Source organism: Myotis myotis, unplaced genomic scaffold, assembly GCF_014108235.1.
Source record: "Myotis myotis isolate mMyoMyo1 unplaced genomic scaffold, mMyoMyo1.p scaffold_m19_p_14, whole genome shotgun sequence".
Lineage (NCBI taxonomy): Eukaryota > Metazoa > Chordata > Mammalia > Chiroptera > Vespertilionidae > Myotis > Myotis myotis.
The window spans coordinates 26908488-26980576 of record NW_023416318.1 but is presented as its reverse complement, the minus strand read 5'-3'; positions in this window follow the sequence as shown (position 1 = coordinate 26980576).

The following is a 72089-nucleotide window of genomic DNA, read 5'->3' as shown; positions in this document are numbered from 1 at the left end:
TTTTTTCTCATCTGGGTCATTCTGTGCAACTAAAATGGTCAATTACAAATAACCACTAAATATGACAAATTATATTTATCTAAGATCTTTACTTCAATGATGGTATTTACATCATCTCCTTAATTTCTTTACTTACTTGTAATAAGATAACTGTCATATGGTGTTAATCCTTTTGTAAGAGATTAATTGATTTATGTGTTCACTCAAAAAATATTTATTAAGACATTTCTTGTATGCCAGAAACTGTGGTATATGCTAGCTATAGAGAAATTAGCAAGATAATAAGTAGTAGGTAAAAAAGACAATGAAATAGGGAATGGGAAATAGAGTAATGTGGGTAAGGTTATTTCAGGGAAATCTTCTCTGAAGAAGTCACCTGAATATTATGATCTTTTGTAGGAAACATTCAAGGTAGAAGAAACAGTACATTTAAAGTACCAGGCCTGGTAACAAGCTCATATATTGGGGGCACTTAAGGGACAGAATGCCAAGGATAATAGTGAGGGAGAGTGTAGAAAGACAGAAGATTAGGTTTCCTTGAGCAAGATCTTATATAACGTCTTATACTTTGGAAGTAAGATTGTATCTTAAATGAAATGGAGAGGCACTTAGGAAAGTGGTATGATCTGACTTACATATTCAAAACATCATTCTGGTTGCTTTTTACAGAATACACTTTTGGGTGAGGGGCTGGCATGAATACAATAATACCACTTAGAAGGCAAATAAAGGATGGACTTTCTTCTCATTTCTATCTTTTCAATAAAGTTAAAGCAAAACTCGGGGTTACTCCTGGGTTGTTGGAAGTATAAGGAGAGAGGAAATGTATGAAGTAGTCATTTGGGAAATTGGGAGTGTGAACTGACCAAGGGATTGTAATAGATATATAATCATGCTGAAGGGATTTAAGAATAGAGGTTGTAAAAATAAAGTGATTTGATTCAGGTTATGGAACTCATTCAGTAGTGGCGAAAAACAACAGAAAATTGAGACTAAGTTGATAAGAGAGGACATCTATAAAACTTTCAACAATAAAGATAAATTAAAAAAATAAAATTTTGTTTCTTGAATGATTATGCCTTTTATATTTCCTCTCCTTTCCTCTCTTCCTCCACAAGGTGACATCACAGTGTAGGGCTAAGCCTTACCTGGCCATGCGGGGAAGGGAGAAGGTTGGATTGGTGGCCACTAAGGTGTACCTGTCTTTGTGAGTGCTTTGCTGATTTTTATATCTGAACAGTTCTGAGTACCTGATTAGAGGGCTCTGGAAAAATATCACTCACACTCAGCGGTCTATTTGCTATTTCTGGTCTATTTCAGCCAGACATCTACTAGTCTACTGTTCCTCTCAGCAACTCAACATTCTGTCACTGGGGTTCATGGGAACACATGACGAACCCGTTAGTCTCATGGTATAGTGCAGTGATGGCGAACCTTATGAACTTGGCGTGTCAGCATTTTGAAAAACCCTAACTTTGGTGCCATGTCACCTATACAATTTCTTTTATATTTGCAACCATAGTAAAACAAAGACTTATACTTTTTATATTTATTTTATATATTTAAATACCATTCAACAAAGAAAAATCAACCAAAAAAATGAGTTCGCGTGTCACCTCTGACCGCGTGTGTCATAGGTTCGCCATCACTGGTAGTGAGCCAGGTATCCTCCCTCAAGCCCCTTTATCAAGCTGACTTCCTCAAAAATGTCAACTCCATAGCTTCTGAGACACTTTTTGTCATGATCCATATCCAAAAGCTAGAAGTATCCAAGTACGTGCAAGTTCTCCATATTATGTCTGAAAAGCCAGCAACTATCTCCAATTAACTTTTGACTCACCCTTTTTCATGTAAATAATTCTAAGCACCCCTCTGCCAAAGTGCAGTATCAGTAAAGAGTGATGGTGGAAGGGGTTAGATCTGGTTTCAAGAACACTAGCATTTTATCTAACCTTCTTCATACTGACCTAATGTAAAAACAAAAACAAACAAACAAAAAAAAAACCAACCAAAAAACCAAAAACAAGCAAAAAGTGACTTTCAAAACACTTGTTAAATATATTTAGAGACTACTTTGAACTCTGAGCTGGACAGTCGCCTCTTTTTTTCCCATGGAACATAGGCTTAGAAAAGGAAATAGACAAGAAATCATGACTTTAGTAGAAAATTCAAATAAATTGATCCTTTTTTATCCACAGAATGCTATTTTTCTTGACTGGATATAAAATTTTAGATTGCCCCTCCCCCACATAAGTGGTACAATGAAAAGAACACAGAAAGAGCTTCTATTTATCTCACCAGATTTAATTTTTTGTCACTTGCTAGGCCAAAAAAGCTTATGTAATTATTGCTGATAAATACTTATTTTAAATTTATATACTTGTGTCCAAAATATAAATCGTAAAACTAAATATTTTATAAATGAGACACAGGGTTAAATATATGTATTTGTAAAAGGATAATTCATCTGAATGAGCCTATATTTCATATATCAGTCCTGTAGATTATTAGCACTTTAAATTTCAGCAATTTGATTGACAACAGTTTGGACATCTCTCAGAATGCATTCTGTGATTGCAAAAATTAAATGAGATAAATGGAATTTGCTGCTAGTGTTGCTGTTGTAGTCGTTATTATTATTAATTTATTATAATTTAAAAGAACTAATTTACTATCAAATACTTTGTAATTTAATAATATAAATAAGGCAAACATTTAGTCAACAGATTAGTTTTGAATAAAATATCCATTATCCTATCTAATAAAAGAGAAACATGGTAACTAGCATACGACCGCTACCCTTCCCATTGGCTAATCAGGGCGATATGCAAATTAACTGTCAGCCAAGATGGCGGCCGGCAGCCAGGCAGCTTAAACTGAACATGAGGCTTGCTTGCTTCAGTGACGGAGGACTCCAACGTTTCCCGCCTGCCTTGCTGGCCTCTGAGCTTGCAGTTTAAGAAACATTGTAACAAATATAGAAGCTAAACAAAACCCCAGAAACCTGCTTTCAGTGAGCCGGGATCTCAGAGCTGGAGTTGATACAGAGTTTCGATTATAGAACCTAAACAAACCAGATACCTTCTTTCAGCAGCTGAGGCCTCAGAGCTGGAGCCAAGCCTCAGAGCTAAAGCTGGCCCAGAATAAAAAAAGAGAAAAGAAAAAAGGAGCAGTTGGGAGCTTCAGTCCCAGCCTGAAAACAGCCCTCAGCCCCTCACCCAGACTGGCCAGGCACCCCAGTGGGGACCCCCACCCTGAAGGGTGTGTGACCAGCTGCAAACAGCCATCATCCCCTCATCCAGGATGGCCAGGCACCCCAGTGGGGACCCCCACCCTGATCCAGGACACCCTTCAGGGCAAACGAGTCAGCCCCCACCCATGCACCAGGCCTCTATTCGATATAGTAAAAGGGTAATATGCCTCCCAGCACTGGGATCAGGGGAGCTGCGAGACCTCCCCGCACCAGGATCAGCGTGACAAGGGTCAGCGCCCAAACCCCCTGATCAGCCCTGCAGCTCTGTATGTGACAGGGGGCAGGGCCACAACCTCCCTATCAGCCCTGCTCTGTTCGTGACAGGGGAAGGCGCCCCAACCCCCTGATCGGCTCTGCTCTGTGCCTGATACGGGGGAGCTCCCCAACTCCCTGATCACCCTGCGGCTCTGTGTGTGACAGGGTGCAGCGCTCCAACCCCCCCCACCCCATGGGCCCTACTCTGTGTGTGACGGGGTAGAGCCATAATCTCCCCATCGGCCCTGCCCTGAGTGTGACAGTGGCGGTGCCCCAACCCCCTGATCGGCCCTGCTCTGTGGGTGATAGAGGGTGGCGCCCCAACCGCCTGATCCGCCCTGCTCTGTGCGTGACAGGGGGCAGTGCCCCAACCCCCGGATTGGCCCTGCTCTGTGCATGACAGGGGTGGTGCCGCAACCTCCCCATCGACCCTGCCTTGAGTGTGACAGGGGGCGGTGCCCCAAACCCCCAATCAGCCCTACCCTGAGCGTGACTGAGGGTGGCATCGCAACCTCCCGATCCACCCTGCTCTGTGCATGACAGGGGGCGGCACCCTAACTCCCCAATCAGCCCTGCTCTGAGCCTGACCAGGGGCTGCACCTAGGGATTGGGCCTGCCCTCTGCCACCCGGGAGCAGGCCTAAGCCAGCAGGTTGTTATCTCCCGAGGGGTCCCAGACTGCGAGAGGGCACAGGCCGGACTGAGGGAACCCCCCCACCCCCCTCGAGTGCACAAATTTTTGTGCACCAGGCCTCTAGTCTATATATAAAAGGCTAAGTGACCAACTGTCCATCCATCCAACCTTCCAACTGACCGGCTGGTGCATATGACATGCATTGGCAATTTAAAAATAAACATTGACTCGTGCATGCACGATACATATAAAACTCTAGCTGGCGCCAATCGCATGTGTGTGTTTTGAATATATCTAAACATGCGGTTCTTTGTCGAAAAAATGAGCACGTTCATCAATTAAATGAAGAAATTTTGAATATACTCAATGGAGATTTTCACACCTATTTGAGTGATGATTCCATCAATTCAAGGGATGATGACGAAAGGAAAAATTTCCCATCAAATTTCCTAATAGTATTACTCCTTCAGGAATGCCATGTCATAAATTAAAATTGAAAGTAGGTGCAATCATCATGCTACTGAGAAATCTTTATAGTAAATGGGGTCTTTGTAATGGTACTAGATTCATTATCAAAAGATTGCAACGTAACATAATCAAAGCTGAAGTATTAACAGATCTGTGGAAGGAAAGGTTGTTCTGATTCCAAGAATAGATTTGTTCCTAACACTGGCCTCCCATTTAAATTAATTCGAGGACAGTTTTGCATGATGCCAGCATTTGTGATGACAATTAATGAATCACAAGGACAAACTCTAGACAGAGTAGGAATATTCCTACCTTGAACCGTTTTTGGACATGGTCAGTTATATGTTGCTTTCTCTAGAGTTCGGAAAGTGTGTGATGTTAAAGTTAAAGTTGTACATATTTCATAATAAGGGAAATTAGTCAAGCACTCTGGAAGTGTTTTTACTCTTAATGTGGCATAGCCGGAGATATCAGAATAAGTTTAACCAATTTATCAGTCATTGTTTTTATCAATGTTGTTTTAATACCTTTTTTTTATATATATCTTTGTTGTTGTTATATCATGTTGTTATTGTTTATTCATTAATCAATTTATATGTTATTTTCATATACATTTTACTAATTTTCTTTCATCTCTGACACTTCTATTATAGAAAAAGGACAAATAGCAATATTAAAATATTTCTTCTATTTAATTTCCTTTCAATGTGCCTGAATCTGTGCATCGGGCCTTTGGTATGAGATGTAAGAATTAAAGGGGGGAAAAGTTCAAGACTTTTTCATAGATATGTTAAAAATATAGTCTGATCAGAGACATAATCATAATAAACAATTTCAATGTGTTTACATAGAGCTAATAAAAGCATTTCAAGGAAGACTATATACTGATTTAAATTTGTAAGGTTGCTAGACATACGCATCCTCATGCAAAGAAGAATGTGAAAGACAAAACCGTCCCTCCCATAGCAACATCTGAACTCTGTGTATCCCTTGTAGCCCATTTGTTTCCTTAAATAGGAAATGAGGGAGCTTAGGCTTTCAGGTGAGTCCACCGTGGCTAGAAGTTTTACCATTTAATTATCATTATGTATGAGGACTGTCATTATGTGGCATACCATTAGTGACTCTCCTTCCTCATTATTATTGACCCCAATCCTCTCGGATTTGGACCTTTATAAATATATCCCACCAGCTCAAAAGTCTTTCTAACTAATACCCCCTTCCTGAATTCACCTAGCTTTCATTTTTGTATTCAGCTGTATACTGGAACACACTTATGTACCATGGGAATGTTTACTGTCATCCATTTGTTCCTCTTACATAGAATGTTATCTTTTAATGAGCTCTTGAGGCAGGGGGTCCCATGGGGGTGAGGCCGACGGAGTCCTAACGAAGCATGCCCCACTCCGGAGACTGGTTCAAGATGCAGATCTGACTTTATTGTTTAAGTGCAGTGACATATGTAACATTCCAGACCAATCAGAAGTTTACACCATCCTTAGGGCAACCAATGGTAGGAAAGATAGGGTACTATGTAGGGGCTCTAGGGGGTTTGCTCAGGCGGGCGCTGCCACTTCCCAGTGTGCCGAGGAAGCTTGTATAGGTGGAGTGCGCTCACGCCATTGCATCTGCCACTGCACTGAGATAAATCTCCTGAGCTCTTCCCACAAGCTCTGTTTTTCAAAGTATATGAATAAAAGTTGAATACCTAAACTGATGCAAATGTATTTTGTCCAATGGGTTTTATTGGAACATTATTACTTTCTTTATAATCTACATATGATCTAAACATCATCTGAATTCTCTGAATTAGTATTTTACCTATAAGTTTCATTTTTCTAAAAAACTAGTGGCCCGGTGCATGGATTCGTGCACATTGAAAGGAAATTAATTAGAATATTTTAATATCACTGCTTGCCTTTCCTCTATAATAGAAGTGTCAACCAAATTCACGATCAACAATGACAGATCGAAACATATGTGTGCTATTGGCACCAGCAAGAGCTTTATATGTATCATGCATGTGCGATTCAACTTAGTCTTTTATATATATACTAGAGGCCTGGTGCATGAAAATTCATGCACTGGAGGGGTTAGGGGTCCCTCAGCCTGGCCTGCCCCCTCTCACAGTCCGGGAGCCCTCAGGGGTGGGAGGCAACCCAGCTATCAGGGGAAGGCAACGCCCCATCACACCTCTGCTGCTGCCACTGCCAGTAGTGCAAGCCTCGGCTGACCCTGGTTACCTGAGCCTTAGGTGGCCCTGGGAGGCTGGGCAGCCACCATCCCAAGCTTACCTGTGCATTGGGCCAGCCCTGGGCGGCTGGCCAGCTGCCATCTGAGGCTTGCCTGCACCTTGGGCTGACCCTGGGCAGCTGGAGGGGGGGTGGCTGAGGGGACTGGGGGACTCTGGAGGCAGGCATGCGGCCTTGTCACACACCTGCCACCTCAGCAGGGCTGAGGGGACTGGGCGCTGCCACCCTGAGGGCAGGGCAGTCAATTAGCATGTTCCCTCCTTATTGGCTGTGGGCACCGCCCTCTTTGCCACAGCATGGGGGTCAATTAGCATATTCCCTCTTTATTAGATAGGATGCTAGAGGTCCAGTGCACGAAATTTGTGCATGGGTAGGGTCCCTAGGCCTGGCCGGCGATCAGGGCCGATTGGGGCCTTCTGGCTGCTGGCTGCTGACAGGTGCCTTCCTTCCCTGGCTGCCAGCTGCCAGCTGGGGCCTTCCTACATTCCACATCACCTCCTGGTAGGCAGTGCAAATCTTAGCGAATGATTGAACTCCCAGTTGAACTCCTGAGGGAACAATTTGCATATTAGATTTATATATATATATATATATATATATATATGGCTAGAATAAACTTGATTAATTAGACCTGCTTTCTGATTTAGCTAAACTTTTTCCTTTTTCCAGCCCATAAAGCACCCCAACTTCTCTTTCAGGTAACTGTCAGCAACATAGCAGTAAATATCAACACAAAGCAGATTATTATTGTAGATCATACAGGGAGAACAAAAGGGTAAAATATTTAACTGCAGCAGTGTCTGACTATATTCTGCACAGTGAGAAAATCTGAAGTCATTTTCTTTTTTTTCTTTTTTTCTTTAAACGGGTTTTATTTTTCATATAAAACAGGAAAATATCGAATGGGGAAAAGGTCCCACTCAATGGCAGTGGCAGTCACCCCAGCCACAGAAATGTTTTCCTCTGCAGCTCTCCCTCCAGGCTGTCTACGGATCCCCTGGGCCCCTGAGCTGGGACCCCCGAGGGGCAGAGGGCCGGCCCAGGAGTAAGGGTGTTTGCTGGGGAATGGCAGTTGCGCTGTGGGAGAAGCTGGTCCCCTGGACCCTGGCACCCAGAGTTGGCAATAGGGAGTCCAATTGGCTCTGGGTGGAGGCGCTGGGCGAGGATACAGGCGGAGCAAGAAGGGTGCAGGGCAGCTGACTGAGAGGCCCAGGCTGCGAGGCCAGCAGGGTGTCGAGAGCGCCCAGTGCAGGTTCACGCCCATGTGCGCCAGCTGCCAGCTGAGCCAGGCGCACTGCCATGCCTTGGGCTCCCGGACCTTGGGCTGGGGGCCACGGGAGGGCACGGGCAGGAAGGCGCCCCCTGGAGCCCGCAGCTCGTCCAGGGCCACCTGCAGCGCCCCCACTTGGTTGCAGAGTCTGGGCATCAGGACATCCAGAGGCACGCGGGCTTCTGCAGATGGGTGGTGGTGGTGGCGGCGTGCTTTGGGGAGGCGGGCCTGGCCCCTGGGTCTTCCTGGCAGCCTGCTTGACCAGTGGCCCTCGCTGGGCTTCGGGGCCGGGTCCTGCTGCCATTGAGTTTTGGAGGAGGGTGAGTCAAATCTCTCGTGTCCTGATGTCCTGCCCTGGAGGAGTCAGACCCGTCCTTTCTGCTCCCTGGGGTGGGGGATGGCCATCCCCTCACCTTATCTTCTGGGGGTCCATTTTCTTTGTGGCAACTGCTTAGGGGACCATCAGGACTTCCCCACCCATGAGGCCTAGAGCTCCTGGGCCCCCGGTTGGGCCTGGTGATGGCTCCTTTGCTCTAGGAGCCTTTTTCCATCCCTGTGACCTTCTGTGTCCCCTTCTCATATGGATGACAATTGTCTCCTTTTTCTCCACGGGACAGGTTTTTCTTGGAGGAAATGCTCTCATACTCTCCGGGGGGGGGGGGGGGGGGGGGGGACCAGCTGAGTGCTCCTGGCCAGGCCTCCTGCCATTTCCAACCCCTTCCATTTGGTCCAGGTTTCCCGTTTCAGCAAGGGGTCTGGACGCCTCAAGAGTTCACCAGGCAATCTGAAGTCATTTTCAAGGTCCACCATTTCTTACTTCTTTTCAGTTGGGTCAAGTTTCTGAACTTCAAAATCTCCGTTTTCTGGCTAATAAAAAGAAAATAGGATTCCACCGAGTCTCCTATCTACCTACTCCTGGACTTCTGTGAGGATCAAATGAGATGAGGCACAGGAAAACGCTTCACAGACATTTGGTTATAGTATAAAGTGTTTGCACCTGGCTCTAAAGCAAGTCATGTTCCTGGGCTGAAGAAACTGGAAGGAGGCTAATTGTTGTTAGGAAGGGGAAGCTGGGCGCTGCTACATGATGTCATTACCTAGCACCCATAACGACCGTTTCCAGGCTGGACTGCGCTGTAGGCTGTATTTTGCGCCATGGGGTCTTGGCAGTGTTGGCTGAAATTTGGTGGGCTGTTGCTCTGGGGTGGTGGCAGGGCCTGTGTCCCACTTGGCGGAAGCTGAGTGTTGCTTTGTGGGCACCAGGTCCGCCGTGCTGTTTCTCTGTAAATGGCCAGTGTGTGTCATGGCAGCTCCTGCGTTGAGCATCTGCCCCCTGGTGGTAGTGCATGACATACAGAGCGACTGGTTGGCTGGACACTTAGAATATTTTATATATATATATATATATATATATATATATATATATATATATATATATATATATATTGATTTCAGAGAGGAAAGGAGAGGGAGAGAGAGATAGAAACATTAGTGATGAGAGAGACTCATTGGTCAGCTGTCCCCGACTGGAGACTCAGCCTGCAACCTGGGGATGTGCCCTGATTTGGAATCCAACAGTGACATCCTGGTTCATAGGTCAATGCTCAACCACACTGGCTAGGCTTACCTATAATTTTCCAGTTAAGAGATCACCATATAAAACAACTCAGTTTTGGTTTGTTCCATCTTGATTTAAGGTCTTTCTTTGTTTCTATAAGAGTTGCAGACATAATTAATTTATGAGCACCAGGCTTGGGGCTTGATTATTTTAAAGCAGATCAGCAATATGTCTGTACTGAAACCACAGCTGCTGTAGTTATTATGCATTTGCATCTGGACACATTGTTTCACCCAAACTGAATTTGCTGCACCATCAGGCTCAATTGAAATCTCAGTTCTGTGGGTGTTGGCACTCAAATTTAAGTCACTTGAATAATCTAAACATAACTTTCAAAAAAAGAAAGAGAGGACAGAACTCGTTTACGTGTATTCGTGCAATTCACAAATAGGTAAATATATAATTTAAATATTATCCTATGACAAGTGTAAATGTTAATTTCTTTAAGTTAAACATGTAACCACAAAGGTTATTAATTCTCTTTTCCAGGCTAATTTTGCTATAATTATGTTTCAGAGAATTTCTGTCTTAAGTCAGTTTCTTTTTACACAGGCTACTCTTTTTATATTTACATTGTACATAGAGTTAAACATTAAAAAATTATATTTTCAAATTGTGAACATTCAATACACTAACAGATGTTCTTCAAATATATGGAGTAAAGAAATAAATGTTACAGAAAAGACACATATAAATACACACACAAACACACTACTCATATTCTCCTAGTATAATAGTGGATCAAATTAATAATTTTCTTTAAATATGCCAAGTCACCCCACTCTTTAACTTAACAGTATTCCCAATGTGTTAGGTCCACCAACGAGCAAATAAGACTATCCTTCATGTTCTTAACCAAAAATCAGTGATAATTATATATATATTTGTGCCAATAACATTTTAATAGAAGTATTGACACTTTAAAACATTATTGACACACTGGAGAACATCTGGAGGAGACCAGTCAGGGTAAAGAGCTAATGGAAAGAATAGAGACCTGAGTGTTGTTTTCCAGGAAAACAGAAGACTCACTAGGGGACTTGGTAGCTGTCTTAATATATTTGAAAGGTTGTTTTGTGCAAAAGTAATTTATCTGGTTTCATCTGACCTCTGAATGAAAATCTAGAACAAATTGGTAAGTGTTAAAATAAGGCAGCCTTGAGGTAAAAAGAATAAATGCCTTTGTAAGCAGGGAGAGCTGTCCAATAATGCAATGCACAAAGACACAGTGAGTTTCTCGTCACTGGTAACATTCAAATTTGGATTTTAAAAACTGTTATGGAGTATATACGCACATCTTAATGGAGAGCTGGCCAAGATGTTTCTTAATGTCACCTGTGAGCTTGAGATTTGCTTCTAAGAATGATGTATTTTATCCTGTTTGGTAACAGCCTAAAATATTGCAGCCATTTGGAATGGTCTTATTATTTTTACCCGAAGGTACTTAATGACCAATTATACCATTTGGTATGGAGTAGATCACGTATATAGGTATTCCTCCAGCAGAATTATTAATAGTGTCCATTTTCACTTTAAATATTGTCACAGTTTGAACATAAAAACCTCACATGTCAAAGTTTAAATAAAAAAAATACCCTAATTATATGGGCAATTCTTTCAAAGCCTTTAAAACAACAGCATTCAATATATATGGTGGAAACTTCTTTTATATCCCCTGATATCTACTTTGTTAATGAACAATGGATATACTTAGCATAATAATTTAAGCAATAGTCTCATTAATTTAAAAATAACATACCATATATTTCCATACTACTACTCAAGAGAGCAATAATACAGTTATTATTTTAAAATCTTATCATTTATATTCCTTAAAAATGTAACATATATATAAACTTCCCTAGGAAATGCTTAGGAAAAATAAAAACCAGGTAAAGTTTTATTTCTAAAATGAGAAAATTTGGAAAATATTTTAGAGAACTGCCCAGTGGAAGGAAAGCTCCAGGCCCAGATAAGCAACAAAATCAGCCCCGGCTGACCTCAGGACGAACTGCATTGCATGTGTTGACCCCCTGCCCTGGTGCTGGCCATGCAATCAGAGGGGACCTGGACCCCGAAAGGACCCACACGCAAAACTGCTGAATATTCTATTAAGATCTTCCCCTGGGACCTCCCAATCTTAAAGATATCTAACTTTAGTTTAAGGACAACTTGTTCGCCTATAAAGATGATTCCTTTTACCAATAAATTCCATGGGGACTGAGGCACTGAAAAATGGCGAGTTCTCCCGTAAGACATAAATTGGATGAGACAAAGGGGGCCCAGTCCTTTTTTCAAGAAAAACAGAAAATGAAAAACAAACAAAATTATCTGTTTGAAAGTATAAATGTGGAAAAGAAACGCATTACAGAGATGAAGAGAAATAAACATATAGAAGCAAATTTATGAAATTGGGGCGCACAAGAAGTCAAGGTACAAGATAATTTTCGAAGAGATAACAAAAGCCTTCAATTCTGGAATGAGCTAATCCATTTATTTCATTTTCTTTTATTTTGGTTTGACCAACCTATTTTTATTTTATTTCTTGTTGAATTTATTGGGGTGACACTGATTAATAAAATTATACAAGTTTCAGGTGTGCAATGCTATAATACATCATCTGCATATTGTATTGTGTGTTCACCACACGAAGTCATGTCTCCTTCCATCACCATTCTTTCAATAGAATTATTAACATTTTACTGTGTGCAAGGAATTTTGAAGTACTGGGGACTTAGTGTTAGGCTTGACCAATAGAAAGCCTGCTCTCTTGGAGATTTCATTTTAGCCGAGGCAGTAGGCATACAACTGATTTTACCATTTTACCTACAATAGTAACATATGATACAATGTAGAAATTGAAGTTGTTAGAAAATGAATGCAGCGTTATGAAAAAATGGAGGGCTATCTAATCCAATATGGTTTCTCACTTAAGATTTCTTTGATATGGAACAATTAAGCTAAGCTACGAGCCCTAGCCTGTTTTGCTCAGTGGATAGAGCATTGGCCTGTGGACCGAAGGGTTCCAGGTTCGATTCCGGTCAACGGCATGTATCTCGGTTGCAGGCTCCTTGTCAAAATACATTAAGGGGAGAGCTCATTAAAAGAACTAAAACTCGCCCATGTAAATAGAGTACAAAGAACAAGAGGAAGAGTAGCCTGAGATGATGTAGTAAGAGTTGGGATTTCAGCTTTACTATAATGAAAAGTCATGTTTAAAGGAATCGGTCTGAATTTATATCAGTCATCCTGGCGATAGTTTGTGGGATATGAGTGCAGGGAATAAGAAGGAGAAAAGGTGATTGCAGAAAGAGCAGCTAAAATAGAATTACAGTAATCCAGTCAAGGGAATGTGACAATTTGGCGGAAGACAGTAGCAGTAAAAATAAAGTAAATGTGCCACCTTTGAGAGAAAGAAAAGAGACAAGAAGAAATTACAGTTGCTGGAAAGAGCAGTGATCAGTCTGGAAATAAGATTTCTGGAGAGGCAGAAGGAGATAGTCTGCCAAGCTTTAAAATATAGAGGTAAGAAATATGGGTGGGTGATTAGGTGTTTTATATAAGAATTGCCCACTTTACAAAATGAATTACAATATATTTTTCTCTTCTGTAAACTGTTATTGTGCTCAAAAAAGGGCAGTATTTACAGACATTCCCATCAGGGCAAAGTGAGGCACACCAGTGTCTTATTCTCTGCTCCTGCACTTGCCAGGGGTTTGGAGGGTGGCGAACAACCTATTGAAACCCAAGAACCATTTCTTGCTCCACATGAATTATCACTATAGGGCTCCAACTCAAATGCTGACCTGAAATTGCTCTGCTTTTGAGTCCCCACTCGATTATATCTTTAAATGATATGGTTCTAGGGCCAGTGCTTAGAAAAGGAAATTGAACACATATTTGAAAAAGGCTGGTGCAGAGAGGAGAGCAGAGTCTGTTTGATGAGAGAAATATAAATAACAGTGATAATAACATATAAAGGCATCATCAGTTGTATAAACCACAATTTCAGGGGACTCTCAGTGACCAAATCAAACAGGAAAAATTTAAAGGGAAATATCAAAAACTTGGTTCATCTCTAGCAGTTGTGACTGACCGGGTATAGGAAATAAAATATATTAAGTCAAGAAAACAAAATATAAAGGAATTGAACATTTTTATATAGTATTTCCAATTACTTATTTAATTATATATGTTGAAAAAAAGGAGAATTTTCCCTGAAATTAAAGACAAAATCTTTATTTCACCATTGGGTTTGATAAAAAGACCACACCACATACATACATACACACAATGTTGTTTTTTTTGTTTGTTTGTTTTGTTTTTATTTTGTTTTACTCAGACTCTATAGAAACCAAATTCTCTGCTTCTAATTTTAAGCATATCATATCATGATTGGAAGATTTTTCTATTAACTAGCTTTAAAACAGGCAAGCTTGGAATGATCTCTTTGGCCTATGTAAGTGTGGAGGTGTGTACCGTAGGGCACATCTGTATCACAAAATAACCTATGACCTTACACCTTTTGTTCAAGATGTAGAAGAGGAGGCACAGGGAACATGAAGGAAGCTGAACCTACACCACATTCCCCAAAATGCCTTTAGCCACTTCAGTACTTCCAAAGGTAAAGGAAAATGTGAGTGGAAAGTCAACGTCAGAGTGGGAAGAGAAGAGGTCTTCCCTAATTACAGTGAAAATAGTTTACCACAATTAATTTTCAAAGGGAATGTGACCAAGTGGATACATTTCTGGGATTCTAAGGGCCCTCCTAGGGCCAATGAAGGAATCCATGCAGCAAGGGACCCTGAGGTTTAAGCTCCCTTATCTTTCTGGTGAATCCTCCTCATTTCTATGTGGATTTTCCTACAGATGTGCTATTAGCATTTTAGGCTGAGCAGTTCTTCCTTGTGTGAAATTGAGCGGTGCTTTTCTTCAGGGCTCTTATTATCCTTGACTCTTTTTGAAATGAAATACCAGAAGCACCCCTTCCGATCCTATCTCACCAGGAGATGCCCCCCTGCTTTTCCAAATGCAGGCTGGGGGAGGGGCAGTATCACCCCAGGATGATAAACATTTGTCTATCAGGAGATTGAGTAGTTTTCTTTCTGTGAAGAACTTCAGTGCATTATTAAGAAGCTGTAGTTTCAGTATTAAAAAGAAATATCCAAATATAGAAACCACAAAAATTAAATAAAATTTCTATAATGCTAAGTTATATATTAATAACTGTATCCCTGAAAAGGCCTAGATGTGACAACAATACAATAGCAATGGACCCATCTAGGTCACAAATGGTAGCCTTGAAAATCAGCGCTACTGGGAGGAATGGCAGACTTCTTGTTTAGCACCTTATGACTCCAGAAAGCAAGTGAGCTATGTGAGGCTAATGAGAGTCATGTCAAAGGAGAACAAGATACTTCCTATTCAAGGAGCTTCCTATTGGCCCAAAATGGGACAATCTGAATATCCAAAAAATCATTGAAATTAGAGAGCTAGAGTAGGAATACCTCAATTCTATATAATAGGGGGTCCCTTTAAAAATAATTATTGCTATTGATTAAAATATTCATTGGGCACTGTTGTATGTCAGGCCCTGCCCTAGGTACTGGTGATATAACAGAATAAAAGAGACACAGTGCCCCACCTATGAGACTTTAGTGGAGATGACATACTGCCTACCTAAAATCACATGTCCATAATGATACTAAAAAAAGGCAGGGGTTGAGGGATGGTGACAAAATACATAACCCAAATCTCTAATTTAAGCAAACAAATTTTAAAGGACGGTTTGTGATAACTGAGAAAAGTTGCATAAAGATTTGCCTATGTGGTCAAATGTGTATGTTGTGTTACCCACTTCTCTTAGGTCTCTCTTCTTTTTGCCACCTTGTTGTTAAGCCCTACCAGACAGGTCATCGTTCACCTTTCCAAACTTATCCTTTTTGTTCCTATGTTTAAGCCCCAGGGAGTTCTTCGAGTTTCTATGAATTGGTAAGGTCATTTTGCTTCACGATCTCCACAAATGCCATTCTCTCTTTTCTTTGCTAACGTCCATACATGACACTGAACTCAACGACAGTGTTGCAGCAAGGTCTTCCTGCTCATTTCCAAAAGTTACATGTTGTGAGCTACACTTTTTTTCTAGCATACTTTTGCTTCATAGAACTTATTCCGTGTTGCAGCTATATATATTTGTCTTGTGTTCATTCCTAAGAACTTGTCACCTCCACTAAAGTCTCATAGGTGGGTCACTGTCTCTTTTATTCTATTATATCACCAGTACATAGGACAGTGACTGACATATGACAGTGTCCAATAAATATTTCCAGAGTGAAGACACAAAATGCAATTTTAAATGAAAGAAGAAACTGTCATAAAACATACTCAAAAGTGATGTTCAATTAAAGACACATGATTTATACAAAAGCTTTTGGAAATGAATGGATTCACCTTTGTACTTCAATATATCCTAAATATTATATTATCATCACTACAAGAAGATCATGTCTGGTAGTATGTAGACATATTTTTCTAAATATTATTGTTAACTAAGCTTTAATATAAAGGCTTCAATAAAAATTAAAAAAAATACTTTAGAGATACAACATTTGATATTCAATTTTGAACCAGCATAAATTTCTTCCTTTCCCTGTTTCTTTACAGAATAAACACCAACATCAAATTATATGACAACATTTATTTCCAAACATACTTATCTAACTTGCCAGAAATTTAAGTAAATAGAAATGAAAGAGGCCTCTTAGCTCCATTAAAGGATGGATTGAAGACTTCTACAAACACTCTTTATTTTCCTTTCATTAAAGAGGATTTTATGAATGCAGCTTCAGTTGGGGCAAATAATCATTTGTTGTTTCACAAAACTGGGCCTGACTTGGCAGAGATTTTTGTTGTGGGGAGTGAGTAAATGCTAGTTTGTCTGTTTTTGAAAATTCTGATTTACAGTGTTTTTTCTAGGTTTCACCAGATGGGGTACTTACAGAAGGATTGCGGGGGAGGGACTATAGTCTACATGAATAACATATAGCAAAAGAATAATTAGGAGTCATGGAGAAGGGGACTGAATATCAGAGAGGAAACCCTATCCTATCAATAAATCTTCCTTTGCACTTTCAAAAGCTATTAGGCAAGTCCAAGATGGTGATTAAGAAGACTCTAAATTTGCCTCCTCCCATGGACATACCTAAAATATATAACCACATATAGAGGAATTTATATGTATATAAATATATAATAATTTGACTGCATATATAAATTCAATGAACATGAATAATTAGATATATAAATTATATATAAGTATGCATATAAGAAATATAGATATATGTAAGAACATATATATGTATTCATTCACCAGTTCATGGGTATGTTGTCTTTTTTTCAACATGGGATGATTATAAATAATGAATTCTTATTGTGAACATATATTTCCTTTTATTATTTTCTACGAGTGGAATACGTGGGACCTACTTTCAATGTATTTGACTTTAAAAATACATCCATACAATTATCCGAAATGACTGTATTTTAGATAAATGTAAGTATGAATGTAGTGCTGCATGTGCAAAGTGATATGAGCTTATTAAAATGAACTAGGAGGTATCCCTTTTCTTATTCACCATGAGAGATTTTGTAGCATTGGTATCATTTCTTCTTTACATGTTTGGTAGAGTTTGCTAGTGAAATAGTCTGAACTTAGAATTTTCTATATTGGTGGGGTTAACTACACATTCAATTACTTACATATCTTTATATGTGTATGTGAACATATGTTACATATAAATATACATATAATATATACTCTCTCTGAATAGCTGTGTGTTTTTGTGTATTCTCACAGGTTATATGATACGGTTTTCTCTCTCTCTCCCTCTTTTTCTTTCTCTCCTCTCTGTCTCTCCCTCTCTCCCTGTTTTTTATTATTCAGATATTCCAGTTCATCTTTAGTGAGCTTTTGATAATTCATGTCTTTTAAGAAATTAATTTCATTTAAAGTGTTTGAATTTATAGATGTTGGGTTTTTATAGTACTTTTATTATTCTTTTAATGTCTGCAACTTTAGTTTTTGGTGTCCCCTTCTGCTGTAGTCTTTATTATGTACTTCTTTCTACTTCTTTTAGTGTGGTTCCTTTTTTCATTCAGTTTTTAAAGTAAAAGTTTTCATTAGTGGCTTTATTTATTTATTTATTTATTTATTTAAATTTTATTGTTTAAGGTATTACAAATAGTAGTACATATGTCTCTTCCCCCCCCTCCCCCCCACTGACCTCATCCCCAGCATCCCCTACCCCCTGGCACTTGCCCTAGTCTCCTAGCCCCCAGTGTTTTGCATCTGTTGGTTGTGCTAATATGCGTGCATACACGTCCTTTGGTTGATCTCTTACCCCCCAACTCTCCCCTACCTTCCAGCTGTAGTGGCTTGAGATCTTTTTTGTTGTGCTAATAGAAGCCTTTAATGCTATAAATTTCACTGTAAGCATTACTTTAACATCATCCCATCAATTTGATATTTTATATTTTCCAGTTTTATTCTGTTCAAAATATTTTAAAATTTCCATTCAGACTTCTTCTTCCTCTTTGTTATTTAGAAATGCACTATTAAAATTCTAAGTACCTGGGGATTTCCAGATATCTTTCTTTTATGGATTTTTCAGTTATTTCCATTACAGTTTGAGAACACACTTTGATTTTGATTCTTATATCAATTTGTTAAGATTTGTTTTATCTCCTATAATGTGTACTTCAGAAAAATGTGCATTTTAGTTGATGACTAATATTCTATAATTATAAATTAGGTAAAGCTGATAGATTTTTTTTTCAGGTATATTCTATTTTTCTGCCTACTTGTTCTGTCAATTATTGATAGAGAGGTGGTGATTTCTACTAATATAATTATGGGTTTGTCTATTTTTCCTTTCATATCAATCAGTTTTTGTCATATGTAATTTTAAGCTCTTTTGTTAGGATTTTGCACATTTAGGATTTTTATATCTTCTTGGATAGTTGTCCTCTTTATCATTATGCAATATCCCTCTTTATCTCTGATAATCTTTCTTCTTCTGAAATCCACTTTGTCTGACATTGATATAGCTATTTAATTTTTTTTTATTAGTTACTACATGGCATATCTTTTCTCAGTCTTCTATTGTTTTTAAAACAAATATTTCTTTTGGAATGACTTGAGGTTTACATAAAGTTACAAAGGTATTATAAATAGTTCCCACATATCTCTCTTCCAGTTCCACTGATGCTAACACATTATATTACCACTAGAGGCCTGGTTCAGGAAACTCCTGCAGGGGAGCGGGGGGCGCGTTGTTTAGCTCAGCCTGTACCCTCTCACAATCTGGGACCCCTTAGGGGATGTCCGACTGCCAGTTTAGGCCCTATCCCACCCACTTGCCTGCCTGCCTGATCGCCTCTATCCCTTCTGCCTGTCTGCCTGATCATCCCTAACCGCCTCTGCCTTGGCCCCCACCATGGCAGCTTCATCCAGGACATCCAAAAGGTTGTTCGGCTGTCTGGTCTAATTAGCATATTTTACTTTTATTATTATAGATGGTTCACTTTTTAAAATGTAGACATCAACTTTCATTACTTTTTCAGTATTGTTATTTCTTTGGCCCAGGATTGAATCCAGAATACCACATTTATCTAGTCACCATGTCTCCTTGGTCTCTTGTGGTCCATAACAGTTTCTGAGTCTTTCTTCTTTCCCAGTCTTGATGAGTCCTGTGAATTTTTTGTAGAATTATTTGGGTTTGTCTGATGTTTTCCTTTTTATTAGATTGATATAATGGGTTTTAGGAAAGAAAACTTCAGAAATAAAGTATCCATCTCATTCCATTATAGTAGGGAATATGTGATGTAAACATGACATAACACTCATGGTGTTAACCTCTATCACTTGTTTAAAGTATTGTTTGATAGTTTTCTTGATTATAAAATTACTACTTTTTAATTTTCCATATGCTGTTCTTTGGAATGCTGGACATGCTGTATTGGGCCATAGATCATGAGGTCAATTACATCTATGCCTGCAGATGAACACACCTTTATTTGTGTAATGGTTTCAGTGTGGGAGGTTGTATTATTGCAGTCTGCAGTTAGACCTAATGATTATTGCTGTTATTCCCAATACATCACAGGCTTCAGATATCTCTAGTGATACCTTTTGTTTTTGATGAGGGTTGTGTTATAGTGTTATAGTTATTTTTACTAAGCATGTGCTTGCTTGAAGGTGGGGAACATAAGAGAGGGGACATTTTCTATTGATCCAGATTCAACCTTAGGGATACACTATAAGGTTAGGTATTGGGATAGTACTACTTTTTTTTAATCTTCACAAAACAACATGTCAATTTACTTAAATAATGGTAACATCTCAGCTAGAAAATGAATGGAGTAGGGAGGATTAGGGAAAAGATTAAATATAATTTATCTAAAACTACCTTGGTAAGATTAAAATATTAATCTCTGTATGATATTCTATAAACATAATGTATTGTTTTAGTATTGTCAGATTTATCATAAATTGGTTATAAGTACAGTAATTGAATAAAATCTTTCCCTCCTCTCTCTCTCTCTCTCTCTCTCTCTCTCTCTCTCTATATATATATATATATATATATATATATATATAAATTAACACAGTAGTTTATTTGTAGTTACCAGTTTCCATACCAAAAAAAGTAAAAGATTCTAACTCTGAATCCTTCTTTCCTCTCTACTATCTTCCAGTCAATGTTCCTGATAAATTTTGTTTAACCAACTCCAATGATCAATAGTCAATATTCATTTTTAATTGATCTATAAGCTGAGTTTGACATGATTGATTATTTGAGTGTTCTTCAAATACTTGTTTCACCATACTAGCCACATTTTACATTTCTCTTTGCTAGTTGTTTTTAATAATTCTCAAATTCTAGAAGTGCCCCTGAGTTCAATCTTCAACTATTCTATAAAACTGAGTCTCATAATATCTTCCAGTCTTTAACCATTAAACACCACCTATAATATATTTTCTAAATGCTGGTACTTCCCAAATTTACATCTGTAATCTGGAGCCCTCCCATGAATGTCATAATGCTGTATCTCCAATTGTCTACTCAACATCTTCATTTAAATGTCTAATAAACATCTCAAACTCAACATATCAGAAATGAACACCTGCTTTTCCTGTATAGCCTACTTCTCCTATTTTGTATCCCTGAAAATGGCAGCTCTAGTTTTCTACTTAAGTTGTTTAAAATCTATCATCGTTTAAAATCTATCGTCGTTTTTCTCCCCTCTTTCTTTCATACCTCATGTACGACCAACTTTAAATCTGTTAGCTTTATCTTCAACAGATATAAAAACAGCTAACATCATCTCTTGTATGAATTATTATAATTAGCCTCTTAAACACTTTATTTGTGTCCATTGTGTGCCCCTTACACAATTACTCTTGACAAAGCAACCATTTTCTTTTCTACTCCAGTCCAGTCATAGTGGCCTTGCTTCACTTCTCAAATAAGTCAAAATATGTCAAAACTGCAAATTCAGAGCCTCTGAATTTCATTTTGCTCCCAAATATCTGCATGGATTTTTCCATCCCTTATCAATTAAGTCTTTCTTAATGAATCTTATAAAATAGCAATACCTTTTTCCCCACAATACCTATGTTTTCCACTGTGGTTTTGGTTACCTACAGCTGCTTGGCATAGTATACATTTATTTGTTTGTCTATTTTCCCACTAGGATGTAAGCTCCTAGATGGCAAAGAAGTCTATACTATTTACTACGGTATTTCCCTTGCCTAGAAGTGTACGTGAAAATATTAGTCACTGAATTGATAGTATTTATGCTGAATGAATAAATAGATGAATAAATCCCAGCCATTGTATTGTCCCTATAATGTTTTGTCATGGACAGCTCTATATAATACAGTGGCTTTTTGACTGGAGGCTAGATCTATATTCTCCAGTTATTTATAAAGATTTTAACCATCTTTTTATACATTCCCCAAAGGTCATCTTCTGACAGCCCCTAAGTAATAAAAATATTAGAATATTGGTCTGCCAAAAACTTAACCCTCAACGGGCTGCGATCAACTAAATTTACACAGTATCTGATTATTATTATACATGGCTAGTGGCTAATGATTGCTTTATAAATGCAAATATTTGCACTAACGGAATTAGGCATTGGAAAAAATTTCTAGAGATTTAATCACATATTGCAGAAGGGGATGAGGTTTAAATTGTTTTAACTACCTCAGAATTATTTCTAAGATCATTGGCAATGTAGGTCACGACTAATAAAGCTAAAATATCTGGTAGGTTTGACATTTAAAAAAGGGTCTTGTAAATTTTGTGTTTATTTTGTTGTTATAAATGACATTTTACATTATTTGTAGCTCTATTCAAATAAGGAATGACATTTTTAAAAAATTTTGGTTTATAGCCAAAAGAGAAAGAAACCAGTTTTTAGCTGGCTTCTAAAGTTCAATGCCATGAATACATTCTTTAATTCAAATAAAAGAGTGCTTTTGTTAAACCTTGTGTTATATCCATATAGCATGAAACACAATGAAATTAAGTCAAATAAAACTTCCAATTAAATACACAGGTTAAATACATAGATCTAGAGCTTGAATTTAAAAACTAAAACTGCCTTAGAGCCACAAAGCATATAGAATTACAAATTTAAGGCAATCACATTTAAAATGTACAGTACATGCACACAGTTCTATCCAACAGCCACAGATGACTATGACCTTAATATACCACAAATGCACACGTCAAGGGAATATACCATAAACACCCAAGAGAAATCCACGCCAGATAATGCTGAAAGATGCATAATCCAACTGCATTTATCATTTAGATTACAACACAATAACTGTATCTCAATACTGAGACCTCCACGTTCTGTTTATGGTAATAGAGAGTATTTCTGTAGTTCATACTGCACTTGGAACCAGTTGCAAATATCCCCTCAGGCAATTCTGTATTACTGTCTAAATTATCAGCAATGAATTCAGTTCAAACCCACTCAAACACTGTGATTATCTACCATAAAGAACACCAAATTATTAAGTGCAAATACTATGATTTTTTTTTCAACTGTGGTTAGGTATGAATTAGGACTGTTCCCTGAAGAGCTACTGTTCAATTCTCTTTCCCAGACCCTAAGAACCAAAAATGAAAAATAAAAATAAAAAGTGTTTATAAAACTTTGGTTTATATCAATGCATAATTTCCCTTAACTTTTTCACAAATATTATAAAAAGATGAACCAATAATTTTATAGTTATACATAGAAACTAAAAACTTAGTAATATTGAAAACATCAGGTAGAGAATGATAGGGATAGAAATAATAAAAATATTGGAGTAGACAGGAGAGAATAGAAGGATCTGATTCACAAATGACTTTCTAGCTTAATCTCCTAGTGGGTTTAAAAAGCACAACTGACTTCATCACAGTAGAACTGTTATATACCATGATAATTTTTCTTTGATACATTATACAATTTGTCAAAATTTTTTTAAAAATTCAACTACAGCCAAAATGTCCTTTGATCGATGATTGGAGAAAGAAGGTGTGGTACATTCAGGGTGAGGCTAAAGTAGGTTCACAGTTACTCGTATGGAAAATAATACAATAATTAATAAATAATAATAGTAAAAGAATAAACTCTGTGCTTCCCATACCCACAAATGTAAACCTATTGTGCCTCATTCTGTATAAACAATGAAATACTACTCAACCATAACAAAAGCTAAAATACCGCCACTTGCAATAACATATATGAATCTTGAGAATCTTATGCTAAGCAAAATAAGTCAGACAGAAAAAAATCAAGAACTATATAGGTTCTGTCCCCTCAGATGAGGGCTATAAAACTGAAAGCAAAAAATAAACAAGTATGAAAAACACACTAAACTCATACACACAGACAACAACATAATGGTTACCAGAAGGAAGGGAAGTGGGAGGATAGCAAAGGGTAAAGGGGGTCAAATACGTGGTGAGAGGAGATGTGACTGGGTGCGCAGTCAATATACACATGATGCATCATGGAATTATACACTTGAAATCTCTATAATCTGATTAAGCAATATCCCCAAGAAATTCAATTAAAAAATAAAATGCAAAAAACATTCAAGCACATATACTAGCATATTTTTCATTTTCCAATAATTCCTTCTTATGCAGCATAAACTTTTTCCATCTTTGCTCAGAACTCCACAATCAACTTCCTCTCTATTGGATTATTTCTATGAATATTCAAAATAAAACCTTCCAAGATCCTTTATTTTATCCAGCAACCATCTAATCTCTCAGTTCTCTTGCAGTAAAACACCTCACAGTGTTTCCTGTACTCACTGCCACTATTTTCCCAATACCCAGTGATCCCCACAACCTACTCCTTACTACCACCTTCATGAAAGCATCCTTTTTAAAACCACCAGTGACAATGTAAGCTATTTTCAACTTCCACTTTTCCCAAAATACATACATTTGCATTATTTGAAAGTTCTTTGGACTCTAACTCCAGAACATTATCCAACTCCTTCAATCTTCTCCATGTATACCACAACCATCCTAGTCAAAGCAATCATCATATTTTGGGGGATATATATATATATATATATATATATATATATATATATATATATATATATTTCTATATTCCTATGACTGCACTATAGGTAACCTGGTATTCTAAAAACATACTTTTAGCCCTAACCGGTTTGGCTCAGTGGATAGAGAGTCAGCCTGCAGACTCTAAGGTCCCAGGTTCGATTCTGGTCAAGGGCATGTACCTTGGTTGCGGGCACATCCCCAGTAGGAGGTGTGCAGGAGGCAGCTGATCGATGTTTCTCTCTCATCGATGTTTCTAACTCTCTATCCCTCTCCCTTCCTCTCTGTAAAAAATCAATAAAATATATTTAAAAAAATACTTTTACCCAATGGATTATATATTGAATAGGAATTTAAAACAATGATAGTAAACTTAGAAGAAAAATTTTCACAAGGAGCTTTCTTCAGAATCCCTAAATCAAGATCAATATTGCCAGAGGATGAACAAATATCTTCCCTTACCTAAAACTAATGGAAGTGGATGACCAGGAAAATTGACCCTCCCCTTCCTGCTTTCTTTTCTTTTCTCCTTCCTTCTCATTTGGGACAGAAATCCAGTCTTCTCACTATCTGAGCTTTCCAATCTCCATCTCTCCATCATGCCAATATACCCTCTGGGAAGTCTGCGATGTAAAAATCTATATTTTGATTGAGACTCATTCACACAGGAATATTTCCCTCACCACATATTTATATTTTAAATATATTTGATATTTAATTTATATTTTAAGTATGTTTAATATTTCTATTTTAAATAAGTCTGATATCACAAATTTAACCACATAATTAAAGTTGTTTTATAAAATATGAAAAAAAAGGTGAAGGAATTGGGCCAGAGATGAGAGGAAAAGAAGAAAATGTTGAGAACACTATTTCATAAATCTGAAATCACCCTCTGACAAGCCTGGTCCTGTTTTTCTTTTTCCTATTGATTTTATGGTGAGATTCTGACTTTGAGTCTTTCCTCTTATTTTTCTTTCTCTATCTTTACATCTTTTCCTTTCTTGGTATTCCCCTTGTCAAGGTCTTATTTTAAACCTTAGTTAAGGCCCACTGAAGTACAGCAACAGCTCCAAATCTTGCCCTACTCTATCATTTACATTGTGAACAGGAAAATGGTTCAAAATATATATGGGCGGCACTTAGGAAATAAAGACTGTTCAAAAAGTCAGCTCACTAACTTTACTCCAACTCCTCCATTGCTTCTCCCATCCCCTTCAGATTAAAATGTACATGTTTTAGGGCCATGCCTGGGTCATTTGGCCCTGACTACCTCAGAAGTTTTTCTCCTGACACTCCCCAAGCACTTAAACCTCCAGAGTAAAATAAAATATTTTATTTCCCCAAAGGAATAAACTGTCCCATATGTCTATGTCAAATACATGAGTGAATAAATTCTTTATAAAAGGTCATTAGTTGGGAATAAGATCTGAAGGCAGTAGGAACACTTGAAGCAAGAGTCTGTTTCCTGTGCAAAGATGAATGAAAATGAAGATCCCAGAGAAGATGAAGCGCAATGAAGAAAATAAATCATCAGCTGGGACACATGCCTTCTAGTAATCATATTTACACGTGTCATGATATGAGAATGAGCTGATATATTTCTGTCCCAACAGAATGGCTTAACAAAGAAGTTTTAAATAATCTAGATGTACATGAATTATCCCGGATCTACAACATTGCAGTAACTCAGTTAGGGTATGACAAATCAAATCCCTTTAGAGCTAATGATAAATTTAGAGAAAACAGTGCTGACCTTTATAAATGCAAAATGTTGGAAAAAAAATATGCTATAGAACCACAACCCCTTTACCCAAATGATTTTATGTGACTTTGCTACTCCTCCTTTGACTAAGTAGCTCCTTTAATATAGCAAGCAGGTTAATACAACTAGTGCTCAAATTTGTATCACTGGTCCCAAGTATATAGATATATAAAAAATTACAGAAATATTTTCCCAATTAAAGTAGTAACCACACAGCTTAAGAGTAGAGATGATGATAAATGATTCATTAAATAACTAAATTTGTATTGTCTAAAATCATTGAGCACAAGGCAAGGGAATGCTTAATTAAGTGTCTATTGTATGTAAGTAATTTTAACTACTTTTATCATTTAATCTTGCCATTAAACCTGTATTAGAGGTACCATCACCACCATTTTACAGAGGAGGAAATTGAGACTAATGGAGTTTAAATATCTTTCCAAGGAAACATGGAAGGTGAGCAAGAGAACCTGGACTCAAGCCCAGAATTGCTATCCCTAGTTCCCAAATGCAGATAATAATATCTTACAGAGTATGTGTGGCTAATAAATGAGATAATATATTAAAACTGTCCATCATAAAGTTCATATTAATAGAAAGGATCCTTCTTGCCTAGTTACAAGGATGTTTTCTCAGGCCTAGCATTTCAACAGTTTTATAACAATAACCTTAGCAAATGTCATACATATTATCGACTTTTACTGACATTCTCTAACTTTGTGTTGTGAATTTCAATTCCTCTTAGAGCCAGGTCAGTAACATCAACCTGCTTGTGGGCTTGTATAGCTTAAGGAGAACTGCATCCACAGGTGCAGGTATTACATTAAAAACAAAGATGAACACCCCAGCTGTTCAAGCATAAAAGCATTCCCTGACAATATTAAACTTGGGGAGCTCAACAGTTTGTGAACTTGACCTACTTGCTGAGGACAAAGCCAGACGCTTGTTAGCTTGGCCTAGAATCCAGAATCAGAGAGCTGATATTATATCCCTTTCTCTTTCTTCCTAAAAGTTATCCTTATCTGGTACAGAGAAAGGTGCCCATAACCTTTAGTATTTAGCCATAGTGATATTTTCCTAATTTCGCAAATGTTTACCATCGCTCTAGCAAGAATGGTACACCATAGCCAACACTTCACTTAGGATCAGGATTATTCCCCTAGTTGGGAACCAATCTGTTTCTTTCCCTTGAACATTTGAACTGAATGCAGAGGCTGCAGTTGGCCTTTGTTAAGCATTCAAGCAGAATGGAAATGTAGAGTTTGGACCTGAGTTGTAAAGGCATTCCAAATTCACAAGGAAGCTAAAGATAAGAGAAAACAAGAAGTACAAGTAAGTAGAAGGGATTTACTGGGAAAGAGATGAGCAGAAAATTGAAGGCTTACAGTGGGAAGGAGAGATAAGGGAGACCATGCACTTCTCAGAGTTACAGAAATAACTCTGGCTCCAACCTTTTTGGGTCTGATTTCCTTGAGGCCCAGATGTACAGCAGCACTCATATTGCATTTCCATGAGATGTCCAAAATTTTACAATACACGACTCATTTTTATGTGAATGTGTTTGAGTGTGTTTTTACATCTTGGAGCTAAGGGAATTTGGTAAAACAAACAATTTTTCCATTAGATACATTTTTTTGCTTCAGTCCTATTTCATAAGATACGCAAATTCCCTCTTCTTAGGAAGTTGCATTACATCTATGTAAATACTTAGGATATCTTGCCATTTTATAAATTTCTTAAATTCCCATGTAATCCTTAGACAAGAACCTGGGGAGTGATGGACAGGGTACTAATATTACCTTTAGAAGGCCAAGGATCTTTGGAGATGTATAATTATTTCAATTTTACAGATGTTCCCAACATTGTTTTTAAAAGCACAGTTGGTATGCCCTAGTAGCTGGTTTGGCACAGTGGATAGAGGGTTAGCCTACAGACCAAATGGTTCCAGGTTTGATTCTGTCAAGGGCACGTACTTTGGTTGCAGGTTCCTCCCCAGCCTGGGCCCTGTTCAGGGTGTGTGCAGGAGGCAACCAATTGATGGGTTTCTCTCACATCGATGTTTCTTTCTGTCTTCCTCTCTCTCTTCCACTCTCTTTAAAAATCAATGGAAAAATATCGAGTGAGGATTAACAAAAAATATAAATAAATAAATAAATAGCACTGTCTGTGTAATTTTGGCAGTTATTATTCCTCTAGAGACATTTTCCAGTACTTCAGAGACTCAGATGCTAACAGTTTTGAGAAATTCCTAGGCTGGGCAACAGTTTCAGAGCCTACCAAGCTAGGCAAGGGAGCAGGTAAATCCTCTGGGCTTTTATCTAGAACAGTGGTTTTTCAACCTTCCTAATGCCATGACCCTTTAATACAGTTCCTCATGTGTGGTGACCCCCAACCATAAAATTATTTTCATTGCTACTTCATAACTATAATTTTGCTGCTGTTATGAATCATAATGTAAATACCTGATATGCAGGATGTATTTTCATTGTTACAAATTGAACATAATTAAAGCATAGTGATTAATCACAAAAACAATATGTAATTATATATGTGTTTTCTGATGGTCTTAGGTGACCCCTGTGAAAGGGTTGTTCGACCCCTAAAGGGGTCGCGACCCACAGGTTGAGAACCGCTGATCTAGAACCTCAAAGTATTGTATCCTGGGTATGAGGGTGCATCAGAAATTGAACTGGTTTCTAAGGAACCTAAGTCCAGTTTTCCCTGATAGGATAACCAAGATAAAGAAACAACCTAAACATTCACCTATCTAATAAAGAGGGAATATGCTAATTGACCCTCACACCATGGCAAAGATGGTGGCACTGACAGCTAATAAGGAGGGAATATGTGATTCTCTCTCATTATTGATGTTTCTATCTCTCCCTCTCCCTTCCTCTCTGAAATCAGAAAATACACACACACACACACACACACACACACACACACACACAGTGGCCATAGATCATGCCCCCAACTGGGAATTGAGCCTGAAAACCGGGCATCCGTCTTGAGAAGCAGACTGTGACATCCAGGTTCATAGGTCAATGCTCACCTACTGAGCTTTGCCAGCTGGGATGGATCACATAAAAAAAAATTAGGAAACTCCAGACTGGCTAAACCAATTTACATTTCCATTGAGAGTGCACAAGGGCCCCCTTTTTTCCACATCTTCACCAACACTTATTGTCTCTTGTCTTTTTGTTACCAGCCATTCTATCAGGTGTGAGGTGATAGCTCACTGTGGTTCTGATTGCATTTCCCTGACAATCAGTGGTGTTAAACATCTTTCAGGTAACTGTCGGCCATTTGTATGTCTTCTTTGGAAAAAGTTTGCTCAGCTTCCCTGCCAATTTTAAAATTTGATTGTTCCTTTGGTTTTTTGTTTGGTATTCAGATGTATTTGATAGTTACATATTTTATATATTAAACCATTAGAAAAGTGGCTTGTGATATTTTCTTCCATTCCATACATAGGTCACTTTTTCATTTTGTGGATTGTAACTTTTGCTTTGCAGAAGCTTTTGTTTCATGCAGTCTCATTTATTTTTGCTTTTGTCACTGTGCTTTGGTGTTATATCCAAAAACATCGTTGTCAAGACCTACTTCAAGGAACACTTTTCCTGTATTTTCTTCCAGAGGATTATTATGCTTTCAGATCTTATACTTAAGTATTTAATCCCTTTAGAGTTAATTGCATGAATAGTATAAATAAGAGTCCAATTAACTTCTTCAGCATGTTAATCCACTTTTCCCAGCAGCCAATATTGAATAGGTTATCTTTTTCTGCATTGAATGCTCTTGGCTTCTTTGTCAAATATTAATTGACCAGATATGTGGAAGTTTATTTCTGGGCTCTTGCTTCTGTTCCATTGGTCCATATGTCTGTTTTTATGCCAATACTATACTGTTTTGATTACTATACCTTTGTAGTCAAGTTTAAATTTTGAAAATGGGATGGCTTCAGATTTGTTTTCCTTTCTCAGAATTGCTTTGGCTATACGGGGTATTTTGTGGTTCTAGATGAATTTTATTGTACACATAGAATAAACGAACTAGTTTGGTTATCAACTCAATGGAAGGATACTCCATTACTACAAGCTTGTACATTTTTAATTGTACAGTATATACAGGCAACATCTAATCAATATTGTGAACTTGATTATTTAAATAAATGACTCCCTAATACTACTTTAAAGTAAAATATGGCAGGTTTAAACTTTTGGATCTCTTGTAGTTGCATAATCCATAACTTTCTCACTTTTAAAACAGTGACAAGAGATTAAAAAGGTAAAGTACAACATGTCTTAAAGCTTTTTAAGGTGCCAAGTCTGTTTACAGCATCTTTCAAGATTGTACAGTCTTGTGAAATTCTCTAATATCTAAGGAGGGAGCTTCACCACTTACTTAGCCTCTATTCTAATAATGTAGATATGATGGGTACTGAAATGATTCATAAGAATGGTGTATGGGAAGAGCTTCTTTTGTCCTACCTTTTAAATGGAAAAGAAAGAGTATAAATCAAGAAAACTATGCTAGAAGATGATGAATCCTACTGTAAAAATTTTTAAATCTCAAGATTAGTATAGTAATGTAGGAAATTGATGAGAATAATTGCAACAGATTAATAAATTTTACTATGTGCCCCATACTTTAAATATCCCTTGAATCCTCACAAGAATTCTGAAATGTATGAATGAGGAACTGATGCACAAGGGTGATAATATTTTAAAGCCAAAGAGATAACATGTGGAACAACTAGTATTATAAAGGACTCTAATAACACACTTGTATAAGGTTTTCCCCCTCTCTCTTTCTCTTTTTTCCCCCTCTTGATTTTGTGTTAAAATCATTAAGAAAGAGATTCTTATGAAACTTTGAATCTCATTCAGATCCTGGTTACCATTGGTGAGATTCTATGAATACAAATAAATTTACAGGAGTCTTTCCTCAAAAGAGGGGGTGCAGTTACAGAACTCTCATGAACTGGAGGACACCCAAGTTCCATGTTGACTGTCTACTCATGCAAGGAGAGAAGGCACCAGACACTGTAGAACTCACTCTTAAGAAAAGAATTTGAAAGCATTAGTTTATAAATTGTCATTGGATTATTTACCTGACAGGATAAATGCAAGGAGTTATTTATGAAAACACTATTTTAATAAGTTTATCATTTACCAATAATTGAAAAAAGGTATAAAAATAACTATAAGACATATATCAAAATACCAGTAGTGGCTACCTTCAGATATAAGAGATAACTTTTGAATACTTTTTAGTATAATATAATTTGTGTTTCCTAAATATTTTATGCATCAAGCAAAGAGGTATTTGTAGTTGAAATAAAAATGGTTCAAAAGCTACTGCTTTCAAATGAGCTTGAAATAGTACTGTAACACAAGTAGTCTCCTTATTTCATCAATGCAATGATGGCTCTTCTTAGAATATCTTATTTGGCATTTCATTACTTTTGTAGGTTACCAGAGACTTTTAGCAGGTCAGGTGCAGTAGGAAGCTGACTTTTATGTCATAATATTATATCTCTATTGATTTTATTTTTTATTTATTTTTAAAAATATATTTTATTGATTTTTTACAGAGAGGAAGAGAGAGGGATAGAGAGTGAGAAACATCGATGAGAGAGAAACATTGATCAGCTGCCTCCTGCACACCCCCTACTGGGGATATGCCCACAACCAAGGTACATGCTCTTAGCCAGAATCCAACCTGGGACCCTTGAGTCCGCAGGCTGATGCTCTATCCACTGAGCCAAAGCAGTTAGGGCTCTCTATTGATTTTAGTTAAACAAAATCAATGAGTGATTATGCACAATAAGGTAATTAAAGTATTTGAAGCATCTCATGATCAATCAATGGAAATGCTTACATTCGCTTTTATGTTTCAGAATTTGAGTCGTAGTATAGATATGTCTACTCTCAACAAAGCTGTTTTTACTCATCAAATCTTCCCTCTTGCTTAGAAGTATAAGTGATCCCATTATACATAGGAAACTCATATTTTTGTATGGGCCTTGTTGGCATCCATATATTCTAATCCCATGTTAAATATATTGTGAGAAAGTGTGTGTATTTCCAAATTAGTGTATGATTGATTTTACATCCATGAGATTATTGTTATTAAGTATTTAACATTTTTACCTACTTTACTAAAAATATTGGGGAATTAGGGAAGCTAAAAAGTCATTGTCTGCACTTGCAACTTGAAAATTTGAATGTAGACTTCTTGTGAATACTGGCTTTTGTAAAAGAATAGTGAATTAATATTTTATCATAGAGTGATAAATGTTTGCTTTAAAAGTGGGAAGAATTTTATTTTGATCATTCATCCTCCATTCTGTTGATACTTTGCTTATATATTGTATGATAGACTAGACTACTTTACTGAGGACACAGAAACAGTCAGCATTCTTATTGCTAACATTTGTAACCCTTCTCAAAACAAATTATGACAAGCCAAAGCTTAGTGGGATACTAGCTATTCATTTCTTTGAAATGTTTCATGTATACATTACTTACATCTTATTGTATACGGAACAAAGGCAATAAGTTGTATTGCAGATGGAAAATCTGAGCTGCCTTTCCATAAATCAAGAACAAGACAAATCACTTATTTTTTAATAGGTTATATAGGCTCAGAAAACTTGGAAGAAAAACACTAATATTTCTGGTAAAAATGATGAAGCCAATGTCACAAATTTTATTGAACAATAAAGAAATATATTTAATGTAGTTAGAATTTTAATAATGATGGATTTTCAGCATGCATTGTGTCTTGGAAGAAGGGAATGGAAATTATGGAGGGAAATTAGGCCACTCACTGAATATATATTCCTTTTACAATCAATTCCTTTCTTTTTTTGCATTAAAGATAAGAGCAGACATTATCCAGAAGTAACTGTGCCAAATTAGCCCGTTTCTTTTTTTTCTTGCAACTTACACTTGATTTTAGGTGTGTTTTTGTTATATAACTCATTGGGAAATACCTCTGCAGAATCTATACTACTCTCCAGCCTCTCCCCCCCCCCCCATTACTTATATCTCTGTAAAACAAAGCCTTATCTTATAAAGTTTCTAAATCTTTGTTTGCTTCTAGGATAGAATGTTTAAAAAGTAAATTATTTGAGCTGTCACTCAAGGGATTTCTTAATTTTGTCCCAAACTTATCCTTAAAAAGAGATGTTGTTGGAAGTGTATTATTTGATATATCAATAGATAATTAATTAAGGTTACATTCACTCCTATTCTCTTTCCCTCTCTACATAAGCACTGTATTCTAATATTCTATCATCTTAAATATAGTACACCAGAGGCCCGATGCACAAAATTCATGCAACGGCTCGGCACTTGCAGCCTCGGCAGCTTCCTCGGCCCTCACAGTCCCAGATTCATCCGGGAGGTCATCCAGACAGTTGTTCTGCTGTTTGGCTGTCCGGTCTAATTAGCATATTACACTTTTATTATTATAAATAGAGCAAGAATCCCATAAGATATTTGGTTCAGTTTAATAAGAGAAAATCAATTTCATATCAACATAATCTTAACAAATGCTACCTATTAGGTGTCAGTCATAATTTGCATCAAAATCTCTGAATACTCCAACAAGGAATCCTGCTTCATTTTCTTAAAACTTCGTTTCCAAAGCACAACCTCAAACCCATTTTTGAGTGTGGATATAACAACTGCCGACATTCTACAGAGCTTCTTCATTCAAAAAATAATCTACTAAATACTCTTTATTTCTGATACTCTACTGGTATGGAGGCTCGGTCTCAGATTTCAGTATTGTATCCTTCAGGTCTCTCTTCTGCTCCTCACTCATTCATCCACATCTGATTACACACATCAATCCCTGAAGCTATCGTAGTCTGAAACATCAGAGCCTTTATTCACACTGCTAACATTGGCCAGAACTGCAACTCTGTGTGTCATATCCTATCATTTCATATCACATCACCTCATATATTTCAGTTGGCACACATCACCTTTATTTCTTTAAAACATCCCAACTTTCCTTCCTTGAATCCAAAATTAATTGTATTCATCTCTAATTTTCTTGGCATTTTTTTTTCAGAGACACTGTATACCATTAGTTGTCCCACTCCTTCCCCCACTGCCCTGTGGATCTTTGTAGGTAGGTATTTGGTTACTTTTACACCCACACCCTTGTCCTTATTTATATAATGTCACACATCGTGAACATGTGAAAATGTTTGTGAATTTTACATAGAATGAAAAACTTTGAAATTTTATTCTTTGTTATCTGTATCAGATATTTCAGATCCTCATAGCCTTGTCTATCTTGTGTTTAGTTCCTGCTTCAGCAGCCAACTTCCCATTGGTTTTAGGCTCTTTCAAGCAAGTTGCACTTAGCACCCCGAATCATGCCCAGGCAGAGCCTCTTGCCCTTCTGTTTCCTCCTGAACACAAAGAGGACACTGCTTGCTCTCCTCAAGTATAGACCTATGCCGTGAAACTGACAGCTGGGAGCGGGTGGATAAATGATTTCCTTTCTCCTCCAAATCACCTTCCCGACCACCATGGACATTTATAAGGCTTTTTAGGGGCCAGTTCTGTGAGACTGAGCAATAAATTGTCCTCGGTGGAAGCCAACTTGAAAATGTCTCTGTGTATTTGCCTTCCCTTCTTCCCCTAGTCATCCCCCTGGCTCTTCATTGCTATTCATTGGGCTTATGCTCCTTAATAAAGTAGTAACTCAAACTACCGATTTCAACCTCAGCTTTATGGAAAAAAACACATAGAGATTAGGATAGTAGTTAATATTTAATTATTCTCATAAACTCCTGTATGAGAGCCTCTAGAACAATGATGCTATAGAAAAGACAGTTAGGAGAAAGTACTCTCTAGCCAACCGGTATTAATGAAATTCATATTTATTTCCTTTTTTTCTTTCACAAATATACCCCTACTCATTATCCCCTAGTTATTCCAAAATTTGTTCCTCTTTGATTACTTATAGAAAAATATGATTTTTAATGTATTATTATTAACAGTATGGTTATTATTAGCAGTAGACGACCATTGCTAGATCAGTTTGGTCCTTGTGAATAACAAAATACTAAACACTTAAGTTCAGATTTTGCACATGGATTAAATGAGAACATGTAGTGCCTATTGCTGCACAATGCCATTTTTAAAAAACTTTATAATATTGGTAGGACAAAGAAAGATGATGTAAAAGGTGACTGAGATCTCAACAAGACATTTAACAAAGTCATGTTACCCTTGAAAAAAGAGAGTAAGAAAATGATGGCGTGAGTGGCAGTATTCTTTGTGGATACTATTTTAAGTAGTTGAATAATGATACCAAAAATTATATTGTCTCCAATCTGCAAAGAAATCTCCAACTGGCAAGGCTCAACTCTTTTTTAATATGTCATGCCATGTTATTAAATATGTTTTAATCAAGAAATTGAATAAGAATGGAGAACTAACTACTCAATTTTCAAAACGTAGATGCATTTGAACGATAGTGAGCATACTGAGCGACAGAATCAATACATTAAAAAGAGCCAGATAATTGAAATGATCAGACACAGTAATAAGTTGAAATTCTGTATAGCTGTTAGAAGAAAGAACTAAAAATTGTTGAAAATCCTCTTTGTGCCTAGATAATTGACTATATGTACCAAAGGAGTGAACAGTACACTGAATCTTACCATACAATGATTAAATTATTTCTTAAATATATTGTCTGTTTCTCATTAATGAATACTCTTGATGTGTAAGTTTTTCAGAACTTCAGGGAAAAAAACCTAACCAATCACACAACCTAGATAGGGTGGAATCAAGAATATAAGTCATTCGTTAATGTATTTATTCCCTCAACTTTGTGAATTGAATTCACTCTTTCTTATAAAATTCTATTCTTGGCCCAAGGGATTCAGTGGTAAAGCAAAAAGATGCAGCGCCTGGACTCATCATGGGGCACACATATTAATAAGATGGTTATTAAATAGTAAAAAAATCAATATAATTAGAAATCGCACTATGTGTTCTAGTAATAAATTTCAAAGCCAATTGATTGAGATACAAGTGTCAAGGAAGAATATTTTAAGCACTATAAAAAAACCTTCCCATATGGGGAGTTTAAAAGAATGAAATGCTACTGTAGGCAGAGAGTGTACCAGAGGCCTTAAGATACTTGAAGAACTAATGCTTAGAAGTTTGATTTAATGACTGAGGGTAAAAGTACTGTCCATTTTTACTGTGACCATTCATTGTGAAAGTAGATAAAGTCATAGGAAGACTGATTTTATCTTCAGATTTAAAAGTACAGACTAGATATTTCTGGGTATTATGGGATTACAGGGTGTGTTCTTTTTAGATGATGATGATCATAATATGAATATGCATTTGAAAAGCCAGTGGTTACTTTTTAGATGTACACAATGAAACATTTAGAGATAAAATGTTTATGAAATATATAGGAAGGGGAGTATAGAGGGCATAGATGATTCAGTACTTGTCAGTATAGGTGATGAGTATATTCTCTCCATTTCTTTTAAATTTAAATTTTTCCATAATACAAAAAAAAAGTTGTTTAAAAGCCAATTACAAAAATTAGCCAAGTTTAGAATTGTATAAATCATCTATAAAACTAAGATCTTAAGCCTGTTTTTTAAACTATGTCCCTATAGTTTTAGGAGCAGACTCTGTTCTCAAATAATGTGTTCTCGTATTCAATCATTTATCATTCTCAGATAGCTGGAGCCAAAACAACATATTATCCTTGACCATTAAGTAAAGCTATTTTACTTTTTCAAATTATCCAGATGATTTCCCAAATGTTCAATGTTTTTTTCTGAGCGTACAGTGAAGAATTACCTTAGAAATTCTGTAAATTATAAGCATTGTTTTCCACGGTGTTCAGAACGAATAATGACATTTATGAAGAGAAAAATGTGTGTCTGCTGAAGAAAGCTAGTTAGCAAGCTTAACAAGACAATTTATTTTTCTGGAAACAGTTTTAAATAAAATGTGCTGGATATAGTCCACATACTAGAGCGGTGATGGCGAATCTATGACACGCGTGTCAGAGGTGACACGCAAACTCATTTTTTGGTTTGCATTTAAATATATAAAATAAATATCAAAAATATAAGTCTTTGTTTTACTATGGTTGCAAATATCAAAAAAATTCTATATGTGAAACAGCACCAGAATTAAGTTAGGGTTTTTCAAAATGCTGACATGGCGAGCTCAAAAGGTTCGCCATCACTGTACTAGAGTGTGATACGTGAAGAGGACCACAAGATTCAAATCTTAAGGCTAGGCCAGGCTTGGCCAATTTTCCATTACAGCCTATGACCTGCAATGGATACATTTCTTGCCACTTCAGTTCTGTATATATTCTTCATAATGGAGGGAGTAGTTAACGAATCAGTTTAGCATTTTGTTATGTAGAAATACTGACATAACTTTTGGCATACTGATAAAAGTCAATATATTTTAACCCTGCCCCCAAAATAAAGCTCTATTAGACATAATAAATTTATCAATAAATTAATCCATCTTCATTGAACACCTATGCTGTGAAAGGCACTGTCGTGACTATAAAGTTCTATCACACCCAAGTTTGGCTCTCACAGTTAACCCGAATATATTCGAACCACACATACACACACACACACACACACACACACGCATCCCTTACACAAACAGCTTTCAGGCCTTTCTCATTCCATTCTTTCTAATTCAACTACTAATGGCAATGTGTCTACACAAAATGCCTCCCCAGAATCACTTCCAAACAGGGGCTGTATGACAATTCTTCCTAGTGAAATATAAAGAGAAGTCATGGTTTAGTTCTGAGAAAGCATTTTTTGTAAGAGAATAGATTCACTGGCATCCTCATGTCATTCCTTGCAGTTTCCTTTTCCCTTCCTCAGAAAAGGGACCAGCACTTTGGAGCACAGTAGCCATGTTTGCCCATGGAGATAGACATGGCACATCACAAGCGGAGCAGGAAGCTGGAAGGAGCTTAGGTTCCTGCACTGGGTCTCTGAATTGCTGCATCATCCTGGAATCCCTACTTCTAGTTTTCAGAGTTTACAGAATTAATACAGCTGATACGTTTTAAGTCACTCTTTTGGAGAATCATATTTCCCTATTAAAACAGTATGATTTGCCTAGATCAGGGGTGGGCAAACTTTTTGACTCGAGGGCCACAATGGGTTCTTAAACTGGACCGGAGGGCCGGAACAAAAGCATGGATGGAGTGTTTGTGTGAACTAATGTAAATTCAAAGTAAGCATCATTACATAAAAGGGTACGGTCTTTTTTTTTTTTTTTTTTTTTTTTTTTTTTTTTTTTTTTTTTTTTTTTTTTTAGTTTTCAAATGGGCCGGATCCGGCCCGTGGGCCGTAGTTTGCCCATGGCTGGCCTAGATTCTAAATTTATAAAATTAAAAAAATAAATTTATTATATATAATTCAACCTTACACAAATTTATACTATTAAAAGTCAAATTCTAATATGCCATTTTAACAACTATCAACCTACATTTAAATTCTGAAACTATGAATATTACACATATAATGTATATTTTTATCTAGATATATACAAAAATGCACAAACCAGACTGGGGATTATTTTATGTTAATTCATGAATGTGGCCTTTGTGAATGCCTCTTGCCTGTATTCTGAACACAGTCAACTGTAGCCTTGTTTATATTCCACAGAAGGAAATCGGTGCTAATGTTACATTATCACACAAGAAATCCGACCTAATAAATCCACTGTACATTTGAACATTAAAAAATCAATAAAATCAATGTATATTTAAAGAAATGATAGCTGCAGTGTACTACACATATAAGAACCTATCAATACATGTACCAATGCTTTTAATGCAGCAATATAATAGGAATGAGTATATAAAAATGAATACATAATGGGAATGACCAAACAAATTATGATTCATCCGTATTGTGAATATTATGTTATCAAAGCCATTGTATTAAATATATGGAAACCTGAATCTTTGTTACCTTAGGATTTCACTTGCAAACACTGCATGTGTTTGTGTGTATAATAAATTGGACTTAGTATGGAAAAAGAAGGATACTGATAAGATTGAAGAGTTAAAGACATTGGAATTGGAGGAGGAAATTATTTTATTATTACACATTTTGTCTTTCGCATTATTTAACTTACAATAAACATGCTACATATATATATATATATATGTATATATATATATATATATATATACACACACACATACATAATGCACACATACATATATTGGAAAAGAAGATTCAATCCACATTTAAAAGAGAAAGAGTCTAAAAGGCAGCATAATGGTAGAATTTCAGGCATCCTCATACACGGATATGTGATAAATGAAGGAAAGTGAACTCCATGTGGGTGACAGAATACATTGTGTGAGTAGCTGTATGTGTGTTTATTACAATTTGCCTTCATACTCTATATCAAAATATAAATAGCATAGAGAAGCATAAATGATAAATTTCCATTGAGCTGAATTCTCAGTACATGTTCTGGCTACTACTGCTGTCTTTTTGTTCCTATTCCCTCTAATGCTGCAAATGAATAAACTTTGCCTTGCAAATATAGTTAGCCTTAGTGCATATAAAAGGTAAGTGATGAAAGTCTTTCATTTAAAGAACATATGAGATCTTCCATTCTTTATTGCGAATGCCCCATTTATTTTCAGGGACTGATTACATATCCTGACTCATGGGCACTTTTCAAACCCCTTAGTTATGGGAATATCAAATATGACCTTCCTTCTTGAACCTTACTTATAGTAATAAACTCTAGATAGGAAGGGGTTAGAAAGCTGAGTGTTGGAATCTTTCTGGGAACTGTTTATATGTGATTGTGAGCTCTTCTTGTAGAAAGGTATCTCCTCTTTTCCCTCACTCACCCACACTAGGCCTCTCCAAGAGCAAAAATCATTTTCTCTTTTAATGTCTCTCAATTGTGAACTCTTAAAACTTCATTGTCTATTAGGAAAGTGTGTTATTTTATAAATTAAAGGTAAAAGACATAGCCCGCAGTTAATGTCTTAATAGTAACCATCCAGCTGTTCTGAGATTCCATGCAAAAATCTCGCCATTACATAATTAAGACACCTAGCATAGTAGCAAGTGCTAAAGGTTTGGATCCAAACAAACATCAGTTCTTGACTTACCGGCTTCATGAACTTGGGAAAAATCACTAATCTACCCCAAATCTCAAATTCCTTAACCAAACAAAAGAGTAATAGTACTTAATTCACTGGGTTGTTTAAGATTAAATTAGATTAGGGACATGCCTAAAACATAGAAAGGAATTAATAAAAGACCATAATCAACATAATAAAAGACCATAATCAACATAATAACTTTTAAAAGTTATTATGTCATTACCCTAAATATTTCAAATGCATTAGCACATCAAATATTCACAGAAATCCTAAAAGGAGGTGGTGAATCTTAACACCATTTATACACCAGGGACCTGAGGCACAGAGAAGCTAGTAATGTATGGAACTGAGATTCACACTGGTAGCTCATTCCTAGTAGCAATGCCCCAAAGAACCACTACAGTATACTACCTCTCATGTATCTCATCACTCTCCTTGTTAAAGACATCCATCACATTTAAAGCTGTCTGTTAGCTAAGCAGTCTTGTTGAAATTACATTTTATATCATGATTCTGCTTATTCCAGGGCAGCCTGCCCTGGGATTTCAGATATAATTCTGTACAGTTTTTCCCAGTTTTCTAATTGAGTCTCATTTTCACATTTATCTTAATAACCCCTGCTTCTCTCTCTACACCAAATAGATCTTGCTGGCATCTTCCCTATTTTTAGAAACTTTACTCTCCAAAATCTTCTTGTTTAACTCTCTCATCCTCTTGGGATTGTAATTACCCTGTCCCAGTTTCATTCTTCAGATAATTTATGAAGATGCATGAAAACCCTCTCCCTCTGTTTAAGAATGTAGTCTCATTAAGGGTAGGCCTACACCATTTTTAAAGATAGAGACAGAATTGATTTACAATAATAAAAATACAGAGCCATAGAATTTACTTGGATGCTTCTGTCTTTTGAAACTGAGGTCAATTTGAGGGGACACTTTCTTGTTCAAATTCAGTTTAAAAAGAACATGATATAACAAGAATTCTAAATTCCATGGATAAAAAGTCCACAATTTTCTAAGGTAAAACATAGAAAATAGGAATACTATTCTGTCAATTTTTCTATCAGATATAAAAGCCAGTTTGAATTTTTAAAGTAGGAAGAACTCAAAACAAGTGATAATACTCAGAAACTAAGCTGTAGGTAGAGATATGTGGTAAAATCACTGGTGAAAAGACACACACACACACACACACACACACACACACACACATTTTGAACTAAAAGTAGATACTTGAAAATATGATCAAAGAAAGTAGGCACTTGGCTTGGAAAAATATTGTCAAGAAATAATATGTATCATGAGTAATAAGATATATACCTGAGAAGAAAATAGGAATTAAATAGAAATACACTAGAAGATAAAGTTAAAAAGATCTCAGAATGTTAAAACTGTTTAGTAGAATGGAAAGTACTAGATATTACTCAAGGGATGGAGACCAATTCCAGAAGTTCTACATACACATAAAGATTCCAGCAGTTAAAAAAGTGAGAAATTACAAGCAAACAGAAAAAAAACTTTAAAGAAAAAAAGGAGAACATGCTAAGAACATTTCCCAAATGGAAAGGGCTTAGTGTGGTCATGAGAATCACATGATCGATCACACACACACACACACACACACACACACTAACACCCTTCAACATTTAGCAGCGACATTTGAAAATGTCAGCAATAAAAGGAGAATCCTTAACTATTTCAGAGACGACAAAAAAAATCTCCAAAAATAAGTGTTATGCCCAGATTTCAAGATCCCCAAAAAACCACGTCAGGGAGCCAGTCCGATGCAAAAGCAGAGGGTCTCTTATACAAGCTCGCTTGGTCCCCCCCTTGCCTCCATTACTGGGTGCAAGAGAGAGCCCCGAGTCCCAAGAGAACAAAGAATTTATAGGGCTTGGGGTCGGGGGCAGGGTGCAGCTAGGGTCTGGTTACACAAAGACAGGGGGGGTGGCCAGCATACTTTTGGCCTTGGGCTAGTTTCCCCCGCTTTCCCATTGGCCGAGATAAGGGCAGGCTGAGTAACTGATACACCCTGCGGCTTTTTCTTGGAAGAGGGGTTAAGGACACAGCCATCAGTCCTGCTCTGTCCTTTCATAAGTAGACCGGCATCAGAAAAAATTTTACTAGCAAAATTAATGCAAAAAACGGGGAATTATCTTCAAAGAGCTCAAAGAAAAATAACTTTCAAAACTTCATTCTTCATCCAGCCAAAATAATAGCCAACAACTGGAAAATATGCATACTTGTGCAAATAGGTTAGAGCACAAAAATGGGCCAAAATATCAAAACAGACATCACTCCAAAGAAAAAAACAGATGGCAAAAAAGCCTATGAAAAGAAGCTCAACACCATTGGTCATCATAAAAATGCAAAGTAAAACTCCATGAGGTAAATCTCCACTTAGTAAATGGCTAAAATTAACATATCAACAACACCATATCCTTACAAGAAGGCAAAGTAATAGGAACTCTCATGCATTATTGGTGGGAATGAGAATTATGCAGGCACCGTTTGGTGGTTTTTATAAAGTCAATGACCCATCGGTTTTGTAAGAAATGCAAACTTATATTTTCACAACACACAACAAAAGCTTGTAGCTAGCATCTTCATAACCACCAAGTCTTCAAAAATCCGAGACATCTTTCAAATGGTGAATAACAACACTGTGGTACATCCATATACAGGAATACAACTTCGTAATACTCCAATATGAATGAATTGTAAATGCATTATCTTAATAAAGAAAATCAGGCTCAAAACCCTACATGTTTTACTATTTCATTTATAGGGCATTCTGTAAAGAACTAGGAATAGACAGCAAGTTACTACTTAGGCCCTGGTCACTGTGGCTCAGTTGGCTGAGTGTCCTGCCATGCATCGAAGGGTTGCTGGTTGTTTCCCATCAGGGCACATGCCCAGGTTGTGGGCTCGATCCCCTGTCGGGGTATGTGTGGGAGGCAGCCAATCCAAGTTTCCCTCTTATATTAATATTTCTCTCTCTCCCCCTCTCCCTTCCATTCTCTCTAGGAAAAAAAATAATTACTAGTTAGCAGAAGAGAGAGAAGAAGAGGATTACCCACAAAGGAGAATAATGAAGACATTTTCTGAATGATAAAATTTTGTGTATATAATGTTGGTGGTGGAAATATAACTATGCATTGATCAAATCTTATGTATTGTGTATCAGAAAGCACAAAGTTCTTATAAAATAACTAACAAGTACTGTTCAAAATGCCAAGGTCAAGAAAGACATGCTTAGCTGTACTGTTCACCTTCTACCTCTTGTTGCCCTCCCTGATGACAACCAACCACCTCTAGCCTCACTCACATTACTAAATATTGGAAAGTTTTATTTCTCTTGTTAAATCAGCAGACACATCTAGATTTCTAAATCACTAAAAAACACAGCCTGGTTTATATACCTGATGGTCCTATCTATTATGGTTTCTTTTTAAATAAAAGTTTGCTTTCTAAAAAAGAATTTTTTACATCTCTGAACATTCTCAATTCCCTTGCTATTCTGGAAGACATAGCTGGTTTTATTATCTATCAAATATAGGTTCTTTTAAATAAAAGATCTTCTCTCAAAAGAGAAATTTTCAAATATCAAAAACATACATTCACAGACTTCCCTCATTCTTTGAAATTGCTAGATAAATGGAGTGTATTAATCAAAGACTGCCCAAAGTAATTTATCTAGCATAGTTTCTTAGAATCACTTATGGTAAAGTACATTAGCAGATACTAAATATTTGGTGAATTGCTAATCAAAGAAGCATTTAATTTATATAGTACCGTCTTTTCAAAAAAATGTGTACAATTTATATAGTAATAAATTTAACACCTTGTTCCTCCCCCCTAACTGGATTTATAATATTATAAAATATGTACAAGACAAAAAAATGTTTAAATATAAAAGAAATCAGGGTAGAAATCATTTATTTTTTTTGTTGGTTTTCCTGGGCTAAGATTGTAAATTACGTTTCTAGGAATAATTTAAAGGGAAAGATAATAATATCCTGTCCAAATGTCTAGTTATAGAAATAACCTCTACTTTTTTTTATGATTTTATCAACTTTCCTAAGTAACCCTATTAGAAAAATCTAATAGGTATTTTACAAGTTTACAATGATCATCAACTCTTTGTTTTTATTCAATAGTGGAGCTGGTCAAACAAAGAGAATGAAGGATATAAGTCACTACAGAGAAGAAGGGAGAGGGAGATAGAAACATCAATGATCATTGGTCAGCTACCTCCTGCATGCCTCCCATTGGGGATGGAGCCTGCAACCTGGGCATGTGCCCTGACTGGGAATTGAACAATGACCTCCTGGTTCATAGGTGGGTGCTCAATTATTGAGCCACACTGGCCAGGCCTACATCTTTATTTGCTCGTCCCTATATAGAACTTACTAGCTATCTTAACATAAACACTCAAAACTATTATAAATTGCACTTACTGTTTCTAAAACTGGGGTAAAAGACAATATGTAAGTGCAAAGTATACTGTTATTATTATTGTTTTAGTCATTGCTGTTTTTGCTATCTTGAATAGAGCAAAGAGTCATAACTCCACTGCTTGCAACTTATAATCAATTCAGAGCTAACTCAAAAATAGCCTTATACTGCCCTCTATATTTTTATTTTTATTCCTATAGACAACCAGAAGTAGGTAAAAGCTCATTGTAAGAAACCTTGGCAGTGGGAAGGACAAAAAAATGTTTACCTTCACTTCAGACACCTCTTACTGTTGTTTCGTACCCAAATATTATTTTCCAGTAATTAATATTATATGACTGTCTCTGTAGGAATTTTACTAAACATTCATTGATCCCTTAGATTTTATGGGCTAATTAATATGGGACAAGGTTATTATATTTAGTTGCGTTCATGTTTTTTTAAAAATAAAAATCTAGCCCAGCTGGAATGGTTAAGTGGTTGAGCATCGAATTACCTATGAACCAGGAGGTCACAGTTAGATTCCCGGTCAGGACACATGCCTGGGTTGCAGGCTTGATCCCCAGTGTGGAGCATGCAGAAGGCAGCCAGTCAATGATTATCACTGATGTTTCTATCTCTCTCGCTCACCCTTCCTCTCTGAAATCAATAAAAACATAAAAAAATAAAAGAAATTAAAATCCATCTGATTAATCTACATTCCTACAATTCTCATTTGCAAATACAGTCACAGACTTAACAATAACTAGTTTCTGGAACAGTCATGTGGGGACATAATAGGGATTGTGAATATGTTGTCTGGAGAGGAAGTAGAAGAAAAATAGCTATTTTAGTAAAGAGTGCGGACAACGTTTGCCCAAAGTGATATGGTTCAAACGTTTTAGGTGGCAAAAGTGAGGTGCTGAAATAACATTACACCAAGTAAAAGAAGTGAAAGAATATATATGAAAAGAGTGCATATTAAAATCTAGAAAATGTATACTAATCTATAGTGACAAGAAATAGATCAATGATTACTTGTGGTTAGGGTGCGGTTGAAGGAAGAAATTGCAATAGTGCATGAAGAAACTTTGAGAGTGATGGGTATGTTTATTAACTTAATTTTGATGTTGGTTTCACTAGTGTGTATGATATGTGCATAGATGATTAACTGTGTGTGTCAAAATATCAAACTATAAACTTTAAATGTGTGTATTATACTTTATGTCAACTATACCTCAATAATTATTTAGGAGTAATTTCTCTATTATGGAGGATACTGGCTTCCCTTTAACAATTCAGATTAGCATAGCCACCCATTTCAACCTACTAAAACTGACTTTCTCTAAAAATAATTGTTACTACTTGAAATATTTTGTAAATATGTTTTTTATTGATTTTTAGAGAGAGAGAAAGGGAGAGGATAGAGAGATAGAAGCATCAATGAGAGAGGAACTTCATCAGTTGGCTGCCTCCCTCATGGCCCCAGGTTGCAGGGATTGAGCCCGCAACCTGGGCATGTGCCCTGAACAGAAATCAAATGGGATACCTCTTGGTTCCTGGGTGGACACTCAATCACTGAGTCACACCGGCCAAGTTCTACTTGAAATATTTTTTAAATGGTTTTTAATAACTTAATTAGTATATCTTGATGGAGAAAAGAGTATTTCCAGCCACTGCAGTTTCTCTTGCTTACCCTCTCACTTATTAAAAGAATTTCCTCCCTTTCAGCATTTGACTTTAGGAGCCAGAGCATTGAAAATCTATGATCATGACACAAGATGCCCTCAGTAAACTCCCCGTGCATAGATAATCAGGCTTTGATGGTGAGAATCTCCCTGAGTCTTCTATACTACCTACATAAAATTTAAAATTCAAATTTGAACTGAGGACATTAAACTCAAGCGAAGCAATATATCAATACAAGGCCCAGACCACTGAGTTATCATCAAATTTAGTCATAAGGAACATTTCCTAGCCATCCCAGATGCTACTGATCATCAGTGCCAGTAACAAACAGGACAAGATCTCAAAGAATCTACTACCATTTGATATTTTCTTATGCTCTTGGGCCAAGGCTCAATGACATATTGAGAATCTATTTATTTGCCACACAAGATATTGTCTCCTTCTGCCACCTCCTTTTGTCTTTTCTTTCCCCTCCTGGAACCCCTCATTTCTTCTCTCATATCTATTCTAATTGGCCTACATCAGTTTACTCTTTACTCACATGCTTAATTAGTGCCTTGTTATAGTCAATAATGGATTGCAGAGGCTTCTCCTAAAAGGTCAAATCTTAAGTCGACAGCATGATGAACCTGGAGAACATTATGCTGAGTGAAATAAGCCAGTCAGAAAAAGACAAGTACCATATGATTTCACTCATAAGTAGAACTTAATGAACAAATTGAACTAACAAGCAAAATAGAAACAGACTCATAGAGAGAGACAGGCAGACAGCTCTGGTGTCAGTGGGTGTTAAGGGTGTGGTGAAGCTATTGAGGAAAAAAAAGAAAGAGAAAACTCATGGACACAACAGTGTGGTGATTGCAGGATAAGGGAGGTGGAGGGGGAAGAGAGTTTGGGAGGATAAATGATGATGGAAAAAATAAAAGAAAATAATAAGTCACTTTCTTCTTTCTGCTTGTGTATCATCCTGAAACTTTTGGACTCTCTTTCTACCTGGTTATTATGGTGAATAGCACACTTATAAGTCCTTAGACAATTCAAATTCCAATTTTCTCCAAAATTATGTATAGTCACTGCTCTCTAAGTGCATATATTTATATTTATATAAGATTATAGATAAACATATAAAATAAACATATATACACAAACACATATTTCTTTCTTTGGTGATTATCTTTTATTATGTAAATAAGTGTTGAGTCCATTTTCCACATGTCTATTTGGTCTCTAATGATGTCATAACTTTATATAAATTATTTATATAAATTATAGATTTTTATATAGAATATATTATTTCATCTGTTTGTCCTTGCATCCCCACTGCTGGTGGTCTTATCTTACATTTTAGTTTAAGCAGCTTGACTAATGATATTTAATTGGCTGTCCAACAGGTATGACAATTTTTCTTCTAATGTTGATATGTAGACTGCAGCTAGTCAATCTCAAAGAGATACAGACTTGGAACTATTTATAATGCTGCAGGTGTAGATGTGTTTACAACTGACAGTAAATTAAAATATGTTGGGAATAACTGTCCCTTTGAATACCATGAGAGTGGATTTTATTTGCATGATTCATTGTTCATGCAGAATTGTCCACAGCTGGATCACTAGCATCACTTAACTAATAAAAATTGTCCTTTAATATTAAACTTTACCAGGGCATAAAAATGTCCAATTGTGGTTGATTAATGAGATAAATCATAATGGTTTTATCTGAAAGAAACCTTAAAGATCTTTCCTTCATCATCTCACTTTAGGTATAAAAAGAAAGTGAGGGTCAGAAAAACTAGGAGATTATCATAAAGTTAAAAAAATGGTGAAGTCCAAAACTAGCACATAGTTCTCTTTGATTTCCAGTCCAGTATTTTTTTAATATTGTGCAACATTATCAAGGTTCCTCAAGTGGAATATCCACATTTGTTAAAATTAATTTCAGAATTCATATACTTGTTAAAGCTCCATTCTCACTATGATCATATATCTATATATATAAAAGCCTAAGCGACCTTTACAGAGGACCGGCCAGAACAACTGGTCGCTATGATGCACACTGACCACCAGGGGGCAGACGCTCAATGCAGGAGCTGCCCCCTGGTGGTCAGTGCGCTCCCACAGGAGGAGCACTGCTCAGCCAGAAGCCAGGCTCATGGCTGGCGAGCACAGCAGCAGTGGCGGGAGCCTCTCCCACCTCCAGGTCAGTGCTAAGGAGCAGCAAGCTGAGCAATAAGGAACAGTGAGTAGGCAGGCAGTAAGGAGCGAGGGTTCCTGAACTGCAAGAGGGTGCAGTTTGGGCTGAGGGACCCCCTCCCCCAGTGCACATATTTTGTGCACTAGGCCTCTAGTGTGTGTGTATATATATATATATATATATATATATATATATACATATATATATATATATAATCTCCAAGGAAAGCTGATAAAAATTCTGGACGTACTGAGGAAAGCAAAATCATCTCATTCCTGAAAAAGATTCTGTTTCTACACTGTAGAGAATTTGTCATGTTATGGAGATGACTCATTATAAAATAAGTGTTCAAGTGGCTAAACCATCAAAAGCAGTTATTAATGACTTAGTATGGGGAAACAAAATTAGAATGCACAAGATTAAAAACCAAAATATAAAACAGCTGTTGCAACTAATTTTTTTTTAAACAAACAAATGTCGATGGTCAATACATAGTTTCGGTGCATATAGTTTAAACACATCCTTTGTTTTTAGTTTGAAGGAAACTTCCATAACTTCTTTGAAATCGTTGAAATAGTTTCATGATAGAGTGTGAGCGTGTGAGAAATCATAAGTGCAGACAAATATAATCATTGAACTGTACAGAACCAGGAAAAATAGGCTATAAAATGGCCAGCTAAGGTTGCAAACTGTCCAAAGATTAAGATTTAGAAATTGGGAATTTTGTTTTTTGAATTGATAACCAATTAAAATCTTGTTCTCACAGTCTCAGTAGAAAGTAACTAAAAGTATCTGTGTTATTCCTTTATTACCATTTATTCTTTAAAGCTTTTTAGGGTACCATCAACTCATAATTCACAATTTAATTACTTGAAATCAGATCTTCTCCTTTTTAGATGAGATAAAAATTCTTCTTAGATGTTTTAGAGAAGATGATACCAAGCTTGTTCAAACCCTTACCAACATATAATTTTTCTACCTTTTATTCTTTAAAATAAGCATTGCCTTTGGTCCCAAAAATGGCAGGACAAATAACATCAGAGCTCACCATTAAGAGCCTTAAACTTTTGCAAATGCCTCAGAAAAATTAGTGCCTTGTCCAAGTTCACATAATACAATGCAATATACAGATTATGTATCATAGAATTGTGCACTTGAAACTTATATAATCTTATTAATCATTATCAACCCAATGAAGTTAATGAAAAAGCAAAAACTAAACAGAAACAAAGCTATGACTGAATCCTCAACACTGAACCCAGGTCTATTCTACTATACCATGAAGTCTCTACCGACTGAAGTGAGGGACTTAAACAGTACTGCATTTTAGTGTTATTTCCATCAAGATTTTATATTCTTTGGAGATATTTTGCATATAGCCTGCTTCAATCATTCAAATGTAAACTTAGAAAGGGAATTTTCTTCCACTTAAAGCCACATTGTTCATCTGTTTTAGCTTTAAAGAAGCCAGCAGGGAATGCAAAAGGAGCTGTTTGAAGCCTGGAAAAGTTCCTGAATGAAGCTCAGTGCTGTCTCCTTCCTAAGAAATAATGAACATTTACATTTTTGAAATAGTTGAAGTCTAAGGGGAAAAAATGAAGCCATCGCATTCTGTTGTCGGGGATGGACAGTCTAATGATACATAATTGTAAGCATGATGACACTACTAAGGATAAATCCTCATCTGATGATGGGTTGGAAACACAAAGCAATGGGCTTCTGATAAAAGAAAACACCCGAAAACTAGACAGTTTATAGCATTCTGAGGAACACAGGTGCCTTCGCTTTAGTCTGTTTTCTGGGCCTACGTCGAAACATCGAGTGAGAAGTGACAGATGCTGCCTCTTTCCTGCTGCTTTTGAAAACTTGCTTTTCTCTATTTCAAAATGAAGTGCTGGCGTTCTTGCATAGTCTAAACAGCATCCTTCTGTCAAACTTATTTAACATAAGATGTTAGAGATATTGCCATGACTATGTGACTATCACATGGAGTCAAGGTCGTTTTCTTCTGTTGCTCCCTTTATGTTTATTTCTATACTTACCATCAAACCTTGCTAAGACCCTTTGGAGTGTTTTCTTTTTCCTAATGTTCTTTTCTGCTACTTCATGTATGCTTGCCTCTCTCCATGAAAATGCACCTCTATATCATTTTCATTCTCACTTATATCTCTGATCTTTTATTGATGACGATCCCTATAATGTGATGAGTTTTCCAGGCAGTAGCCATCCAATACACCTTTGTATGTTGCTTCAACACATGCTGTGTTAGTCATATTTTTGTAGCACACTTTTAGGGGTTTAGATATATCTGATGTTGGGCTGCACCTTAAATCAACATTTTAGAGCACTATTTATTATCTACCATCTTACACATTTCTGAGAAGAATGTAATTTTAGAATAATTTTTTTTTAACTCTGGAAGCTCTAGAAATGATACACATCTATAAACCAAACTTCTCCCAACGTTTCCCTAAGTGTTATTTTGACATATAGAGTGTTTTTCATTCAGAAGTTATCTACAACCTGCCCAGCCTGCTCACGTGTGCCAATGAAAAAGATCCAGGGAAATTCTTTCCCCTTTTAATTTTTATCAAGTTTTTCTAGAATGCCAAAGGACGTTACAAAGACTGTTCCGCATACTAGGATAAGGAGCTGGAGAATGTAAGACACAGTAACAGACTATCTATTCCAGTGATGGCGAACCTATGACACGCATGTCAGAGGTGACACGCGAACTCATTTTTTTGGTTGATTTTTCTTTGTTAAATGGCATTTAAATATATATAATAAATATCAAAAATATAAATCTTTGTTTTACTATGGTTGCAAATATCAAAAATTTCTATGTGTGACACGGCACCAGAGTTAAGTTAGGGTGTTTCAAAATGCTGACACGCCAAGCTCAAAAGGTTCGCCATTACTGATCTTTTCAAATCAGGAAATGCTTCAGTACTCACTAATGCATTATAGAAATATTAACTGAAGATTAGATGAAATGCAAACCAAGAAAATGTAATTAATTCCCTCTTCGACTCTCCCCAAACAACCTCAAAATCAGCAACAAAAAACAACAACAAAAACAGATGTGAAAATCCTTAGAATCCAATGTAATTAAAGTAGTGGATCTCTAAGGAAAAGTAAATAAACCTGCTGGACATTTGGCAAAGATACAGTTCTGATCCAGACTCTCATTCTTCAATTGATTCAAAAGACAAGGTCATTAAACTTAGATTTTTGAGAGATGATAGGATAGAAACAAATGTTATCCTAATGCCTATATACTAATAATAAAATTATCTAAATAAAAGATAATTTTCACAAAATCAACCAACAAAATATGACCTCCTATTTTCTTTTTCATTTTGAACAATTCTATGGAGATAGTTTCCTGTAACTCCAATCTTCAGACTTTTCCCCGTTAGTGTTAGAAGGAATAGTGAACCAACAACTTCACTTGGTCTACTTCATGATTTCACAGATGAAAATTGGCAGCAAACACCTGGAGGTTAAAGTTAGCCCCTCCATAACCTGTCCACTAGTTCCAGCCCATTGTAGATCTCTATGTTGCAGAAGGTCAACTGGTATGGGCTTTGACATTGACCTTCCACACATCTCTAAAATAACTATTAAATCAAACTCAGTATTCAATAAGTATGAAAATACAGTCTAGGAGACATGAAAAAAAATCTGCAGACTGCAAAAGAGGGACATATATACGCAGGGAGGGGAATGTGCAAATATTTCTTTTGAAGTGGTTATTTAATCAATTAAAACAATTTTTTGAAAGTATCTGTAAAATTGCTGAAGGAAAAATAAATATTTACCAAAGAAGAAAATCTCAGGTGAAATAAAAAAAAACTATAATTGACCAAGTTCTACTGTCTTTAAAGAAGTGAAATGCAGAATTAACTTGGTAGATAATTGAATTACAGGTGATAAATGAGGGAACTTCAGTTGTAATGAGATAACAAAGTATGATTATATTACAGACATGAAATGATGGAATAGATAAATATAACCTTTCAATAATAGTCATTTTCAAAGAAGAGAACAGCAAATAGACTAGTATTGGTAATCACAGATGAAAATAATTTCTTATAAATTTGATTACTGAAAGGCCTTACCTGTCCAATTCTTAAAATATTAAGCAGAAATAAATATTAATTTGCATGTTTTAAATATTCATTTCAAGATAAGAAATATTTCAAATCCCCACAGGGGACGAAAGGTTAATTTTATTATTTTTAGAATCAGAATTGCTTTAAAAGCATTATATGAAAAAAATAAATTTATTAAACAAATGTAGATTTTAGGAGAAAATGATGTGACTTATTAATTTACTAATAATAATTTCTGATATTTTCTTTCACTATATTTTAAAAGAAACACTTATTTTAAAGAGAAATTACTTTTTAAAGAAGTTTTAGGTTTACAACAAAATTGAGAATGAAGTACAGTGTGCTTTCTTATATGCATAGCCTCCCCCATTTTCAACATCCACTCAGAATGGTACATATTTTAATTTAATTTAATTTTATTTTATTTAATTTTATTTATTTTATTTTACCAAGAATTAACCTAATTTAATAAGTCATACTCACCCAAAGATTATAATTTAGTTTCCAACTTTTCCTGATAGAATTTTATAATTAAAAATGTTAGTGTAGATATAATACTATTTTGCTGAATTTTTTCCTCCCCCCCCCCCCCATCTATTTTTCCAAAGTCCTATAAGGCATATAATATTATGAAACAACATCAATAGGTAGGATAGGATAATTCTCTCTAAAAATTGTAAGTGGATTCTAGGAAAATTAAATCTAAGGCCTACTTTGTTATAACAGTGACTATCATTACTTTCTCTTCATGACAGAATGCTGTCTTTCAACACCATAATTTAAGCCATTCTCCACTGTCAAGATAACCGCAACCACAAAAATAAGAAAAAAATCATGCTTTTCTATGCTTTAATACTTTACAGAACCATACTAATTACATTGAATAATTTTCCCTTCATTCAGGCATTGCCTATGAGCTTGTTAGATGGTGCAAGACCATGAGTTTTAACATCTTCATTTCCCCAATATCTAACACAATGCCTATTATTTAGTAAGTACTGAATTGTGCTGAATGTCTAAAATAAGTTAATAATTATTTTATGTCAATGATCCAAGACAAAGACAAACAGAAACACACTTGTAACAGTACAAGGTGGATTCATTACATGTTGAGGTGAGGGAGAACACACATCATGGTGAAGTGGGTTGTCTCTGCAAAAGAGTGTTAGAAATTATTTGTTATAGGATTTGGGCTTTGGTTGGGTGATTTGAGGAGGATTTAGAGAAGTGGGGGTTTATGCTGTCAGAAAGTGGGGGAGATTCTATAACACTGGGTTAAATAAATCACCCATAGGAAGGAGAGAATAGAATAAGAATAAAGTATTTGGAAAGAAGTAGCAGTCACGCATTTCGGCTGAATGATGGACATTTGATATTTTAGTGGGTGTCTGAGAAAATATTTTATCTCTGCTTAGAGAAGAAAAAAAAATACGTAATGGTCTTTTCTTTCTCTCGTTTTATCATGAACTCAAGCAACCTTTTTGAGGTTAGTATTCTGTGAGATTATTTTTGTCAATAGGAGAATGACATGACCCAGCTGTGAGCGTCAGGCCAGCTTCTGAATGTCAGGAGATACTTTTTTGTTCTTTTAATTTACTTCAATCAATCATCTTAAAAGTTAGATAATCATAATATAAATTGCAAACTACTTATAAATAAGGATTTTACATCAAAGAACCTGAAAAATATTTTTACATACTATATTGTTGAAAGATGATTATTTAGAAAATGTAAATTACTATAAATTTTGTGGATAAATATCACCTCTGCCTGCTTTAAATAAAAAATATGGAACACCATTAATACATCTGTTTGGATGACAAACTATATATGTTTGATTTACATTTTTCAGATACATTCATGCATAGAGGTAAAAGTATAGAAGAAAAAGTGATTAAGGAAAACAAGTTCAGGATATTACCAAAGACAAAATAAGTTGTAACAAATCATGTTAAAGTCACCATATCTTATTAAACATAATCAATGTGTAAAAAATTAGAGATAACAGATACATAATCAAACTTAAATGGTATTATTTCTCTACAGAACTATCTCAATGACTTAATTTTATAGTATCTCATAATTTTATTGTATCTAAATGCAACAATAGCCTTCATATGTTTTCAACTCTTGTTTCCAACCAACACTAAATTTATTTGCATATGCACTCCTGATACATACTGAACACTCAGTGAGTTATATGCTTATTCAAAGCAATATGTTTCTAATTCAAAATCATTTTCTCCCTATCAATATTTGTACAGTACTTCTTTCTCTATTCTATAATTCTTCTTATCATGTGACAATGCACAATTTAAATAAACAAACAAATTTAACTTACCATTCTTTCAAAAAATTTATAGTTTATTGATTTTTAGAGTCAGAGGAAGGGAGAGGGAGAGAAACATCTATGTAAGAGGACAACATCGGCTGGCTGCCTCCTGTATGCCCTCTAACAGGGATTGACCCTGCAACCTGGGCATATGACCTGACTGGGAATCAAACTGGCAACCTCCATGGCCACAGGACTAAGCCCAACCAACTGAACCACACCAGCCACGGTTAAGTTATCATTCTTAATTACACCAGAATTATCCTAGTTCGCTACACTTAAATCTATTTATTGTTGTGAGGTAATTTCTCCCCCTACTCAATATTTAAAGTCTGTCATATTGATTTCCATTGCATAGTTTTATGAACTTGATTTCTAGAGTTTGCCTAGATTTGACTTCAAATGTATGAATTCTAGCTCCGTCACTTACTACCTCTGAGTTTTCTATGCTACAAGTGAAATATCTGAAAAATGGAAGCAATTATCTGTTTACAGGATGGTTGCATGGTGTAATTGAGATACAATAGGTAAAGCACTTAAAATAGTACTGGCACATTGTGTAAACCCTCAAAAATGTTCTTAATATTAAAGCTGCACTTTTTGTATTTAAACCTGACTCAATTATTTCTCATTCTATATGCTGTAGTTATTTCCTCTATTATTTTACTCACTCTATCCCCTACTTAACTGCTATCTTTCAACTCCAATTAATCCCTAATTCTGCATCCAGAAAAATCCTCCTAAAATTATAACCATTTTATAACATGAAAGAGTCAAATGATTTAATTACATAATTTGTAAAAAACCATTAATTACTTTCCTTCCCAAGAAACTATTCATAGATAAACGATCGTGATTCCCAAGCCTCAAACAATTCAACTTCATTTGTTCATTCATTCACTTATTCATTTAATATTCATTGAACACCTACTATGTGAAAATTTTATCTGCTCACTATTTCCCAAATATTTCCATGTGATTTCCCTTATATTTTTTCTCATGATGCTTCCAACCTCTAATGCCCTACTCTCTTCATATTACCTTATCTTTTATTTAGTATGCCTTTCTTAAGTAACACAGATGTGAACTCACGTTCTGTTGAAACTTCATAGCATTTAATATTACCTTTCTATTACTTTCTCTCTGCCTTGATATTTTTTTTTTTTGTCTAACCATTCTATGATAAACTGACCTAAGCAAATATGGTCATGAAAAACTATTAGGTTATTTTAAATTTTCTAAATATGTGGTTAATTTTAGCTATTCCTTGCAATTTCATTTCAATGTTTTGAATAAGTAATTTTCAGAATAAATTCTGCCAAAATTACAGGTAATTATTAGACAAATGTTTATTATTATGTGGCCACAAACCTTTTATACAACACTAGAGGCTTGATGCACAAAATTCATGCAAGGGGCTAGGCCCTCGCAGCCCTGGCTTCATCCGGAAGGTCGTTCCACTATTCGGCCATTCAGTCAATTTGCATATTATGCTTTTATTATTAAAGATATTTAGTAAATTGCAGGTAAACTTTAGGTGTTAGCAATACCAATTTATATGAAACTGCAGGCCTGGTGCATGAAAATTTGTGCACTCAGAGGGGTCCCTCAGCCCAGCCTGCACCCTCTTGCAGTCCGAAAGCCCTTGGGGGATGTCTGACTGGATGGCTTAGGCCCGCTCCCCACGGGAAGGGGGGCTAAGCTGCAGTCTGGCCACCCTCACCCCTCCGCTGCCGCCTGAATGCCGTTCCCTCCCTCTGCCCACTGGCACCTGCCTTTGCTGCCCCGGTGCCACCTGCTCGCCATCCCTGTCCCTCACCGACCAGTGGTTCCACCGTCAATTTGCATATTAGCTTCTATTGTATAGGATGTTCATGCCAGACATATGAAAGTAGCTTCTGGAAGAAGGTTTTTTGGAAGGAAGCAGGGATGAGGTTTTCCTAGATTCTTAAATTTTTTTATTTTTATTTTTTTTAATTTCTCAGAGGAAGAAAGAGAGAGAGATCAATGATGAGAGAAAATCATTGATCTGCTGCCTATGCATGCCCCCCCCCCCCCCCCCCCCCCGGGATCTAGCCCAAAACCCCTGCATGTGTGCTTTAGTCTGCAGGCCAACGTTCTAGCCACTGAGTGAAACTGACGAGGACTAGATTCTTCAATTGTACTTATGCAAAGATTGGAAATGTCTGTAAACTATTTTAGCTAATCTACATTTCTTTAATGCTCTTAATTTCACCAAGGAAAGTTTATTTCTGGTTATAATTATACTAAATATTATGCTTTCAATTCAAAAATAAGAAAAGAATATTAGTGAACAAAATCTGAAATGTTGAGATAAGGAAAAAATAATTATTTTAGCTTGCTTTAGATTGTGGCATATTTGATATCTTTATGCATGGAGCATGCATTTTGAGGTAGAACTATGAATGTAGAGTAAACTGAAAACTAATATTTAATATTACATACTAATATGTCCTAAAGTAAATTATGGGCATTGAAACATGGTAAATGGCAATAAAATATACATTTATAAAAGGTAAAAGCTATACATTTATGTTTTGTGTTAGTATTATTACTGCTTAATGGAAATAGTAATCTAATTAGGTACTTACTTAGCTTTTGAAATGGATAAAAATACTGGCATAAAAATCTAATAAATACAATTTTTCCATACTAACCATCCTAATGGTGTCACTGGCATTTTATTCCTAAAACAAGTTATCCAAACAACTAATAAAATGGTTTCTTCTATCCTGAAGCTTTGAATTCCTATTAAAGAAATAGATATAAAAGATGTTTGCTTGAAATGGTATCTTAGCTTTCTTAAGTCACTCGACTTCCTTTCATCAAATTCTTAATTTTTATAATTTGTTTTTTTCAAATTCTATATAGTCACAATATTATTATTTCAGCAATATATCTGACATATATCATGAACCTGAAAATAAACATGTTATTTCAAAGTGAAGATAATAAAATCTGCCATAATACTTATGAATTTATCTATTTCCCTATTAATTTTAACTTTGATTTATATAAATTTGAGACAACTTTATAAGTTACACATATATTTAGAATTACCATTTTGGTAGGTTAATTTTTTATATTAAAAATATTCCTCTTGTATCTTATAAGGACTCTTGTATTGAAATCTACTGGCTATGTTTTTAACAGCTATAAGAACTGTGAAAAAAAAATGTTTTAATCCTCACCTAAGGACATGCTTATTCATTGGTTGCCTTCCTATAAGTACCCTGACCTGGAATCAAACCAGCAACTTTCTGGTGTATGGGATGATGCTCCAACCAACTGAGCCACCCGGCCAGGGTAAGATCAAATTTTGATGTAATTATATTCTTTCAAATCCAATGAGACTACAACTCAAATATATGTATAATACATTTAATAATATACAAGTACCTACATTACTTTTAAAATTACATATTAAATAGCAAAATTCAGATGTATGAATAGTGAAAATTACATGTTTCAGTCTCAAAGTTAAGGTCACATTTAGCATTTTAACCTAAGAGCAGCTATTAAATATATGCCTAATAATCATCTAATTTGGAAATAAAAGTGTAGATTATAACACATAAGAAGTCCATTTTATTTGAAATGTATTTTCCCCTAATGTAAGTATGGGAGCAAGTTAAATACATATTTAACATAATTAGTAGTTTCAACTGCACTTGAAAAACAGAAAAATTAAACCAAGTATTTGGAAGTCTAAAAATTATGTAATTGGAAAGAAACCAAAATGTTATGACTATGTTGTTAAACAATTTTACTTTTAACCATATGAGATAGGCCTATGTTCATCATTGCACAGCTTATTTGGTTTGGTTATTGATTTTAATTGTGAAATTAAAGAAAAAAAAAAGTTACCATTTCCAAGCATAGGGAAGAGCCTAAGCAAAATTCAATTACAACTATAATTAACCAAAAGAATATAGATCATCATTGGAAAGCGTAGAAAACATGGTTTTACTCTAACTTTTGCAATTTTCTTCACCTAAACCTGTAAATATCCCGCAAACTTCTTAAGGGGGAAAAAATGGCTTGGTGAACCACAACTCATCAATTACCTGTAAATATCAGTTCCTGATGACAATGTTGAATGACAGGAACATTTATTCATTGCTGATGGGAATGCAAAATGGTATAACCACTTTTAGAGACAGTTTGGCAGTTTCTTTCAAAGCTAAAGATAATCTTACCATGTGATCTAGACATTGCAATCCCACATATTTACCCAACTGATTTGAAAATGTATGTCTACAAAAAACCTGCACATGAATGTTTACAACAGCTGTGTTCATAATCACCCCAAAGTGGAAGCAACCATGATATCTTTCAATAGATGAGTTAATAAAGTGTTTCATTTCCAGTCAAAATAATATTACTCAGCAATAAAACTAACTGATTTATCAAGCCAGGAGAAGACATGGATGGATCTCATACGTATATTGCTAAGTGAAAAAAGCCAGTCTGAAAAGGTCACATACTTTCTGATTCCAATTATATGACATCCTGGAAAAAACTGCAGACATGGTAACAAAGATAAGTGGTTTCAAAATACAAAGGACTCGTCAGGGCAGCAAAATTATTTTGTACTAGAGGCCCGGTGCATGAAAATTCATGCACTGGAGTGGGGGTCCTTCAGCCTGGCCTGCCCCCTCTCACAGTCTGGCAGCCCTCAGGGGCAGGAGGCAACCTGGAGATCAGGGGAAGGCAACGCCCCATCACACCTCTACTGCTGCCACTGACAGCAGGTAAAAGCCTCGGCCGGCCCTCATTACCTGAGCCTCAGGTGGCTCTGGGCAGCTGGGCAGCTGCCATCTGAGGCTTGCCTGCACAATGGGCTGGCCCTGGGCGGCTGGAGGGCTGAGGGGACTGGTGGACTCCGGAGGCAGGTGCGCAGAGCCTGCCGCCCTGGCAGGACTGAGGGGTCTGGGCACCTCCATCTTGTGGCTATGGGCGCCACCATCTTTGAGGGTGGGGGCATTCAATTAGCATATTACCTCCTTATTGGCTGTGGGTGCCGCCATCTTTGAGGGTGGGACAGTCAATTAGCATATTCCCTCCTTATTGGCTGTGGGTGCCTCCATCTTTGGGACGGTGTGAGGGTCAATTAGCATATTCCCTCTTTATTAGATAGGATTACACTATAATTGTGGAGACATAATACTATTTATTATTCAAAGTCCCTAAAACTTTTCAGCACCAAAAATCAACTTTAATGATATGTATTGATAAAAAATTAATTAGGAGTTCAAGGGAATCCAAGGATGGACTGTAATATGTTTTAAAAACTTTATTTATAAATGTAAAAAAATACTCAATAAAGGTTGTAAAAGAGCAACGTGCTTATCTTAACTTTGTAAATGAGTGCAGTTGGTAAGACTAAAGGCAAAAGAAGCTATACATAAGCAATGAGTATATGGAATATCTTTATACTAACTTCATAATTTTTCTGTAAATCTAAAACTGTCCCTACACCCACAAAATATTAGGAACACTTTACTTAGTTAACAATATAATGGATAAAGGAAGTTCCCATATATTTAAAGATTACTGGATTTAGGGAATGGATTGTTGAAAACTGAGTCTGGGTTGCATTGATATCCAAGGATCCAAACACCAAATAGCTTTGTCATCTTCAGAATGAGGGTAGACCATGGCCAGGTAATAAATGGCCAACATCCAACTCATAGTTAAACTTCTGGGCTCATGAATCCACCTAGTGGTCATTCCCTCCATTTCCAAATGTATAATTGTTTTGGCTAAACTTGGTAGTTAGCAGAACACTCAGATTGGCCCTTTGATATGTAGGATAAGAGCCATCATACCAAGGAAAGCTAAATGAAATCCTCTAAAACTTCACTAAGTTGGTATATCAATAACAATATTACCAGCCACAACTTCTGCCATCATAGTGTAAATATTAATGGAATAAAGAAAAAAAATACCCGTGGCATCATCTCAATAGATTCTGTTAAAGTATTTGACAAATCCAACACTTATTTCTGAGAAAGCACCCAGGATCATGAGTCTCCGCCCATTCACTGACAGCTACATAAAAACCCACATGTCTCAGATTTCAGGACTTTTAGAAACTCTAACTCATTAGTTTTCTATAATACAGTTTTTCCTCGATTGCACACTTTAACACCTACATTTTCAATGAGCACAAAGCTTTTAATGCACACTGAGTTTGCTAAGTAAGGCTGTATTTTTTATTTTCATTTTATTTTTAGAGGCAGTGGAAGGAAGAAAGAGTGGGAGAGGGAGAAGGATAAACAGAAAGAGAGATGTGAGAGAGTCACTAGCATTGGTTGCCTCCATCATGCGCCCTGACTGGGCCATGGATCAAACCTGCAACCCAGGCACAAGCTCTTGATTGGGAATCGAATCCCCGACCCTTCAGTGCACAGGCCAATGCTCCAACCACCCAGAAAACTGATCAGGGCAAGGCTTTTTTTTTTTTTAAGTATTTGACTATATATTCAAAACAGTGTTTTTGGTAGGTAAGGTTGCAATTTAACATGTGTACAGAAATAACAATTTAGGACAAAGAAGTCTATTGACACATATTGTCATGCCCTAAGACACTGTAGAAAAAAAAAACACTCTTAAAAATTAACTTCATAGTTGAATATAATGTATAGAGCCATGCACAATAGAGGCATAATTACATTTTTTCTTTGAAAATATTATTGCATACTGATAGTTAAATATTAATTCTATGTGAGAGATTTCTCTAGACTTGCCTGATCATTGTTATGCATTAGGTTCTAGTTCTTTTTGAGTGGCAGCAGTCTAATTAATTGCTGTTCATGACTCATAACTATCAGATACTGGGTTTCATCTGAATCAACAGTTAATAAAATTCATAAATCTTGCAGCGATGTCAGGATTTTGAGAAGCACTACTATTCTTGCATAATTTCTCCCCTTTGTGAAATATAGATAACTTGAAGTGATGCTCATATTAGTACTTTTACTAATATCTTCATTTAATTAACTTTTATTGAGCAAAATCAGGGAATCTTGCTATGTATTTGGCCAGAAGTACATCTTTATTACTGAACTGCTTGCTCAAATGATTCCAAATTAGAACTGAAAGAGACCCTGCAGTGATTCCTATGTGTCAGGAAATCTGTTGAGAGAAAAAAGTGGACGTTAGTGTCCTCATTCTACCCCTAAGGAAATAATCCTTGAAAGTTTATGTGACCACAAAGGTTATACAGCTCTTGGTTGCAAAGGCAGGGTGAGAACCCAGGTCTGATGCTATTCCCACCAAAATAGCCCTGAAAAGCTGAAGAAGGAAGAGAAAGGGAAATCAGGGAGATTTCAAAGTCTGAGAGAGACTTGACCCACTGTTGTTGGCTTGAAAAAAGAGAGGGCCATGTGGAAAGCATGAGAAAGAACTGAATTCTGCTAACAACTAGTGGTTTTTGAGGAAGACACCAAGCCCCAGAAGAGAACTGTCACTGTCTGACATCTTGATTTCGGCCGATGAGACCCTGAGTTATGGAACCAATGTCTGGACTTTTGAACTATAGAAACTGAGATCAGAAATGAATATTGTTTTAAACAGCTAAGTTTGTGACAACCTGTTATGAAGCGGTGGGAAGTGATTTATTTATGAAGCAGGATTTTGGGGGGAACATAGGCAGGCTTAGGGATTTTTTAGAATTGGGGTCCATGGTAAAAACATAGGGAGAAGGTACATTTCTGTAACAACAGGAAGCCAGGTGCAGTTGCATCTTCATAAGACAAGGGAACTGGAAGTAGCCAAGAAAGGTCAATATTTACAAAATAAAGAGAAGGAAGCCCTTCATTCAGATGGAAAAGAAGGAAGCCCAAAGGGAATAGGGGAACAATGGGGAAGGAGGGGGGAGAACCTCACATGTCCCATGTGAGGTTCAACCTTTGATCCCAGGAGTTACTATGGTAACCAACTCAAAGGGGAATATTGACCAATCAGAGGGGATATCAGGACACAGGAACTGCAGCCTTTATAAGCCATAGAGAAAAGGGACTCAGTGGGACACTTCCCCCTCCCTACATGGGAGTCCTTTCTGTGGGACTCTCTCTCCCCATCTGGGAGTCTGTACTTGTTCTTCAATAAATCTCCACCTTTGCTATACCACTTTCTGTCTGTGGATTCATTATTCCATTCTGGTGGCTAAAGATTCCAGTCCAAAAATTCAATATCATTTATTCTGTCATTTCCACTGTTTGATGCATGAATAAAACATTTATCCTCAGTGTTTCCTTGTTCATTACCTCATAGATTTTGCCATCAAAGAAAGTGGGATTCTGCTTGAAGGGTGATCAAATGTGGAGCATAAAAGTAAGAAGAGAGTTGGATAAACGGCTTTTAATAACTGATTTAGCCACGTCTTGGCTGTATGTCTTTAGTCAAATCTCTGTCTTGCACTCATGGTTAAAAGCTGAGAAAATATACAACCTGATTATCTTGTAGATTGTGAAGATAAGTAGGAAAAATATTTATGAAAGCAAAGCATACATCATATTCAAATCAAAGACAAAATTCTAAATGAAGGGGTTGGAAGAGGAATAAAAGAGGTCCTAAAAATGTCTTTCCTATCATAGCCTTTGCAAGAAATCTTGACTGTCATAGAATACAGGCTTTCCACTGAGATATTTATATACACGATTTCTTAGGAGAACCTGGCTCTACTTTCAAAAAGTGAGAACCAGCTAAACCTATGTTCGCTATTGAGACTATGATTGGTAAACTGTTTTCTCGTTTCAGCACACTAGAAAATATGCACAGGTTCTATCTAAGGTGACATCTACCTCTTCATTGCTATTTGATGGTTGAGAGTTGGGTAAAAAGTTTGCTGGTCACATTTCCAACTCACAACCTTTACTACTCACAAATAAAAGCATTCAGACATACTTTTAAGGAGGAAGGTGTTGGTATTTGCTAGTCTTATTACAAATATTTATCCGATTGCTTTTTTTAAGGAGTAAATTTCTATTGGCATAGTCATCCCTTTCCTTGTTAAACTGATTGGGAAGCAGTAATGTTTAAACAATAATAAAAGTTGATTTCTACTAAGCTAGTTTCACTGCGATAGTAGAGGTTGGTAGCTCGGTGAAATCAAAGCCACCTGATTTTGTTTTAAGGAGACAGTCTGTAAAACAAGTGCTGCTCTTCCAATTTAGACTTTATTCACTGATCAGCTATGGTGCACAAGAAATAGATAAGAACTTGCATGTTTACTAAAATATCTGCAAAATAGGTATGATAATAATACTTGTATTGGTCAGGGTTTAGCTAGCGATATAAGAGATATATGAACTGGCTTACACAGTTGTGGGGTGGCTAGACCAGTGGTTCTCAACCTTCTGGCCCTTTAAATACAGTTCCTCATGTTGTGACCCAACCATAAAATTATTTTCGTTGCTGCTTCATCACTGTAATGTTGCTACTGTTATGAATCGTTATGTAAATATCTGATATGCAGGGTGGTCTTAGGCGACCCCTGTGAAAGGGTCGTTCAACCACCAAAGGGTCACGACCCACAGGTTGAGAACCGCAGGGCTAGACAAATATTAATTCAGTAGGGCAAACTCTCAGGCATCGGCTTTAGCTTCTGTCCACAAGTGGAATTTATTCATCATTAGGGTGGCTATGGCTCTCTTATTAGAGCCTCTTAACTGATTTAGGTCCAAGCAATATGCCAAAAAGTAAAGCAACAAAATAAGAGTTTAAATGAAAAATTTAACCCAGGTTGTCTTGTTGGGCCCTAAGACCCCCGGAGAGTCCAGCAGAGGAGGGGACGACCCCAAGTCAAACGCAGAGACCGAGGCTTGATGCAAGAGCAAGAGGATTTTTATTACAAGCGCAGCGCAGGGGCTCTCAGGCAGGCAGGCAACAACACAAAGGAAGTGCTGCTGACTGGAGCCCCGAGCAATTGCAGAACACGGGTTTATAAAGGCAAAAACCACACGCAGGTGGCCGGAAAACAGGGAACTGGGTTACCAGTTAACTCATAACTCATCTTTTACAGGGACAGGTCTTTGTTATTAGTTGACTCATTTCCTAAGGGGCCAGGGTGGTCTGGTATGCGCAGGCCGATCCCGAGGAGTGATAAGATAACTATGCTATGACCAGATCAGGGCGCCAGAGCTTTACGGGAAAGGTCAGGAGGGGGAAGTTCTCTTTAATCTTTACATTAACCAGAGCTTACTGGAAAAGCTGGTCCAGGGGGAAGGGGGGGGGGTTTTCAGCGGCCTTACATTCCCCCCTTTTCTTGTGGGAAGTTCCAATCATGGAACTACAGGCTAATGTTTGAGGGTACAGGCTGATACCGCTGTTGAAGGACCATTACCTGAACTGCACTAATCCGGTCCTGGATGAAGGCGATTAAGCGGTTTACTATGCATGGCCCGAATGTCAAAAGGAGGAGTAAAATGATCAGGGGTCCCACGAGAGAGGATATCAGGGTTGTGAACCACGGTGAGCTGTTAAACCAACTTTCAAACCAGCCTTGCTTGGCCTCTCGCTCTCTTTTGCGAGTTTCTAATCTCTCCCTAAGTTTTGACATGGAATCCTTTATCACCCCTGAATGATCAGCGTAGAAACAGCATTGTTCCCTGAGAGCTGCACACAGCCCTCCCTCCTTTAAGAATAGGAGATCTAGTCCTCTCCTATTTTGTAGGACTACTTCAGACAAAGAGGTTAGAGACTCCTCAAGTTTAGTTATGGAGTGCTCTATATGTTTGAGGTCTTCATCTATAGCAGCTCTGAGCTCCTCAGTATAGGTGGGGCCTTTAATGAGGGCTGTTGTCCCTGTTCCTACTCCTGCCGCGACCCCTAGACCTAGGAGAGCAGCCAAGGTCAGTGAAACAAGTTCCCGTTTATCCCGATGGGAAGGAGAATAGGAGTCAAATTCTTTTTCAAATGCATTAGCTTGATAATACATGATCCTGGGGACTAGTTGGACAAGGATACAATAATCTTGAGAACGGTTAAAGGCCTGGGCTGCTAAACATGGAGTAAGTCCCGTACTACAGGCCCACCATCCCCCTGTTGGGGGCACTAAGTAATAGCTTGCAGAGGAGGGATATGCCAGGTTCTCCTTGCAGAGATGCTGGCGGTCCTTTGGCACTTGTCCTATACATGTGCCTTGCCCTGAGACCTCAGTAAGGGTCAACTTCCCCTGCTGTCCCCACGAACAGTGGTCATGGCTGGTGGTGTTGGTATAGTTTCCCTGGAAGGCTATGCCCTCATAGTAGGGGGGCCCTGTAGTTAGGCAGAGCCAGCAAGACTCAGTTAGGTTAGACTTGGACATGTTTAAAGAACTAAAGGCCCCCTCTACCAAGCCTAATAGCCTCTGACCTGAGTTTGTCTCTAGTTCTATGGGGTTGGCCTGTTCCTCCCTGGAGGCTGGGCTAGTTCCTGCCACGGTGGTGGTGGCAAGAGGCCTTTCTTTCATGGGGAGCTGCCGGCTGGACAAGACGGTGTTGGGTCCTACTGCAACTGGTGGCCTGTAATCCTGTACATCTAATCTTATCTTAAAAAGGAGGCCATCATCATGTTGGTCCTTATACAGCCGGATCCCCCATGTCACTCCCCAGCGCCACTTGTTTAGGTCGTATGACCGCCCAGCTGAGGTGAAGGAGATATTCAGGGCGTTAACCCAACCCCTATGTCCGGAGGTTTGGCTCTCATTTCTCCGAACCTGGATGAGGTCCCACTCGGGGGGCCCTCTGATCCAATATCCAGTACCAGTTGTCTCACATCCCCATTCTGCACAGAAATACTCTCGTTCAGATCCACAATTCTTTCTATGTCCCTGCCTGTCTTTGGGGCACACATAGAATTGGGTCATCGTAAGACGCTCACGGGCCCCCAGATAACTACAGTGAACTCCAAATTGCAAATCTCTTCCTTTTCCTATGTAAGCTCGGGTCTCTATACCTGCTTTAGTCTCTTCTACTGTTCTCTCAGGGAGGTCCCATAGTCTGTATCCTGCTGCCATAGCGCAGAGGTCTGGCGTTAAGTCTGGCCACCATGTCCCTTTAGGTGCTATATTGGTGACCGACCAGGCCGTCTGTCCGGTGTGGGGGGACATTACCCTCCAAGTTAGTCTCTTTGGGGCATGGGGGTTGCTACTTATCAGCGGCAGGCTCAGCAGGAAGAGGGCGGCGGCAAATCCGTAGCTTGAGAGGGTTGTCTGTCTTCTCCACAGTCCATCCATGATCGGTGTCGTCTGATGGGGGTGCCCGCTTGACGTGGGAGGCGTGGATCCAAGCAGCTACACCGTCTACCTTGACCGCTGTTGGGGTTGTCAGCAATACCAGGTGGGGTCCCTTCCACCTCGGCTCGAGATTAGCGGCCCGATGGCGTCTGATGTACACAAAGTCTCCGACCTGGAACTGGTGGGGAACTTGCAGTTCTCCTGGTTGGTAGAGGGCGGCCAGGGGAGTCCACACCTCCTTCTGGACAGTCTCGAGGGCCTTCAGCCTGGCAAGCAGGGATTGAGGGGTGTGAGTGTCTGTGGGCACGGACCAAGGGTCAGCGGCTAGGGGCGGAGGGGCCCCAAACAAAACCTCGAACGGTGTCACCCCCAAGGGGCCTGGGGTGTTTCGCGCGCGGAAAAGGGCAAAGGGAAGGAGGACCGTCCAGTCTGCCACGCCAGTCTCTAAGGACAATTTAGTCATAGCCTCTTTTAATGTTCTATTCATTCTTTCTACCTGACCTGAACTCTGGGGCCTGTAAGCACAATGCAATTTCCAATCCGCCCCTAGTATCTTGGCCATTCCCTGACTTACCTGGGCAACAAAAGCTGGACCGTTGTCTGATCCAATTACCTTAGGAATTCCAAACCGTGGAAAGATGTCTTCTAAGATCTTCTTGGCGACCACAGTTGCAGTTTCTCTTTTGGTAGGGAAGGCTTCTACCCAACCTGAGAAGGTATCTATGAAAACTAAAAGATATTTATAACCGTATCGGGCGGGCTTCACTTCTGTAAAATCCACCTCCCAGTAACTCCCGGGCCGGTCTCCCCTGAGCCTGTGTCCGGTCCCGACCTGGGATGAATGTACATTTACCAGCTGACACGCCTTGCATTGCTTAACTACTTCTTCTGAAAGGCGATCGAGTCCTTTGACATAGTGTCCCGTTGCCCGGCTGGTGGAGCTGAGGTGTTTGGCCCCCAGGTGGGTAAGGCGATGCAGTTGTTGGAGGTAGGCAGTGGCTGCCGCCCTTGGTACTACCATTTTTTCCCCTGCAGTTCTCCACACTCCTAGTTTGTCCTTATGGTATTTTTCTGGCCTTTTAAGCAGGTCTTTTTCCTCCTCTAGGGTGTAGTGGAGGGTCTCTGGCTGTGGTGCTGCGGGGCCAACAGCGAGGGCGAGTAGCCGGGGCCCTAGAGCGGCCTGCCTTGCCTCGGCATCCGCTTTCCTGTTTCCTATAGCTGTTTCCGAGGTCCCTTTCTGGTGGCCGGGACAATGGATGATAGCTACCTCCTGGGGGGCATGAATGGCTTCTAGGAGGTCGAGGATTTCCTTTTTATTTTTAATTTCCTTTCCTGCTGAGGTGAGGAGACCTCTCTGACGGTATATAGCCCCGTGCACATGAGCAGTGGCAAAAGCATAACGACTGTCAGTATAAATATTAGCCCGGCTGTTCTCTGCTAGCCTGAGAGCCTGTGTCAGAGCAATTAATTCAGCCTTCTGGGCCGAAGTCCCTTCGGGCAAGCTACTAGCCCAGATAGTCCGGTCCTTGCTGACCACAGCCGCTCCCGCCACCCTCTTACCTTCATAGAGGTAGCTGCTTCCATCCGTGTACCAGGTGAGTTGAGGTTCTGGCAAGGGGGAATCTTTGAGGTCTCTCCTCGGCCCTGTTTCCTCTGCCAGAATGTCACGGCATGAGTGTAGGACTTCTTTGCTCTCAGGATTTACTTCCGGTAGTAAGGTTGCTGGGTTGAGAGCTACCGGAGCCCCGAAGCGGATTCGATCTTCACTTAGCAGGAGACTCTGGTAGTGAGTCATCCGGGCGTTGGATAGCCACCGGTCCGGTGGCTGCCGGATAACACTCTCGAGAGTGTGTGGGGCCACCACAGTTAGTTTCTGCCCCAAGGTAAGTTTGTCCGCATCTCTTACAAGCAGGGCAGTAGCTGCAATTGCTCTTAGACAGCCTGGCCACCCCCTAGCCACTGGGTCTAGTCTCTTGGATAAATAGGCTACCGGCCTCTTCCAGGGGCCTAAGGTTTGAGTTAGGACCCCCCTGGCTACTCCCTTTCTTTCATCTATGAACAGAGTGAAGGGCTTGGCCACATCTGGTAAGGCCAACGCTGGCGCCGAGAGAAGAGCCTTTTTAATGTCGTCAAAGGCTTTCTGATGAGTCTCCCCCCACTCGAAGGGGTTCCCTTGTTTTGTCAGCGGGTATAGGGGCTCCGCTAGGGTTGCAAAACCTGGAATCCAGAGGCGGCAGAATCCAGCTGTTCCCAGGAACTCGCGTACCTGCCGGGGGGTCTGTGGTCTGGGAATCTGGGTGACTGTGCTTTTTCGGGCTTCAGTGAGCCACCTCTTTCCCCCTTCTAGTGCGTATCCTAAATAGGTCACTCTCCGCTGACATATCTGGGCCTTCTTGGCCGAGACCCGGTATCCTAGGCGGGAGAGCTCTAAAAGCAAGGCCCCGGTACCTGTTTCACAGTCCTCCTTAGTAGCTCCGGCGAGGAGAAGGTCATCCACGTACTGGAGAAGGGTGACTTGCGGGTGGTCAGCACGGAAAGCAGCCAGGTCTTGATGAAGAGCCTCATCGAAGATAGTGGGGGAATTTTTGAATCCTTGCGGAAGTCGGGTCCAAGTCAGCTGCCCCGTTATTCCCGAATCTGGGTCTCTCCACTCGAAGGCGAAAATATTCTGGCTGGCAGGATGCAGTCTCAAGCAGAAGAAGGCATCTTTTAAGTCTAGGACTGAATACCACACATGGGACGGAGGGATAGAGCTTAAGAGATTGTAAGGATTGGGGACCGTGGGATGAATATCCTGTACCCTCTTGTTGACTTCTCTTAAATCCTGCACCGGTCGGTAGTCATCAGTTCCGGGCTTTTTTACCGGGAGGAGTGGGGTGTTCCACGGGGAGTGGCACTTAACGAGGACTCCAAGGCGTAGGAGGCGTTGGACATGAACCTTGATCCCCCTCCAGGCTTCTTTTGCCATGGGGTACTGTCGTACTGCAATCGGGGTTGCAGTGGACTTAAGCTCTACTATCACGGGGGGCCGTTCGGTAGCTAAGCCCATCCCTGCGGTTTCAGCCCAAGCTTTGGGGTATTGCTGTAACCATCCCGCTATCCTCTCGTCCTTTCGGACATTACTCTCAAACAGCCGATGCTCGTCTTCGAGCTGGAGTGTCAAGAGAGTAATTGGCTCTCCATGTTGGGTCAGGGTCGGCCCCCGTGGGGTGAAAGTGATCTGAGCCCCCATTTTAGTTAGCAAGTCTCTTCCCAGAAGGGGGGCTGGACACTCGGGTATTACTAAGAAGGAATGAGTCACTCTTCCCGTGCCTAGATCAACTGTCCGGGTGGTGGTCCAGGAATATTGCTCATTTCCCGTTGCCCCTATCACCCAGGAGGTCTTCTGGGAGACCGGTCCTAGTGGTTTCTTAAGAACTGAATATTGGGCCCCTGTGTCTACCAGAAAGTTAACAGGCTTCCCCTCCACCTTAAGAGTTACCCTAGGCTCGGGGAGGGGATCCGAGCCCCGACTTCTTCAATCACTATCTTCCTGGAGTGCCAGCGCCTTCTTTGCTAGTCTCTTTGGGCACTCCCGCTTCCAATGTCCTTCTTCCTTGCAATAAGCACATTGATTCTTCCTTAACGGTGGCCTGTTGCCCAGGGCCCCTGCCTGTCTTCCTTTTCCTCTCTCCTGTGGCTTACTCCCTTCTATTGCTGCGGCCAAGATACGGGTTAGTCTCTGCTCTTCCCTTTTTTCCTTTTTCTCCTCCCTCTCCTCTCTCTCTCTCTCCTTCCGCTGCTCCTTTTCCTCCTCGGTCTCCCTCTTATGGTACACTTTCTCTGCTTCCTTAACTAAATCTTGGAGGGTAAAGTCCTGCAATCCCTCAAGTCTCTGCAGCTTTTTCTTAATATCTAATGCTGACTGCCCTATGAAAGCCATAGCTACTGAGGCCCTCTGCCCCTCCGAGGTGGGGTCAAACGGGGTGTACCGTCTGAACGCCTCCATTAATCGCTCGAGAAAAACAGAAGGCGGTTCAGTGGGCCCCTGTATGACCTCTCTTACCTTAGCCAAATTCGTGGGGCGCCGAGCTGCCCCTCTGAGGCCGGCCACTAGTGTCTGGCGGTAGACCTTCAGGTGCTCCCTACCTTCTGCCGTGTTGAAGTCCCAGTCCGGCCTGGCCAGAGGAAAGGCCGCATCCACCAAATGAGGGAGTAGAGTCGGCCGGCCGTCGGGGCCAGGGGCGTTCTTCCGGGCCTCCAAGAGGATCCGCTCCCTTTCCTCTGTAGTAAAGAGAGTCTGAAGAAGCTGTTGACAATCGTCCCAAGTGGGCTGGTGAGAGAACATAAGGGACTCAACCAGCCCCGTTAGACGCTGGGGATCCTCTGAAAAGGGAGGGTGGTTAGTTTTCCAGTTATAGAGGTCTGCCGAGGAGAAGGGCCAGTATTGGAGTGGCTGGAGCGGAGCCGTTTCATTATCGTCTCCGCGGGGGGGTGGAGGCCCGTATGGTCGGAGAGGGCAGGCTACGGTCGAATCTGGAGACGCGGGATGTCTCCTCTGACTCCGGGTTCCCTGGGCCGGTCCCTCTGTTGGAGGGGCGGGAGGAGGTGCTGAAGGCTCCGGTCTCCCCGGCGGCTCTGGCTGGAGAGGAGAGGGGTAAGGGGGTGGAGAGTCCAAGAGGAGAAGATCGGTTTGAGAATCTGCCAGGGGACGTTTCGTCTGATCTGCGGCGGGAGGGGCCTGGGCCACGA